At 42.6% G+C, this 72,089-nt stretch overlaps 1 protein-coding gene across 1 annotated transcript; it reads left to right on the top strand.

The window, feature by feature from the left end:
• The first annotated feature begins 15,415 nt into the window (after positions 1-15,415).
• On the top strand, positions 15,416-63,788 carry KCNJ16 (potassium inwardly rectifying channel subfamily J member 16). The gene is made up of 3 exons (XM_048818894.2): positions 15,416-15,434; positions 15,516-15,586; positions 60,857-63,788. Exon 3 carries the CDS (start codon positions 60,978-60,980, stop codon positions 62,205-62,207), a length of 1,230 nt encoding a protein of 409 aa, XP_048674851.2. The 5' UTR covers positions 15,416-15,434; positions 15,516-15,586; positions 60,857-60,977; the 3' UTR covers positions 62,208-63,788.
• The last annotated feature ends 8,301 nt before the right edge of the window (positions 63,789-72,089 follow it).

Below are 72,089 nucleotides of genomic sequence, written 5' to 3'. Positions count from 1 at the left end.
TTGTAGCTGTCTCTCCCCACAGTGTGGATGGGGATCATTAGAGACCAGCTAAACCACTAGGGCAAGGTGAACTTGTTTGAAAGAGCCTGACAATTTGCTCTCGTCCTATGTAGCACATTACACGAACTCTGTGTGGGAAAGCTTGCACCTCACTTACCTCTTTTAAGATGCTTCTTGTTTACTGACATGTGCTCTAATATGTTGTAACCAAAAGCATTCTCCTGTGACTTTTCCTGATGGAACGCGAAATGTGGCTATGGCCATGTGTATATCTGCAATATGCACACTATAATGTGTGTGCTTAGGTACAGAATGTTTGGAGAAAAAGGGTAGTTTGTATTCATTTCTGTAGCTAGGGTTAAGGCCACATCTCTTAATCTTGTCTATACATCCACAGTGGATACATACTGCAGTAGCATTCAAGAGGCTTTGGAATTTGCCTCTGTATTAGCAGGAATGGAAGTCACCTAAGACACGTTTCTGAAGCATTTTTCCTTCAACAAATATGTTCTTGTGGGGGGAAAGTCCACTAGGGACTGAGTGGCTATGTCTTGTCAGAACCAGATTTTAATGGCTGTTTGAATTTTAACTATTGGTTGCTAGCTATTCCTGTTCCAGCCGACACAGACTGTCATAAAGATCCATTAAGGAGCAAGTAACTGGCTCAACATGTAGCTTTAGGGTATAACCTTGAGTCTGATCTTAATTTATATGCTACAAGGCAGTAAAACAATGTTACCAGCAAAGGCTACTGTGTCCCTTGTAGACCTTTCAAGATGAAAGCAAATGTTGTTCACAGAAGGCTGCCTAGAACAAGGGACAATCATATAATTACACTTCAGCCCCTTTGGAAAAGACCAAGGGCAACTTGAAAGTAATTTAACGAATGGTAACCCTCTCTCTGCTTTTTTACACGTTGAACGAAGAGGCCATAAAGTATGGCCCTATCTTTCTACAGAATATTGGACACAATGTAATACAGTTGTTCAAATCAGTGGGGAAGTGTGCTGTGTAGAAGGGCACTATTTAAGAACATTGAAAATGGAAAAGAAAAGGAGGACTTGTGGCACCTTAGAGACGAACAAATTTATTTGAGCATAAGCTTTCGTGAGCTACAGCTCACTTCATCGGATGCATTCATCGGATGCATTTTTTTCCCACTGAATGCATCCAATGAAGTGAGCTGTAGCTCACAAAAGCTTATGCTCAAATAAATGTGTTCGTCTCTAAGGTGCCACAAGTACTCCTTTTCTTTTTGCGAATACAGACTAACACGGCTGCTACTCTGAAACCTGTCATTATTGAAAATGGAACACATCCTACCGAATAACAATGATGCCCTTGCCAGATGTAATGCACGAACAGGGTAGATGAGTTAGAACTGAACACTGAATTCTTGTGTCCTCTCAAGATTCCTATTATTATTCCTATTTTTATTATGATTTATAACTTGTAATTGAGATCAGGGCCCCATTTGGGTAGGCACCATATAAACGTATTGTAAACAACAATCCCTGCCTCAGTTAGTTTGCAATCTAAATAGACAAGATAGATCAATGTCAGGAGAAAGAAAATATTACCCCAATTTTACAGATGGGGAACTGAGGCAGAGAGAAATTAAATGACTTGTCCAAAGCTTCACAGGGATCAAGCTGGTAGCTGACCCCAGCTCTCATGAGTCACAGTCCAATGCTTTAACCAAAGGCCATCTTTCTGCCTTCCCCCAGGCATTCAACTGTTGTTTCCTGATCAGCATTTATCATGGCAATAGATGAGCCCATAGGCCAAACGTACATGTATAACTGTGTAATAGCTCAGTATTCAAAGACTCATGCCATAGGCTGATTAATTCAGTAATTCACAGATATCATCTGTGAGTGTCTGTGCTGGAAGGCAAGCAGTTGTGCACAAAAAGTGTGCAGTCAGGCAGTTGTATGAATACAAAGTTGTTTGCATGTAAGTAGAAGCCAGAGAGTAGTGAATTCCCTTTGAAATTCAAGCTTATGAACTCCCATATTGTTAATAGATTTTCTACAAAGGTCTGGGCTCCTACATGACCAGTTGCAGTATTTATACTTATGGAAGAGATGAGAATTATAAGAATTTGGTCATATTATTAATTGTTATTTTTGAGCACCCAAAATATGGTAGGAACTACACAGATACAAGTAGATGCATTGTCTCGAGCCCAAAGAGCTTAGAATCTAAAGTCAGATGTGCTGTTAACAGGTAAGGATAATAAATAAATGCAGGGAAGGAAAGAGTTAGGACAAAGGTTATGATAATAAAATGACTTGGTTACTCACTTACAACCTGATCTAAAGCCCGTTGAAGAAAATGAAATTCGGTGGGTTTTGGATCATGCTGTTAAGGCAGTTGCACATCTCAATGATTGTTAGATGTGCCTAGTTTAGCACACAGAGTAAAAACCTTAACTCAAATTGACCACAATAGAGAGCTCCAAAAATAATTAATTCCATACAAAGTCTTCAATACACACAAACAAACTTAAAAAAAAAAAATCTTGGCTAGAAAGATAAACTTTGCACTGTGTTCTAAATGGTAGCAAAGCCAGGAGAAGTTCCACCGCTGGGGACTGTAGGGGATCAAGGATTTTCAGGAAAATCATGCTGTATAGATGAGCAGCGTTTCCTTTTTACAGAACATAGAGAATGGAACATCTTATCCCACAAAACAGCAATTAAGCTACACCAGTTTGAACCAGCACAGGAACTAATCAATATTATTTAGCTCAATATCATATAGAAGCCAATATACAGTGGCTTTAGGTATTTTTGGAGAAAGTTATCACCAAGACCGGAAGCAAGCTTTTTTTTGCTTTTACATATATTAGTTATCCTATTCCCCAAACACCCTAATGTTACGTCATTACATACAACTAAAAACCTAACAATAACCTGGGAAAGTCTTAACAGGCTCACAAAACACTCGCTTTGTGTCTGTGATCGAGTAAAGTGAGCTAGTTCTCACTGATTACAGCAAAAGCATTGGGAGGTAGCTAATCACAGCGACACAGCAGCGGGTTTCACAGAATTATATTAAAATGCCTGAGCTACTAGACTAAATTGCTTCTAACTGTGTTTATTTTTATTCGACTCAGCACAAAAGCGTGTATGATTTCAGTGATCTTTAATGGGGATTAGTCTAAACTGAAAATATGTTTTCGATTTAAACAAGTGAGACAACAGGGACTACAGTGTGGGGGATTACTGAAAGCCTGGGGTGGTGCTCTGAGGCCACAGCCCGAGTGACTTCAGCATGCAGTGAAGTGCAGTAATCCCTGAGAAATGCAAGGCCCGGTGTGTCTTATTGCAATTATGGAATGGAAATTGTAAAGCAATTCTGACCTGTATATTATTTACTGTGTATTATTAACATGAGTATGACACGATTGGCAGGCAAACAGCTCCAGCTGAGTCTGGGATTAATTAAAAATAATCTGCACTATTATTTACTCTCGTTTTTCCTATACCCTTACGGTGGGCTGTCTCTGATTGAGCTCAATAGCAGCTTAACCAAAGGAAGGGCATGGGAAAAGCAATTGTCAAGCTTCGTTGGTGACTTTACTTATTTTTTCCCCCACCATAGGATATTTACACTGTTAATTATTATAACAAAGGGCTGCTATTTGGAGGATTAGAGAGGCTAAACTGTTAATAGTTTGTCTATTCTTTGGTAATTGTGGTGTAGGTGGGATATGCTGAATTTTGATGGACCTATTAAAGAGCTTATTAGCAAGAGAGTGTGCAGGTCTTCTTTTGTATTCTTTTCATTGGCTGCTAAAGCTAAGTATTGTTTCACTTGCTACCAAAGATTTTGTTCTTGCTGCATTGTTTGCCTTGCTTGGTGTGTCAGCAGGTAGATGGATGGACACCTAGCAAGCCAATGCTTGTCCACATGCCCATCTTGATCTGCACATCCCAACATGTCTCCTGAATGACATCAAAGCCCTGTCATCTGGTGTCTCCAGTATCATAATGGCATTTTTGGATGGACAGGTATGAATCTTTCTGAGCCACCTTTACAGCATTACCTGTGTACATTTGACACTCTTGAGACAAAGCATTTTCATGCCATTCATGAAAGGACTCATCATTCGCCCTGCCCCAACCATGCTTTACATTTTTGCATCTGTACAGCCATGGGTCCCAGGACTACCCCCTGTATCAATGATAAAATATCCATGTTCACACAGACACTTACATCATTTCAGACTCTTTTCTAGTTGTGGTGGATGTGAAGGTCAAAGTGACCTTTCAAAAACTTTATCTTCCTTATTAAACAGCTCTGGAAACAATAACAGGCTTCACCTGCAATTTTTGAAATATTTTCCACTGGTATTAATTCTTGTGTGGGCATAAGATCTCTCTCTCTCTCATTTATATACTGAATAAATATCATAGGGACACACATTTAAGTGAAATATTTTGGTACCAAATAACCTGTGTATAAAACACATACAACTAACTGTGGAACAATCAGTGCAGCATATACCTGTGATGTGTTCATCTCAAGCCAGCTGGATTACTCCGTCAGAATTAGAGAGTTCAGATTCAGACAGGTTCTTGTTGCACAGACTTTAGTTCAGCTTGTTATGGTGATGGAGACAGATGTTAAGTTCTGAACTAGGAGTTAACTGGATCCAAAAACCCCTTCAATTTTTGGAATGTTTATGACTCGCCCTTTCTGTAATCAAAATCAACATCCCTAAGTGACAGAGCCTTCAATTGTTTTACATGGCTAGGTTGTGAAATATATATTTAAGAATCCTTTTCAGTCTTTATGCCTCAACCTGTGGTTATTTCCATGCATAGTCAAACCATCCATTCCAGTTCATGCATCCACTCCCTTCCCACCCAGCATTGTTTTGCTTGCTGTCTCCGGTACTGACTCCTAGGACTTTATGTGTGTGTGTGTGTGTTTGCATATGTGAATATGACAGTCTGCAATAAAATGACTATAAAACCAATGCTGATTGTCATGCTGTGTCAACTCTGTGACACTTCTGCAGGTGGCAATCTCTGCAAGTTTGTCAGGGATCAATTTACTCATAAAACATTATGGTTACTAGAGGTTATTTTATATGTGGATGTTTTCAGACATACTGCCTGTTGTCACCATTGACAACATAAGGTTAAAGCAAAGTACAGTCTGGAAAGCAGTACAGTCTGGAAAATAGGGATTGTTCGTGTCTACATGAAATTCTTGTAAACATGCACAGTAATGTGGAGTTACATTGCCATAAAATAATGTCTCTGGTGTTCTTCAGAGCTTTACTTGAGACTTCCAGACACAGGGCATATCTTCAGTGCAAAAAAGGTGTGTTTTAACTGGAGTTAAAATAGCAGTGAAGACGTGGCAACCTGGCATTTAATTGGTTAGCAGCTTGAGTTAAACCCTATAAGGAATCTTGGGATTGAATTTGAGCTGATAACCCCAGTGAAAAGCATGTTTTATTTGTGCTGAAAGTAAAATCAATAGTCATGACAATCCATAAAAATGATACACAAATATCCACTGCTTTGAGAATATAGGAGTAACACTGGACTACAAATTAGATATGAGTTTGCAGCGCAGTATGGAGACTAAAAGACTACTGCAATTTTTAAATGCCTATGCAGGGGTATATCTTCCTGGCACATGGACTATGTCGTTTTTCTGTATGTGACACTGCTCAGACCACACCTGAAATATTGCATTTAGTTCTTTGCAATATCGTGCCAGAAAGACACTGATGAATTGGAAAGCATTCAGAGATGATCAACATAAGTGATCAGCAGCTGCAGGGACTGATTTATAAGGAAAGATTAAGAGTTTAGTTTAACTGACACTAGTTTGGCTAAGTGATGACTAAAGGGGGAATGTGATAACTGACTTCAATGATAGAAAGTGAGTATTTAGTGTGGCACATGGAGGAATAACTACAAATAATGGGACGAAATTAAGACTGTGAAAATTTAGGCTGCATAGCAGGGAAAACTTCCTGACAGTGAGATCTATTAGGCTGAAAAATAGTCTGCCAAAAGAAGTGGTGGAAGCCACATCAGTTGGAACATTTAAAACTAGCCTAAGCAAAGCACTGGCAATTGTAGTGTAAGGAACAATCCCGACTTGGCAAGGAAAATGGCGAGATGCCTAAACAGGTCTTTTCTAGTGCTTTGGAGGGGCTATTGCAGGGGCAAGGAGCTATTAGGATTTCACCACAAGCGTTCAACAAGTCTATTATTTCCCAGTTGCCCATACATAAGAGGTAAATGTTTCCTGTGGAGTAAAATCTATTCTCTAAAATGAAGAACCAACTGGAGAAAAATGCCAGTGTCACATTCCAGTGCTTCACTTTTTATTGTGCTTGGCATGTCGCTTCCTCTGTTCTACACAGTAATTGGTCCATTGTCGGAGTGAACCCAACTAGACTGCTCTGTTGAATAATGTTATTGCTTTGCTTTTCAAAGGAACAACTCCTATCCTGGCACTTTGAAATGCCAGGCACACAGGCGTGAAAATAAATACATACAATTTGTTCAGGCAATTGGAATAGCTGCTGAAGAAAACCCAATAATAAGGCAGGATTTGTCATTTCAATTTTAGCTGACTGATTCTTCATGGGAAAAAAAAAACAGACTGTTTCATTTGGATGAAACTGAAATATAAAAATAATTAACTTGTACTATCTGTTTAAAAAAACCAACCGGTTTCATTTTTTCAATGAGTTTCTCAGATTCTCTTTTTTTCCTGCCTGGTCTGCTTTGTTAAATTCCAATTAGGGGGAAGAAATGAACGGGTAAAGCTACCATGCTCTGTCGTGCTGCAAGAATACGAGGCTGATTGTTTTCATAGCTGTCAGTAACACGCGTACAGCCTTTGAACACCAGCTCTACCACTGAGTGAGCCTGGGCCATTTCCAATGGGGCTGATTCTTACTATCAGATCCTGGACTGGGGATTTCCGCTAGACTAAGCAAGAACAGAATCTGGATATGAATCTCTTTCTGTCTCTACAAACTGCAGGCAGGGGCACTGGAACAGTTTGTATAGTGGGGGTGCTGAGAGCCATTGAACCAAACTGTAAACTCTGTATATAATGGAAACCAGTTCAACCTAGGGGGTGTGGCAGCATCCCCCGCATTGCTAGTTCCAGCACCTATGACTACAGGAACTATTCATAATCTGGTTGTAATCTAAACTAAATCTAACCAGATTAAATTTTGGGCTAGGGTGACTTTAATGTTTTGGAGAAGGATGCGGAGATGACTCTATGAAGTCACCATCGCGATCCCCAAGACTGGTCTTTGTGCCTTGCAAAGCCCGTGACTTTGTGGCTGTCGTTAAATGTCAATGTTAATTGGAGTCTCTCACTCAAGTGACTGCAACCTTCAAAAATATAAACTAATCTCTAGGGCTGAAAATCTGAGACAGGGGTTTTCCCCCACACTTAAAAATCACAGGACTCCAGCACCTTTTTGAACTTTAACTCTAAGGACCCTGGATTGTGTCCAGTGATCTCCTAAGCTAGAGATACACAGCATAAAGTGAAAACATTTATTAGAATAATGAATAGGTTGTTGGCTAGGTCCTGAAGATACAGTAGTGTTTCCTGTATAGTCAATTCTCTTGTAAAACTGTGTCTATTTGGACACATTGAAACTCCAGAGTTTACCTTGAGCTACCCCTGTCCCTTTTCACTAGTACCAGGTCGGAACTCCTTTGAGGCTCCTTCTGCCAGCTTTCCTAAGAATGAGCTAACATCTATAGCCTTTCCCTTTCCTATGGAATGGCTCCCAAACAGCACACTTGCTCACAGGCCTAATCTCAAAGGGGGAACAAGACCTGCCTTTCATTTCTTGCTTCGCTCTCAGTCTAGTCACATGATCAGCCACATGATCCTTCTGGAGACAACAGCTCCCCAAACCCAAGCCTTAAAGGTCTGAGGCCTCAAAACAAGCATGCAGGGCCTGTCCTTCAAGAGCCAGCACACAGCATTGTAGGGGCATGCACGATACACAAGTTACTTAGAGTGGGGGAGCTGGTAAACTCTGTGGGTTTAGGGATGGGAGAACCAGAGAGTTCCATGACTCTCCCTGTCTCTGCTGGGGCATGCTGCGACCCGAGGATACAAGCTTCTCACACCCAGCCTCCTTACACATCCACACTAGAGTCAAGGACAATCAGACCACATTATAATAATAATTACAGACAAGGTTCAGTGCGTCTTCGGGGGTGAAGGTACACATTGCAGAAAGACTTGTGAAATCTCCTGTCGGTAGGGTACATTCTTTCTTTAAAGGGATATATCAGAAGAACAACTCAATTTTGTCCCATGGTGGACTTTAGTCTAGGCTACATCGCTTCCCCTTGTCCAACCCACCTTTACTCCCCTTCTTGAGCCTGCATTCCATCTGTAGCCTTTATTGATTGACTGACTGATTATAAATACTGATGGAAAAATGCAGCCAAAGTTGTGCACAGCTGTCTTCCTTGAGACACTTGCATTTAAGCCACCAGTTCAGATTGTCCGTCCTTTTTAAAACTGCAAGAAAATCTGAATCTGAATCAAGAGAATTGTATGAAACCAAGTCATTCCTTACAGTTCACTCTTTAGACTTCAAGTCGGTCTTTTTCCCTATGAGTGTTGCATCATAGAGGAATTGAGCAATTAAATTTGTCGGGTTTATTAGTAGTTCTTTTTATTAAGCATTACAAAAATATTGCTTGTTTCTCCCGCTCTCCTCCCCACACTCCTGCCAATGCAGAAAGCCCAGAATGCCCCTGGGACTGGAGGAAAATGTTGATGAGGTGCTTTAAAACTGGCACTTCAAAAAATAATGAAGAAACCAGCTATATTTAATTGCTTCTTTCTGCTCTGAGATAAATATGGTGCACTCTTGTTGTATTAACAAACCTCACGCTCATCTGCATTTTTTGTTCTTCTTGTCTTGCTTGCCATATTAGTAGGGCTGGATTGTCTCTCAACCTTGCATTGAAGGGGGAAGGGGCAAGGGCCAGATCCTCAAAGGTATTTAGAGATGTACATGGATGTTAGGAGCCTAACTACGTTTGAGGGATCTGAGCCAATGAGCCTTCCTTCCTTTCTTCCCCTTGCTGACCCTGTACAAGAGCCAGGGACAATCACAGTCTATGCGTTTAGGGGATCATAGAGACTGCTACCCTGTGCACCCTCTGAGTCACGCGTTGCCCCAGAGGGGATGAAGAAGAAATAGAAGAGACCATGGCTGGGTGCAGTGCCACTGTATGTCCTTAAAGGGTGGTCCATGAGCCATTGCTCCCTGAGGCACAAACCCTCTTTGAGCTCCCCCTGGCCCAGTGCTTCTCCACAGCACCTCCACTTCCTCGTGGTGACTCCTCAGCACAATCTAGCCCTATGTATTGATCGCACTCCTTCCGTTGCTCTGTGTGTCGTCTCTCGCACGCTCTCTTTCTTTAGAGGTTTTATTCTGTTAACTCTGAAAAGAATTCTGTTTAAAAGAAAATAAAAGCAAAGCCATCTTACTAGAGCCACCAGCTTCCTAACCACCTTCCAGCCCTTTGGTTCTAGGCACTTGAGTTATAAATATCTAGGAGCAAGAGCGCAGAAGAACGTTCTATAAATGTTGTAAATGGAGCTCTGAGACATGCCCTGGTTTGGGGGTCAATGAGATCAATAATGGCCTAGAACCTTTCTCTGTGTGTAGCTCGTTATGGTATGGATTCAAGTAATAATAAGAAAAATAAAAATACCCCTGAACTTTCATGTCTCTGAGCCATGAGATGGGAGAAAGTTTCTTATTGCACACCCTGCCTTCAAAGTGCTTTCTGTGATTATCTTTTGCCAGCAGGGTAGCAGCTGCTAACTGTAAAGTCTGACATGATACATTTGCCACTGAGTATAAAAGGGGAAAAGGGAAGAATCACTAAGATGTGAAAAGCCGGATTCTGATCTCACAACCATTGAATCAATCAGGAGCAGTCAACAGTCACACCCGTGTAAAACTGGTGTGAGCAGGTCAGAATCAGGACCAATGGCTACAACTTATAGTCATACGGTCATAATCATTGATTTTTAAGGCCAGATGGAACCACCAGATCATCTTGTCTGACCTCACTGGCCACCTACACCACCCAGCACCTGCACACTAAACCCAACGACAGAAATGAGACCAAAGTATTACAGCCTACAGGAGACTAGACTGTTAACATGCCATCAGCAGACAATAGAAGGGACTGAAGTGCACTGGTGACCTAGGCCCCTGTAATGGCACAGAAATGATTAAGTGAGATCTACCCAGATAAATCTGGCAAGTGACCTGCACCCACAAATAGCAGAGGAAGGCAAAAAACTGCAGAAGGTCACCACCAGTCTGACCTGGGGTAAAATTCCTTCCTGATCCCACATAGAGCGATGATAGTTCTGTAAGTGGGTAACATCTCAAATCAAAAGCTCAGGAGGAAACTCATTATTTATTAGCACTATTTATTTGCCAACCTATTGATTTAAATGGGAGTTAAGTGCCTAAATACTTTTGAACATCTGGGCATGACAGTGCCTTCTACCACGAGTAGCAGTCCTCTCAAAATCTATCAGACTGCTCATGATAGTGTGCACAGTGACCAGGATTAAGTATCTGAAGGACTGGGGCCTATATATAAATAAATGCAGCAATAAATAAATATGGAAAAGCATGGCATAGCAATGTAGTGGGCAAGGGGACTACTGAGTACATAGATGATACAAATACATAGGCTAGACCCTCAGCTGCTGTGAATAATTGGTGTACGGCCCTGGGGGTGGGAGGGTCAATGGAACGCCACTGATTTACACGAGCTGAGGATTTGGACTCATGAAATCAGCAAATGCCTTGAGAGTGGGATTTGTGTATGAGTGCATTTAAAAATCGATAGAATTAACATCACTGTTTTGTATTTTGTTTTGTTTCATTTTTAGAGCAGGGAGGGACTGATTCAGTAAAGCACTGAAGCACGTGCCTAAATTTAAGCAGGGGTCATCTCGTTGAAGTCAATAGGACTATTCATAGTCTTAAGGTTACACTTGTTAAATTGGAGCCTTAATTGGGGCAAGGGGAACAGCAGAAAGGGGATGAGTTAATAAGAGACAAATAGTGAAGGAGACTTTGTGGGATGCTCTAATAGAGTGGAAGAGTGGCCCAATGGTTAGGGGGCTAGCCTGAGGCCCAGGAGATTGGCATCAATTCCCTGCTCTGCCCCTGCCTTCCTGTGTGACCTTGGGCAACTCGCTTTGTCTCTCTTCACTTCAGTTTCCCACCTGTAAATCAGAGATAATAGCTCTGTTAACACTTACAGCAGTGTGTAGAGTACACAGAGTGCACCCCCCCAACCAGATCAGGTATAAATAGCAGTGTAGATGGCGAGGCACTGCTTAGGTGAGTAGGGTAAAACATGCCAGAACCTCAGGATATATACATGGCCTTCTGCATACCCAAGCAGTACCTCCCATGTCTCCACTGCCACACGGAGAGCCTCTGACAGTGTGGAAAGGCTCTGGTAGTGAGGAACTGCCAATGTCTTTCTCCGCTGCCTCTCCCCTGTCAGAGCCTTTCGCTGCCACTTGTAGCCACCCCTCCGCAATCTGAACATAGATTGCGTTTCACTGTGGCATGTAGCTACACATATCCTTCACTCCACTATCAATATAGACAAGGCCTCACAGCAGTGCTGTGAGGATAAATACATTAAAGTTATGGGCCTCTTATACACTATGGTAATTGGGGCCATATATGTACCTAAGGTAGATAGAATAGAAGCTAATGGAGAATGTGTACCTTTTCACAGGTTTTATGAACCATCCTTTAGCATTTAATGGAAGATTATAGCCCTGCTATAGAATTCTATGGGAGAAATTGAAAAACCCAGTAGAAAAGATCCCACTCTCTATTAAAGTGTTTGAATGTCTAGAATAATTCATACATTTCTATTTCTCTGACATTTCTATAGCACACCACTGGTTCATCCCTATTAAATTGGATAGGATTTCTCCTTAAGAACATGCTAGGCTGGAAAGAGAAGCGGGAGGGGAATGAAAGGGAGGTGATGGATGGAAAAAGAAGGGGCCGACAAGGGAGGGAAAGCTGAAAGAGGGCATAAAGGTCAAGGAGAGTAAGGCACAGGCCAGACAACAATTGGCAGTTGGAGAGGGGTGAAGGAGGCCAGACAAATGGCCAATAGCACAAGCATCCATCTTGCTTCATTTAAATGCTGCTGAAGCTCCAGTTAGTGAGATGGGGCCATTCATCTGCAGGAGAATGGAATTCTATTTTCCCTACTTCAAGATGATTTTGTTTTCCTTTTTATCTTGCATGTGTTGTCAGCCCAGGCTTTGTAGTGGTGCAAACTCATCTTTCCTACAGGCATGATGTTGCCAGTGAGAAGCACCCGGCAATACGCAGTAATTAAAGCCTTTGTAGGCCATGCATATTTTAATTATTACTTGTTTTAACGTCAAAAGCCTGCCCACATGAGACAGAGTCTTACGTTCCATGAGGGCCTGAAATAAGGGCCAACACATTCCTTTATAGCCCCAAATATTAAACAGACATTAATTTGTTTTGAGCCTAGTATTCTTTAGATGCATATAAATCAAATTGTATAATGGAAAAAAACCCTCCTCCATATGTTGGAAAGCTGAAACAAGGCACTAACGCTAAGTGATAAAAAGTGGCGGCTGCAATAAAAGTTGATTAAAGTATTAGTTTAGCATTATGCAGAATACAACTGTATTTCATCTTTGTTAAAGCAAAGCAAGGATTGGTTTCCACTGGTGAGGCCTCTGGGTTTCAGCTGTATTCCCTGTAGGACTCCTAAAGTTCTCAGGTTCCGACTTACACAATGGCAAAGTCTAAGCGTAGTCAAGTTTTTCATCAGTGAGAAGGAAGTTAAATAACACTTGACTATAGTAGACAAAACAAGACTATGCATAGACTAACTGGAAACATCTAGAGTTTAAAATGACCTGATAGAGAAGAAGAAAAAAAATCAAAGTCGTCCCAGGAATGAAATATTCCTTCCCTGTGCTTCCTGTTCTCTTTGTTATGCTAACCAAGGTAGGATTAGATTTCCACTGGCAAAAGAAATAATATTTGTAGATTTTTTTTGTGTGTGTGTATGTGGGAAGTGGAATAGAGAGACTTAGGACTTCTTTTCCAAACTTTATTCACAAGTACAATTATTATTACTGTTTTGTATTGTTGAATACCCCATAGGCCCCAGCTGAGATTGGGGTGCAGTTGTGTTAGGTGATGTACAAACACATAGTGAGAGACAGTCCTTGCTTCAGAGAGTTTATGGTCTAAATAGACAACACAGATAAAGAGTGAGAGAAGAAAGATCAGATCAGTGGTAATGTTGGGAATAGAATTCAGGTCTACTGAGTCCTAGTACAGTGCCATATCTTCTGGTGTGCAATGCTTGAGCCCAGAGTTTTTATCAGAAGGAAAAACAGTCTGCTTTTCTGTATTCTGAACATTGGTCAGGTTAACATCTGTCACTAGTTCCATGAACCCCTTTTGTTAGTATGAGGAGACACAGTCCAAGCAACCGTTTATGTACAGGAGACCTCAAACAAGTTGTATGTCTTTGGATACTCATCTGCAGTGGCTAGGAGGAAGGGGTAAGAGGGAGCTTTTCATAAATCCACCAAGCTTTTCAGAGTGCTCCAAAAACACATAGAGAATTGTCCTGGACTCTCAGCCCTGGGAGCTGCTGCTGCCCATGCTAACTCTCTAGGAAAAGTCATAAGGGACTTTCAGTGGAAAGTAGGCACTTAACCTGCCTAGGCATTTTTGAAAATCCCACTAGGTGTCTATCTTCACCTTTAGGTAACTCAATACTTCTGTAAATCTGGCCCTGAGAACTAGAGAAGAGGGAAGTAACACCTGTAACTATATTGACTCTTATTGCTTCTGGGGTGTTGCTTTTGGGCTGCCTCAAAGTTTAGTATTTTCTGCTGCTCCAGCTGCCTCTGGGGTGCTATTCATTTAGAACATGGGCTGGATCTTGTAATTAAGGGACTGAGACCACAGTTTTCAAACTCAGCTGTCTAAATCCATGTATGGTTCAAAATACGTGACCTGGTTTGCAGAGGTGTTGAAGTCAATAAGAGATGTGCGAGTTCGGCACCATCCAAAATCAGATCACTGAGTTAGGGGCCTAAATATGGATTTTGGGACATAATTTTAAATATCTAATTCTGAAATTTTGGTTTTGACTTCTAACTACCCTCCACTGTCCTCTGAGCTCACCTGCCATAGGATCACCCGCATCCCTCTGCTGTGATGAACCTTGCTAGCCCTTCCGTGTCCTTTTCCAGCTTTCTTTCATTTTCGTTTAATGTACTTATTTATTTAGCACTATTAAGTGAATCTTGCACTAGTAAGGTATAGGCTGCATGGAGGCAGCATACAGTCTAAGTCAGCACAGTGCAGAGTGATGTGTAACAAAGTGAACACAGAGTGGAATGTGGCCACTCTAGCGTGGCTGCGTCAAGGGGCTTTTGGAAGGAGGAAACAGGTCGAGTGGCGGCTTTAATTGGGAAGCTAATGTAATCAGGGAGGGTGATGTGAAAGATGCTGCGAAGTCAGGAGTAGGGGGAAAAGGGAGAGATCCAGAGTCTAGTGTGCTTGGGTTGTAGGCAGGTCAGTGTGTATTTGGAGATGAGATTGGGGATATAGGGGAAGATGGAATTTTGCAGAGCCGTGGTGGGCAGGATGAGGAGCTTGGCTGCAAAGACTGTGGAAAGTTGAAGCTAGTGAAGGAATTCAAGAATTGGGGAGACAAGGTCACAGCACCGGAACAGTAACTTTGTCAGCTGCAACTTGAATGCAGAGGTGGTGAAAGCAAAAATCCAGCAAACATTTTTAAATGTTTAGAAAAGGTCCCAAAGTGAACCAAAGTTGTTCTGTGTGTGTGTGTGGAGAGGAGGGGGTAAAGGGGCCTCTTTTTGATCTTCTCTTGACCCATTTTGCACACCTCTAACTTGTACCGATCAACATGTAACACCATGTAATATGTAACCTGCCTGTCTGAAAGAAGGTTAGTACACATTCTTGTACACAATGGAAATTCCACCTGACCTTAGGAACAAAAGACTGTAAAAAAGACAACATAGGAACTTTAAGTCCCTTAGTCCTATAGTAACATTTCAGCAGGTATTTGCCAACTGACCCTGCCTGTAAACATTTGAAATATCACTTCTATTGTGAATGGTATTTCTCAAGCAGGAAATCTAAATGTTGTGCTTCGGTGACCTTAGCATTCTGTAGCCTGTGTTTGAAGAGCAGACAGGGAAGTAGCCAGGCATGTTGCTGAGTGGCTGTCACCTGTTTCTCGAGATGCCAGCAGCTAGTTAAGTAGATCCTCAGGGTTCGAGTGTAGCAGCAAACTGGGGTAAATGTTTAACTTGAATCTTTGGAGTTTGTGGCTTTCGCCTTTCCTTATTAACCCAGCGTGGGTTTTTTTTCTTTACAGTTGCACAACTGCAAACACACAGATACCACAGGGGTACTTCATATAACTTGCTTATGGAAGAATGATCAAAGGTAAGGTGCTTTATGTTTTATATTCCTATCGTTTCTATCAATGGGAGAGATGCTTCAAGTTTCCATGTTGGCTTTTTCTAGCAGGGTAGCAGAGCATGTAGAAAATTATATCAATATTGTGTCAGGTAGAAACAGGAGAACATCCAACTAGGGTTTCAGAATGAAGGAAAATTTTATGTTGCTCTGATGATATTTTCTACCTTTTGGGCCAGTTGACCCATATACCTTTAAGTCATGCCATGACGTTGTCAGAAAGATCTCACTTGCAAAGCAAAAGTGACAGCAAGAAATGCAGCTCAGAGTTGTGAATTTTTGTCCTTGAGATTGTGTGGCTAGAGCTGGGAATTTTCTGACAATTTTTTTTTCTGAAAATGCTGATTCATTGAAACCAAAACTGATCACAAAACACTTGACTCAAACAACTGAAACTTTCTGGTTTGAAAAAGTTAAACAGGGTGTTTTGACAAAATTGAAACTTTTCAAACCAATTTTTTTTTTAGTTGAAATGACTTTTTCTTTCAGAATTTTAGTAAATTTACACTAGAAAATTTTAAAGGAAAAGGTTTGAAATGGAATGAAGCATTTAAAAATTATTGAAACAAAAGATACTGATTCTTCTGAATTGTTTCACCCCCCCCACCCCCCGCTCCACTCCTTTGGTTAATGAAAATTTTCAAGATTAAAACTTTTCATCAGAATTTGGAATGGGAACAATTTCAAAAGGTCAAATATTCTCACGGGATGGGAAAACCCCACTTCCACCCAGCCCTATTTGTGGTAGCATCACACTGGAAGTCCTTTGGCTGCTTACATGTTTTTAAAGCAGGTCACTGAATAGACCAAACTGTTTTCATACTAATTCCATTGATATCATATTAGGATTTAAAGTGAGTAGTGACAATGAACTCTTCAAAGGTCAGACTAGATCATCACAGTAGTCTCTTCTTGCCTATGATCTATGGAAAATCCTAATCTAGATTTCACACACACATATGCACAGATTTCTCCTGTCTCCATTTCCCTGTTCACCAGACTGGATACCCTGTATCTTCCTCTCTCTCTCTTTTGCACTATTGTCTTAACAGATCTCCCCGTTCAAAGAGATAGCCTTATTGTTTCTGTTGTATTAAGGGCTAAGGGTTTCATCAGCCCCTTTGAAAAGCTCAGTATAGCCTAATTATTCTACTCTCTCCAGATGATTGTGTCCTTGCATTTTATTCCCTTCTATGTCTTTGTAGATGTGGGAAGAAGGTTCTTTGTGAGGGAAGCCAGCTGTTGATTCATCTGCGCAATATACAAAGGGCTAGAATGCCATTCTAACCCAATGCAGCTATGAGCTTGATTTTTGGCGCAGTACAGGCATTCGCTTTGTATTGTCAGTGTGTATGGTATAGAGCAGCTCAGAGTGAGTGCCTGGCTAAGAGGGCTCACATGCTGAGCTCTGCCTTTATGTTCGTTGACGGGGTTTAAAGTGGGGAAGGATTCAGAGGGATCTTTGCCAAAATTAAGTGCACAAAGAAAATTCAGGTAATAACTAAAGGGCTGGAGTTTTGTTTTGTTAAGTTTTAATTGAAGGCAATTTTAAAAGAAATTAAAGGTATAATGGAGGCATTGTCTATTCAATTGTCTCTAGAATCTATTGTAAATATTAGATAAGATCTGGTGCATTATTTATAATAATGATATTACCATAAAGTTGTTTGAAAACAACTAATTAATATTAATTGAGGAAGAACCAGATTCTTCCACTCTGACTCACATTGCATAGCAATTTACTCCATGAGTAGTACTATTGGTTGAATGGGGTAAGTAATGGATTTTATGGATGGGGAAACTGAGGCACAGGGGCAGCATCAAATGACTGGGACAAATTCACACAGCCAGTCAGGGGCAAGTTAAGAACAGAACTCAGCCTCTAATTCTTACCATTAGACAGTCTCTCATTCCTGATTTACACAGCCTTCAAATAGGGGTGAGGAAGAAATCTCCCCTCTCCCCACCCACAAGTCTAACATTGTACACTCAGGAATGTGCTGGATTATGGAGTTACCTTTTTCTTAAACTATTGGGCTCTGCTGGTGGGAAGATTATTATTATGATTTATTGATATCACAGCGGCACCCGCACCTTGCTAAGCCCTATCCACACACAGAAGAGATAGATTATTGGTCTGACCTTATCTCATCAGGACAGGGACTAAGTTCCTACATTCCTAGGAATCAAAACCAGAGGGCAGAGACAGTCCTTTTGTTCTGTTTGTACAGTATCTGGCACAATGGAGTCCTAGGCCATGATTGTGACTCCGAAGTGCTACAGTAATGTAAATATATAAATAACGACTAGTAATTTTTAGTTGCTTTGAGAATATGGTAAGCAAAGGTTCACAAGCGCATTATATAATATAAGAGTGACACATTGCAATAAGCACCCAGAGCCATGAAGTTTCACCATTTTCACATGCCTTGGAGGCAAATTATAAATTACAGTTTAGGAGCTATTTATGCATATCTCGCTCCTGTAAACATAAAAAATGTTACCATTGGTGGGGGCGGGGAGAGAAAAATCACTCTGGTCTCATTCACCCTCAGCCATCCTAGGTGCACTGACCTGTTTTTCTGTGCTTGCAAGACGGAAAGTACCACTGTGACAAAGTCCAGGATCTAGTTTGGGCTGGACAGAAAATTGCCCTGATCAATGCAAAGGAATGCAGCCTACGCAGTGAGGAATGGGATTTCATGCCGGTCCCTGCTCTGATTGGTGCTTGTAGTTTAGTTAGCAGGAAGAATTGTCATGATCCTGGGGAGAGGGTAATGTGCAGTTGCTATGGTGAATAACAGCTGTTGGCAGGATTCTGAGACTCCTACACTGAATAGCATTGAAATGAATGGGAGTACTTCGGGGTAGGAAGCATGATCTGATAGGAGAGAGAATCTGGCCCAAGTGAAGGAAGAAGTCTGAATCTGGCCCATAAGAAGGAGAAAAGTAAATGTGGAATGACATTAATTTTCAAGTTTCAGAGTAACAGCCGTGTTAGTCTGTATTCGCAAAAAGAAAAGGAGTACTTGTGGCACCTTGAGACTAACCAATTTATTTGAGCATAAGCTTTCGTGAGCTACAGCTCACTTCATCTCAGATAAATTGGTTAGTCTCTAAGGTGCCACAAGTACTCCTTTTCTTTTTATTAATTTTCAAGAAGCTCATGGATTTAGCTTGTTCCTAGTCTGTTCACGAAATAAGTATAAAGACAATTGCAGAGTTGCGACCAACAAAATGGCACCTGTTGTAAAGTAGCTGAACTCAGATGTTGCAATCCGCCGAGAGGTTACAAAATCAGAACAGGTTCTCTGGAAGAGTGTGAGACTTGGCAAAAGGATAAGGAACTTTCCATCTATTCAAACATACCCTAGGGCTGTACAGGCTAAAGTGCCTTATTATTTGTCAGGTGCTTGATATTTGAGACGAGTCAGTCTATTTCCTGGTGTTTTTGTGCAATCTGGCAGTTCAACAAAGCACGTGAGCATGTGCTGAACGTTAAGCAGGGAGGCCTAGCTACTAAAATACACACAGACAATGGGACGTCACACCTGTTCCACATGATTTGCTGGACGGTCGGCGCAGCAGAACGCCAAAGAACGGAGGGGTTATTCAGAACTTGAATTTCCATCCTGACCCTTAAGCGTGTCATTCCTCCGGGTCAGTGGAGAGACAACAGAAGGGCATTGTGGGGAATTTTGCACTGCTGCTGCCTGGACTGTACTAGGTTTGTGAGGAACAATTAACGCTTTGTGCTCGTAGGCCCTGTGTACATTAGGGAATTTTAGAAAAGCATTCCCACTGGTGCAAGCCCCAGCTCAGTGTTACCAGTGCGTGCCATAGTATGGACAATAAGAATGGCCCGACGGGGTCAGACCAAAGGTCCATCCAGCCCAGTGTCCCGTCTTCCGACAGTGCCCAGGGCCAGGTGCCCCAGAGGGAATGAACAGAACAGGGAATCGTTGAGTGATCCAGCCCCTGTTGCACATTCCCAGCTTCTGGCAAACAGAGGCTGGGGACACCATCCCTGCCCATCCTGGCTAATAGCTCCCTTAATGCGTGGCCTTTTATATTGCTGCTGAAGAAGTGGAATTCACACAGCGTTAAAACCACAAGCATGGAGGGTGACATTCTCCAGCACCATTAATTCATCGTGGCTCATTGGCATTCATTTGACTAATAGGAGGAGAAAATTAAACAACTCCTTCTTTACATGTGTCAAGTGTCTCACATCTCACATGCTCTGCAGCCCATAATTCCATTGGATAATAGCATTTTGCAGTGGTGAAATATTAAAATAAAATAATACCACTCCAAAATGTCAGGGTTTCTTTTACAGGAAATCTATTGATGTTAAAATAAATAGAATTATATTCATTTTCATTTTTTTTAAATGAAAAGAGGATTTATCCAGTTTCTACAATATGCTTAAGGATTTATAGCACATGATCACATGCAGATATATTAGGGGCATAAGGAGTTGGCATACGGCATCCTCTGGATAAAGCTGCTCAGTGCTGCTTTGTCTGGTCAATGAGGATTTTTCATCTTAATCATTATTCCTGGGACCATATGTGGCCCTGCATTTTACAGAGCTGTTTTAGTTTTATTACATAAAAGGGGTGGGTGAGCACTTCTTGCTGGTACATTTTGCTAGAGACAGCGGGAAGAATGATCTTGCAGTGAAGTCATTGGGCTGTGACTCTGTACAGCTGGGTTCAAAAACTATTGCACTAACAATTTTGCAAAATGTTTTCATTGTTCATCACAATGTTCCAGCTGAAAGCACTCTCATTCTTAAGGTGAAAGCATTACAGAGAAAACAAGGAGCAAAAGAACCTACACACATGCTAAAAAGCTTACCAGGGGTCACTCAGCTCCAACCTTGGGGCCCAGTAGCTATCAATCATTCATAACCCACAACTGGGTTCTCCCTGTGGTTACCAGTTCATAACTGTGTCAAATTCAGAATCAGAACAACCATGTATAGTTCAGTCTTTCTTCTATGCAGCTTGGGCCTTTGATCTTGGCCTCACATAACAAGTGATCAGCAGACAATGGCTCTCTCCTCTGTGTGTAGTTTCAAAAGGCTGGGTTTTTGTATAACTGGAGGTGGGGAATTTGCATTTACCTCCCCATAGATCTTCCCCAAGAAAACCACTTAACACTTTTTGTTCCCAAAGTCCATTCTTGTCTGGCACATTGTTCAATACTGTCCTTTGACCCCTCAGGTCTCACATCTGTCTCATCTCCCCCCTTGAAAGGTTACATAAAATTCAGGACAACAATAATACATAAACCATTCATTTAATGTAACAGATCCCCAAAACACTTAATTCATGAGGGTCTCCCAAGAATATGGCAGTAAATTGCCATATCTTTCCCACCTCCCTCCAAAAGAAGTGGGTGTAACTAGAGTGATTGACTGGCATCATAATGGAGCCCATTGACTTATTTCATGGAAAGGATCATAGAATCATAGAATATCAGGGTTGGAAGGGACCTTAGGAGGTCATCTAGTCCAACCCCCTGCTCAAAGCAGAACCAATCCCCAACTAAATCATCCCAGCCAGGGCTTTGTCAATCCTGACCTTAAAAACCTCTAAGGAAGGAGATTCCACCACCTCCCTAGATAACGCATTCCAGTGTTTCACCACCCTCCTAGTGAAAAAGTTTTTCCTAATAGCCAACCTAAACCTCCCCCACTGCAACTTGAGACCATTTCTCCTCGTTCTGTCATCTGCTACTACTGAGAACAGTCTAGATCCATCCTCTTTGGAATCCCCTTTCAGGTAGTTGAAAGCAGCTATCAAATCCCCCCTCATTCTTCTCTTCCACAGACTAAACAATCCCAGTTCCCTCAGCCTCTCCTCATAAATCATGTGTTCCAGTCCCTTAATCATTTTTGTTGCCCTCCTCTGGACGTTCTCCAATTTTTCCACATCCTTCTTGTAGTGTGGGGCCCAAAACGGGACACTGTACTCCAGATGAGGCCTCACCAATGTCGAACAGAGGGGAATGATCACATCCCTCGATCTGCTGGCAATGACCCTACTTATACATCCCAAAATGCCACTGGCCTTCTTGGCAACAAGGGCACACTGTTGATTCATATCCAAGTTTCTCATCCACTGTAACCCCTAGGTCCTTTTCTGCAGAACTGCTGCCTAGCCATTCGGTCCCTAGTCTGTAGCGGTGCATGGGATTCTTCTGTCCTAAGTACAGGACTCTGCACTTGTCCTTGTTGAACCTCATCAGATTTCTTTTGGCCCAATCCTCTAATTTGTCTAGGTCCCTCTGTATCCTATCCCTACCCTCCAGCGTATCTACCTCTCCTCCCAGTTTAGTGTCATCTGCAAACTTGCTGAGGGTGTAATCCACACCATCCTCCAGATCATTAATGAAGATATTGAACAAAACCAGCCCCAGGACTGACCCTTGAGGCACTCCACTTGATACCGGCTGCCAGCTAGACATGGAGCCATTGATCACTACCCACTGAGCCTGACAATCTAGCCAGCTTTCTATCCACCTTATAGTCCATTCATCCATAACTTGCTGGCAAGAATACTGTGGGAGACCATGTCAAAAGCTTTGCTAAAGTCAAGAAACAACACGTCCACTGCTTTCACCTCATCCACAGAGCCAGTTATCTTGTCATAGAAGGCAATTAGATTAGTCAGGCATGACTTGCCCTTGGTGAATCCATGCTGACTGTTCCTGATCACTTTCCTCTCCTCTAAGTGCTTCAGAATTGATTCCTTGAGGACCTGCTCCATGATTTTTCCAGGGACTGAGGTGAGGCTGACTGGCCTGTAGTTCCCCAGATCCTCCTTCTTCCCTTTTTTAAAGATGGGCACTACATTAGCCTTTTTCCAGTCGTCTGGGACCTCCCCCGATCGCCATGAGTTTTCAAAGATAATGGCCAATAGCTCTGCAATCACATCCGCCAAATCCTTTAGCTCTCTCGGATGCAGCGCATCCAGTCCCATGGACTTGTGCTCGTCCAGCTTTTCTAAATAGTCCCGAACCACTTCTTTCTCCACAGAGGGCTGGTCACTTCCTCCCCATGCTGTGCTGCCCATTGCAGTAGTCTGGGAGCTGACCTTGTTCATGAAGACAGAGGCAAAAAAAACACTGAGTACATTAGCTTTTTCCACATCCTCAGATACTAGGTTGCCTCCCTCATTCAGTAAGGGGCCCACACTTTCCTTGACTTTCTTCTTGTTGCTAACATACCTGAAGAAACCCTTCTTGTTACTCTTAACATTTCTTGCTAGCTGCAACTCCAGGTGTGATTTGGCCTTCCTGATTTCACTCCTGCATGCCCAAGCAATATTTTTGTACTCTTCCCTGGTCATTTGTCCAATCTTCCACTTCTTGTAAGCTTCTTTTTTGTGTTTAAGATCAGCAAGGATTTCACTGTTAAGCCAAGCTGGTCGCCTGCCATATTTACTATTCTTTCTACACATCGGGATGGTTTGTCCCTGTAACCTCAATAAGGATTCTTTAAAATACAGCCAGCTGTCCTGGACTCCTTTCCCCCTCATGTTATTCTCCCAGGGGATCCTGTCCATCAGTTCCCTGAGGGAGTCAAAGTCTGCTTTTCTGAAGTCCAGGGTCCGTATTCTGCTGCTCTCCTTTCTTCCTTGTGTCAGGATCCTGAACTCGACCATCTCATGGTCACTGCCTCCCAGGTTCCCATCCACTTTTGCTTCCCCTACTAATTCTTCCCGGTTTGTGAGCAGCAGGTCAAGAAGAGCTTTGCCGCTAGCTGGTTCCTCCAGCACTTGCACCAGGAAATTGTCCCCTACACTTTCCAAAAACTTCCTGGATTGTCTGTGCACCGCTGTATTGCTCTCCCACAGATATCAGGGTGATTGAAGTCTCCCATGAGAACCAGGGCCTGTGATCTAGTAACTTCCGTTAGTTGCCGGAAGAAAGCCTTGTCCACCTCATCCCCCTGGTCCGGTGGTCTATAGCAGACTCCCACCATGACATCACCCTTTTTGCTCACGCTTCTAAACTTAATCCAGAGACTCTCAGGTTTTTCTGCAGTTTCATAGAGGAGCTCTGAGCAGTCATACTGTTCCCTTACATACAATGCAACTCCCCCACCTTTTCTGCCCTGCCTGTCCTTCCTGAACAGTTTATATCCATCCATGACAGTACTCCAGTCATGTGAGTTATCCCACCAAGTCTCTGTTATTCCAATCACATCATAATTCGTTGACTGTGCCAGGACTTCCAGTTCTCCCTGCTTGTTTCCCAGGCTTCTTGCATTTGTGTATAGGCACTTGAGATAACTTGCTGTTTGTCCTGCTTTTTTAGTATGAGGCAGGAGCCCTCCCCTCTCACACTCTCCTGCTCATGCTTCCTCCTGGTATCCCACGTCCCCACTTACCTCAGGGCTTTGGTCTCCTTCCCCCGGTGAACCTAGTTTAAAGCCCTCCACACTAGGTTAGCCCCTGGATGGCGAAGGTTTATTCCCTGGATGCCAATTCTGCCATGATCTTTCATAATTTCGCATTTCAACTGTTCAGATAATAAGCATTCTGGTAGCAAGCCAGCATATAGCCTTCAGAAGTCCATACTGAGTGGTTTGACATCTGTCTGTGGAACCTATGGGATAGAGCTCTGACATGCCCTTTCTTATGCCTGGTACCCCAAAACCTTTGGCTGAGAACTTGAGACCTGGTCCTCCCACTCCCATCTGGTTTCTAGGGACTGTGTGTGGTGTCCCTGCATCCTTCAAGGGGTTGGCTGCATCAGTGATGGGTTGAGGTTCTCCATCACAAGCAGCATTTTTTGGACCAAAAGGAGAAATAAGGTAAAGCTGGCTCCCCGTGAAGCAGCTTTCAACCAGGCACTACTTTTAACAGCAGAGGGTTTGGGCAAGAGAGATTATTTAAACCTCCCTGTAGCGGGGCAGTCACCCTACTCTGGCTCAACAAGGATTAAAAGCCAGCCCGTGGAGAGGGCTGGGGCTGAGAGCCAATCAGAAAAGGCCAGGAGGCAGCCAATCAGGGCCAGACTGGGCCCTATAAAAGAGCTGCTGAGCCAGAAGGCAGGGAGTCTCTCTCTAGCTGTGGAGAGAGAAGGACCTGGCATAATACATAAGCCATTCACTTAAGTTTACATATCTTTGTTGTCCATTTCTCCCAAGGATGACAGGAGAGGGAACAAAGGGCACTCATTGGAGTCAATGAAAAGATGGGCTTCAATGAGCCCTGGGTTAAATCCCATTGACCTTGCAAATTCTCCCCTCTGTTGGCAATTGATTCAACTCTCATTGTGCCACAGGAGTTGGATCAGCTTTTGGTTTTCTTGAGAGGAATTGGTCTCTTGAGATGTCAGATAGTGAAGTTTATCAAACCATTTCATACCAGTCAGAGCTTGGCAAGTCTACGAAAGCTCTGGAGCAATGGAAAATAGGAAAATCAAACACAGATTAGAGCGGGCCAACTCAACTGTATTCTGCAATCTAGTCTTGTGAATTGTATATATTTACCTTTTAATAATGATCCCTGCCAAGCACACAGGCCTGGCTTGATAACACCTGTTCAAGGAGATAGTATTTATATTTTGAACATGAGTAGCAGGCACTTATTAGGAGGCACCATACATTTTTATGAGACTTCATTTGATAACCCAAATCAATTTCCATCACTAAGCAAACAAAGCCTTATATTATTCTTATATTCTGAAACATAAAGTAAATAACACACAAAGCAGCAAACTGCAGATAAGATTAAATCACAAGCTTTTTGAAAGTCATTCTAATCTACAGCGTACAAAACTCTGGCACAGGGATGAATGATAATGGCTTTCCAGAATCACATGATCTTGATCTCCAAAATTATGCTCCGTTATCCTTAGGGGGCTCAGGCTCTTTTCCACGACTAGTTTTTATCTATCATGTTTAACCTGTAGAGGGGTGTGTGTGAGTATGACTGGAAAACTTTTGTCCCCTTTGACATGCTCAGAGAACCACGTTTTTAAAGTAGAGATTATATATATTAAAAAAAAATCTTACTCTGCTCTGCATAATACTGCATTTTGTCAAACACAAAGACACAGAAGTTGCCAAATTAAAATAAGGAACTCTATTGGAGACCTGGAGAAATCCAGTCCTTTAAATAAACTTCTCCATTAGAATTTAGGATTCTTTTTTAAAATAAGACACTGTATTCCTTTTCATGCCTTTTAGACAGGGTTTTCCTTCTGGCCACATGTGAATATATTCTAAATAAAAATAAATTCAGAGAAAATGAGAATTATATCTAGGTCTTAATTTTCAACTGGGCCTTAGCTGGCTTCCATTTTTGCAGGATAAATTTTGCTCCTGGAAATAATCATACTCATATTTGTTGTGGGCACAGACAGACAGCTGAATATGCAACTTCTAATATTTCTTACTGTGATGAACTGTGGGCATGAAAAAGCAGGATCAACTAATTATTCGCTGTCACAAAAAATTACACCTATAGAAATGGCGGCTGACTTGATACTCAACAGGAAAATCTGAAGCTCCTTTGAATGTTAGAAGTCCATTTTCCAGCTATCTACATATTAAGAAGAAATTAAGGTGCCAATCCTGATGTACTTCAACGGGAGTTTTGCCCCAAATGCAGGACTGGGTCCCCAAACTACACAGTTTGTTCAACTTAGTCACTGTCTGCAGTGAATCCCATTAGATAAAGGGGAGAAAACATAATCAACATTTTTATAACAAAGACATTTCTTAACTAATATTAACAGGATGAAGAAAAAGAAAAAGATTTTATTTTATTTTACATAGGATCTTTCACAAGTGACAAAAGAAGTGGCTAGTATGGCCATGTCACTATAAAAAAATATAATTTGGGACATTTTCCCCATTTTATTTCTGCAGCAAGCTGCATTTGCTGCTAGGATTAAAGATGTTTAATTGAAGATCAAAAGACCCCCTAGCATATTTGTTTTCAGGTACAAAACCATACGAAACTTATATCTGGAAAAAGTTTTTTCTTCTTCTCAGATTTAGAAGAATAAGATACTCCTGATTACGATGAAGGAACAACACAAAGCAATAAACAGCCTAACAAAATGGACTTTGCTTGTGTGTTTAAGATTAAGGCTAAAGCAGGTGTGTTTTAAAACTAACAATAAGTGACATTAACTAGGATGAGATGCTTGCAGAATTTTCTTATTATCAGCTTGTTGTTTCATCTTCAAGGTCACACTGCTCCAGGCTGAAAAGAGACCTACATTTTCTGAACAATCCTGTGTTTTATTTGTCTTTGCTCATACAGGGCTTTTGTGGTGCTGAATGGATAGCGCCCACTCAAACACAACACTTAGGTCCCTCTCTTTATCTTAATGAGGCCCAGTATAAGAGTAAATGAACTTTGTGCTTGTTAAACAATAATGACTATTCAGCCTATTAAACGGCGCCAGAGGGATGAAAACAGAATACATCTCTATTCGTACCGATCCTGACATTCAGCTCTGTCTTTCAGATGACATGCAAAACTGATATCCTGAGTACATGTGGCCAATAAAGCTTCCAGGCAATTTTCTGAAAGAAAAGTTGTTAAAACAGTCCCCCCAGTCCAAAGTCCATCTTGGGTAACTGCATTCTGCTGACCTCGGTTCCTGTCACTCAGTTTAATTTATTATCATATTAATTATTATTGATTATGTATATTATAGTAGTGCTTAAGGGCACCAATCCTGGATTGGGTCCCATTGCACAACTGTACAAACATGTAGCAATGACATGGTCCCCAGCGCAGATTGCTTACAATCTAATTAGCAGCCTAACTTTCTATCCTAAACTGCTGAATGGTGATATCGGATACAGTTAAACAACTGCCGCATTCCACCAAAGAGGCAGCAGATAAAGTGAACTCCATTTGTGGTTTATATTTTAGATTGTAAAGTTTGTGACTAAGCTTTGGAATGAAAGGTGCTGAAGAATGCTGTTATTATGAATGTTCAGCCATGCAAAATAATAACCTCAGTGTAAAGAGCTAAATTGTGGCTAACCCTGGTGTGGGAGTATGGGAAGGGAAGCATAGGTCCTCCTGAGTTTAAGGGCTCCTGCTGACTAGCACCCCCAACAGTACGGATCACTCAAAAGGTGTGCGTGGGGGCAGGGAGAGAGCATGTCTCTGCCCAAGTACTCTCTGGTTAGTGGAGTTGGCTGGATGCAGAAGGAGCATACACTGAAGTCCTTGAAGAAGTGTAGAAGCTGCAGTCCCCTCTGTGCACTGGTGAGCTCTGGAAGACACTGGGGGAGATGTCAGAGCACAGCTCCCATGGAAAGTCAACATGACTTGTGCTCCTTAGCTCCCTTGGGCACATTGAAGAAAATCTCCCCCATGTCTCCCTGAGAACTGATGCCTGTTGGGACCCCAGGAGTTGGCTATGGGGTTTGTCAGGGTTGGCTTCTGTCTGTTTATCAGATATCACATTTGAATTCTCTTCCCAACAATTAAATGTTTCTAATGTACTGTTCCTGAGCAGGTGCTAAACCCAGACTGACCTGTGTCAGCTGATAGAGCGATACAGGATATAAAATACAGAACTACAGGAAGTGGGGAGGAGGGTTCCAGTGTCAATCTACTAGAATAAACCCAAATCCTCAATAGTGGCTGAATTTATTCAAACAATTCCATTGTCTTTCCAAGGCTAATGCAAATGAATACTGAGTTAGCAAAGTGAATTAAGAGGGATTCCATGTCAATGAACATATATAATGTCCCAGCCCAGGAGAGTAACATTTAATTGACGAGTGGCTTTATGTCTACAGAGTATTTATAACAAAGAGTCAAGGTCAGCTTTACATGGTTGTACTATCTAGCTGCTTGGTTGTTTGAGAAAGCTGTTGCTTTGCAGGCAAGAAAGAATAAGAGTAAATTCATTACGCTGTGACACATTTCTTTATCCCCTGAATAAAGCCAACTTGATAGCCACAAAGTTGTCATCTGTATTTAGATACATACATTAATTTACTCAAGTATAACATAGATGCTGGGTTTTTTTAAAGCAGATATTTTAAAGCAGTTATTGTTCAACTTCTTAGCCATCTGATGTTAAGAGAGATTAACTATTAATACTGTTTGGTAAGCTCTGTAAAATGAATAAGGGGTCAACCTATATCTCATATAAATCATTAGGTGTCTTTCTACTGATTTCAATCAGACCTGGATTTAAGTATCCCCATTACGGTAATACAGGGATCGGCAACCTTTGGCATGCGGCCTGTCAGGGAAATCTGCTGGCGGGCCGGGCCAGTTTGTTTACCTGCAGCATTGGCAGGTTCGGCTGATCGCAGCTCCCACTGGCTGAAGTTCACCGCTCCAGGCCAATGGGGGCTGTGGGAAGCGGTGAGGACTGAGGGATGTGCTGGCCGCCGCTTCCCGCAGCCCCCATTGGCCTGGAACGGCGAACCCTGGCCAATGGGAGTTGCAATCGGCTAAACCTGCGGACGCTGCAGGTAAACAAACTGTCCTGGCAGGCCAGCGGCTTTCCCTGATGGGTTGTGTGCCAAAGGTTGCTGACCCCTGCGGTAATATAGGAGCACCTCAGAAATATTAATTAATTGTATCCTCACAAAACACCTTGGAGATAGAGTTATGCTATTATTCCTATTTTACAGCAGGGGAATAGAGAATGGGAGCTTGCTCAATGTCCTACTGTGGTTCAGCCAATGTTTGAACCCAGCTCACACCAGTCCCAGTCCAGTCCCTTAACCAATTCCAGTCTTATTTCCATAGAAAGGTTCATTAAGGCAGTGGAAATAGCATGCGGCAGGTCAAGTGCAAGACCCTGCAGGAGAAGGGCCTGGGACTACAAGGGTGGTAGGCGTCTACATCACCACCAGAAGCTCAGGCAAGGGTCCTCCTGTGGGTCCCTGTGAAGCTAGGCACTGCAGGAAGTATCATCCAGCAGGGCCTGAGTGGCGGTCTGTTGCAGCCCACTGATTGGGCTGTGCTGGTATATAACCCAGGAAGCTTTCACAAGGAGAAGTCTGAGCAATGATGCAGACCACCTGCTTGCTTGCACTCCAGATCTTGTCTTGCTGCACACCCTAGACCCCAGCTCCTGATCCCAATTCATCCCTGACTCCACTACTCAGCTCCTGACTGCAACTTGGTAACTGACCCATGTCCGCTGCCCACGGCCCAGCACTGAGCAGTAACGTGGGGTGCTCTTGGAGAACAAGCTGGTGGTGGAAGTCTGATGTACAAGATACATTAAAAAGAACAAAAGAATTATTCAAAGAGGTTGAGGAAGCAGATCATGATAACGAGATACTCAAAAGTGCATACAGAGGGACAAGGTGGGTGAGGTGAAATCTTTTATTGGGCCAACCTCTGTTGGTAGAAGAGACAAGCTTTTGAGCTACAGAGAGTTCTTCTTCATGTCTGTGGAAGGTATTTAAAGTGTCACAGCTAAATACAAAGTGGACCAGATTGCTTAGCATAAGTAGTTAATGCATATTCTAAGAGATTGAAGTGCCATGAGAGAAGTTAAATCCGAAGAAAGAATTTGTGCACTGGGGAAGTACACTTAGTGCCCTCTGAGAGAGAGCTGGAGAACTGAAAAGAAGAACTGAATATGCAGGGGTGGCAGTGAAATGGCAGCAGGAGTATTGTGGGACTAATAATTAAGTAACAAACTGAAAGGAGAAGTGTGCTTGCATATGTGTTTGTCCTGCCCTGCTCTATGCTTTGGAAAGAGTGGGTCTTAGGGAGATGGAAGAAAGGAAGATACAGGTAGTAGAAAACAATGCAATGAGAGAATGGCAGCCAAGCAGATGGTAGACAGAATGCACATGGAAGAAATGAGGTGTAAGAAGAAGTTTGGACTTTCAGTGATAGGTAGGCTGAAGAGTGCAGGTTTGAGGTGAGCTGGGCATGTGATAAGAATGGGAGAAGAATGACCAGCAAAGGAAGCATGGGAGGAAGAAGACAGCAAGAAAGAACATGAAAGACTGAGGATATGACGGAAAGACTCTATCAAGAGAAGTTGGATGAGAAAAGGACTGGAACTCCAAGACCTACAAACTGATGTCATTGACAAGAAGGAATGGGGAAGGACTGTGAGCACCTCAGACACCATGGAAACAGGAAAAGGAGTCGAGAAGTGAAGTGTTCCATAGAAACCACACCCACAGCTGGCACTATTCATAGAGAGTGTATCTGAAAATGGAATTACTTTCATATTTATATTTAGGCTCATAGCTATTAAGACTACAGGAGAGAGGGAGCTGGATTACAACTGCTTTGTTTGCAAAACTTACTTCCACTGTCTTTAAACTTTTTTTAAGGAATCAAATGTGCCCATTTTTAATGTACTCTTTCTTTGTAAATATGAACTAAGAACATTAGGCTAGTCTGACCCTGGGTCTCCTTGGAAGAACAGTAGATGGGAATGCAAAAAACCCAATACTCTTACATGTCAAATCTAAGTCCAGGTGCTGCACAAGCCCATTTCCTCCCTTCAGTGTTTTATTTTTTCCCAGGCCTATAATTCCCCCATGGGAAACTAGGAGAAATGTTAATTTTTTTTTCTTTTATTAAAGTAACAGCTCTGGTGATTTAAACAATCAAGCACATGTTCTTACGCTGTCTGCACCTTCTGCTCTCCATAAATGGTGATGTGGGCAAGAAAGTAAGGAAATGACATTAACCTTTTCCATCTGATAAATAAGGGCTCTATTCAGCTGCAATAATCCACATCCTTCCCCAGAGATCCAGTTAATTTTAAATGAACTGCGCCCTTAGGTATTAAATTATTTCCACACTGGCTGGCAGATTTCTTGGTGAATTATTCAAGTCCAGGACTGCAGTAGTCTCCCTATGCAACAGTGGATGAGGAAACTGGCCTTCTAGATTTCCTAGTAACCTGATTGTCCTGCTGGTAGGGCTAAGGGATTCATCAGGCCCCCACAGGATTTATGACCAGCAGCTGTGCCCATTGAAGACAACAGGAGCAGGACTGGCTCAATGATCCATTTGATAGCACGCCTTGCTGTCCTGGTCTACAGCGAATTCTTCCCCCTTGGCAACCATGATACACCCTCAGTTTATGGAAAGTAAGGGGAAAAGGAAGCCTGGAATGGGTGGGAAGTGAAAGTGTTTGTGGGTGTGGCCTGTTTACAAGCCATCCATAAATGCAGATTTAGGTGTACAGATGTCCTTGTGTTAAGGAAACAGTTATTTTCAAGACAAGTGGCAGCGAGAGGATGGATGTGGGGCAATGACTCATCACTGCTACACTCTCCCTGCAACATGCTCGTTAAGGCTAAAATGTACCAGAAAAGATGGGATCCAACTTTTTTTTTTTCTTGCAACATATAGATTGCTCTGGTCAGGCTGGTGCCTGCTCAGACATACAAACGATGAACAGCAAAAGAAAGAGAAAGGGCTATATGCATTTGTATATATATATATATGTAGGCTGGGATTTTCAAAGGCGCTTAAGGGTGTTAGGCATGATAGATTTCCAATTCCCATTTATTTTCAACTGGATTTTCAAACACTACTGGGTTCCTTTGAAAAATCACAGCCTTAATGCAATTCTTGTACATGTAGCTAGGGCCTGATCCAAAGCCCATTGAAATGAAAAGGACTCTTACCCTTCACTTTAAAGGACTGTGGATTAGGCCCCTAGATCACTGGACATGGGCATTAAAAACAAATACATAAAACAAACTAATTATGTGGTCTAAACCAAGGTTTCAAGCACTCTGCAGCCTTTCCACTGCTAGAATGATCTATACCCTGTGGGTGAATTATTAGATTGCATTGAATTTACTAGAAAACAGGAGAAACATTTAGGTATAAATAAGAATTCATACCTCAGTGTGTCATTTACGTTATTTACAGATTGATTTTAAAATCTCACAGCAACTTTGTTTTCAAAGAATGCTGAGCCAGATTCTCAGCTGGTATAATTGGCAAGGAGCAGTCAATGGAGCCGTGTAAGGATCTGGCCCTCTATGTAAATCCTATAGTGTCAGGGTTGACTGAGCATCCAGACCTGTAATTAACGAAGCATATTGTCTCCTTTCATATCTATATTCGAAATCATGGCAGAACAGGAGACTGCAAACATCCTACCAACTTTGGAACACTTTCTCATGTCAGTGTCTTGCTAAGCATTGGTGCATTAAACTGTGATTCATTATCACTTAACCTTGGAGCTGGTCGCAACCAGTTCTGTCTGAATTCAGTTATCTTGTTCTCCACCAGAAAGATTTCCAAGCATTTGTGTTATCTCCCTTAGCATCTAAAGCAGGGACACTGACCACAATTCAGAACAGTTTCCGATGGCAAAAAATACAGGGAAAAATGCATATGATGACAGGAATGGAAATAAAACCTTGAAGAAGCAGAAAAAGGAGGATGTATATTAAAGTTACTTATCTGGTGAAAAATGGAGCTGAATTGCCTGTCAGATATAGTGCTGTATTGATTTTATGCATGACACAGTAAGTTCATATAGACTCTAGTTCCTAATGATGACATTAAATAGAATAGTCTTTTTTCTCCGAAGTATCTAATCATTTGTGGCTTTATTGATCTGCTGCTTACCCATAACACACACTGTATACTGTAATGTAAATCGTAGGGCCAGAGCCTCACCTGATGTAAATTGAAGTCAATTAAGCTACACTAATTTAAAAGAGCTAAGGCGCTGACCCTTAAAAAAGAATATATGCACAGCATCTATTGTTCAAAAGTTCATGATCAGAGTTTATGCAGAGATATGTAAAGTCTTACTCTGCAATGTTTTTACAGCGAGGCGGAGGGAAAGGAAAAAAGAGACAGAGAATAAAGTTTGTGGCCAGGTCATGGAAACTGTAAAGTTTCATGCCACATAATGTCGTCTTAAAAAAGCACACAAATATCACAGTTTGAAAGATACCTGCTGTTCTTTTGATGACTCACGCTTGAGAACAGTTGCACTTAGGCTTAGGAACTTAGGGTTTCCTTGTTAAAAACTATTAGTTGGGTTTTAGAACAGATGTTATTATTACCAGTGACAGTCCAAGGAATTAAAACTCCACCGGCATGCAGAGAAGCATAGCACACACGGCAGTAGTGTCCAGTGGTGCAAGCAGCGGAAGCCAATGCATCTGAGCCCTGACCTGGATGGACTTTGCTGGGTAGAGAGGTTAATTTGGTTTCCACGCCCATTAGGGCTATGTAGTGACTGCTTAGAGACATAGCCCATGATGGGTTGAGTGACGATGTTCTCCACAGCCGTGGCAGTCCCCAGACGCATATACTGGTTGAATTAGCCACGATGCCTCTAGAGATGCTGTGGAGAAATAAGCCAGAGTGGGAAAGCAGTGCTTTGTACCACATAGGATTCCTTTTGCACTGACTCAGCTTTTCTGGCTGGCATGATAGGATGATGATAGCATGGTCTCAACTCCCTTTGGAAAGTGTAGAGCTAGCAGGAATGCTTTGGTTCAGAATTCAGGTGCCCTGGCTTTATATGCAGAAAACCAGTTGTTAGGGGCACTGGTGAGCTGTGGAGTTTTTATAGCATGTTGCAGGGGCCTCAGAAAGGAAAAGGTTGAGAACCCCCGCTCTGAAGCATCTGGTGTCAGCCATGTCAGAAGCAAGCCATTGGGCTAGCTGGAACTTGAGTCTGATCTAGGCTGGAAAATCCTATGTTCTTATGTTACTGTCTGTCCATTTGAGGAGGTTTATCCAGCTTGTCCTTCCCAAACAAGGAACAAAGCTAAGGTGAAGCATAATTGATAACGTGATTCCTTAAGTTAGGAGGGCAGATTGATAAAGATGTTTTTAGCTCACACCAGAGGAAACTGAAGGTTACAAATGGTGAGCAAAGTGGGCTGAAATGACCAGGAGGCTGAAGAATCAGTCTGTCCCAAAGTTTGGCTTATGTCTGGTTCTAGACAACCAATGTATTGGTTCTCTCAGGTGAGTAGAAAGGAGACTGGCAGTGGAGTTCCCATATACTGATTCATTTCTGCTGGAAGAGGTGTGTGTGTGGGGAAAGGCCGGGGGGGGGGGGAGTTGTTGTTGTTGACTCCCCTGTGCATCACAAGGCTCTGCTCTTTAGAGGTCCCCAAGAGCCCAGAAGACAAGGTGAACTGAGAAAGGAGCAAATATGCAGATCCACCAAGCAGCCTCCCCCCTTCTCAGTGTGTCCCCACATACTGAAGGTACAGCTACAGCCCTGATGCTGCAGCACCAGCTGTCAAACGGCTACCTTGCTGCTCTGAAGCCTGTTTGAGTGGGAGGGTCAGGGTATATCCCCTCTCAGGCCATTCCCTCACCTTCTCTGGGGCACCCTGTGTGCATTCAGCCTGGCTGGATGGGGTCGGAATGGGAGTCGGAAGAGTATTTCCCACAAAGACAATAGAGCTCTTTGTTTATCACACACTCAGAAGGGCTGGAAGGTAACATACAATGTCTTTCCTGACGGATGTGCTCTCTAAGAAGCATGGGATTTCCTTTCCTCCCCCTTTGTTTACTGTTTGCGCTTCGGCTACCAAGTTCTCCCTCTTGAAAACAACCTGTCTCTTGCATCGGCCACATCACAAAGTCTGGGGGTGGGGAGAAAGAGCAACAGCACAGCTCTCTAAGAAGGCAGAAGGAGTCAAATCCTGGAGCAGGGGTTCCCAAACTCTGGTCTGCGGAGCACTTGCTGACAATCTGTGTGGAGCAGCCTGATCACATGGGGCTGGCTCCTCCTCCTTGTGCCCAGCGACTAAACTGCATTAAAAGGCACTAAAAATACATGACACACTTTCCTCAGGGAACTCTTCCTTGTAGCACTGTAGTGGCTGCTGGGACAGTATGAGATTGTGAAGCACTGGAGAGGTGAGCGGTGTGAACACAAGTCAAAGGGAACGTGTCCCAAAGATCAGGGGTTCTCAAACTTTTTCTTTCTGAGGCTTCCCCCTGCACATATGCAAAAACCCCTCCATAGCCCAGCTGTGCCGCAACACCTGTTTTTATGCATATAAAAGCCAGGGGTAGCAAGCAGGGCAATTTCCCAGAGCCCCACACCACAGGGGGTAGTGCAAAGTTCAGGCTTCGGCTTCAGCCCTGGGCTGCAATCCCTTGCTGCAGGGCTTTGAGTTTCTGCACTGGGCCCTAGAGAGTCTAATGTCGGCCAAGCTTGGCTGCACCCCTGAAACTTGCTCGCGCCCCCCTAGCGGGCCCCGGATCCCTGGTTGAGAACCACTGCCAAAGATAATCCCTCCACTAAAATGCGTCCCACGCGGTGACACGATAGCACAAGAGAGTTCTCCCATTTCCTCTTCATGGCAATCTTGTCTTCTGGATACTTCCAGCTGCTGTCACCACCCAGTGAGGCATCCACCAGTGGGAGTGGTGACCCAGTGACAGGCCAAGAGCATTTATTTCATAGATGGTGCTTTTCAGAGAGTTATTAGAAGCTTTCCTATCTGAGGCAGAGCAGAGAGGCGGGCACTTTTACAGGGAGAGAGAGCAGAAGAAGAGAAAGCTACAGTTTACCCATCAGAAAGACGTTTCTGCTGGTTAATTGCAATAAGAGAAGACCTCCCTCCCACCCCTCTTTTTCTCTGGCTTCTTTTATTCAGATGTCTCTTTTATGCTAGTTAGATATGGGCTCTGAGTTCCACTGGTTAAATCAAGTGTGACTTTGCTGGAGCCAATGGAATTATACTGATCTAAAAACAGTGTGAATGCAATATTACAGCTGGTAGCACGTGGGTAAATTGATACACTAATATGGAGCCTCATTGAAGTCAATGGGTTTCACTGTAGGTAGAGCAACATCTGTGTGCTGTCAGCTGCAGGGCTACGTACCATGGTGGTAGGTGCCTGAGGGCTTGTCTACATTACCCACTGGATCACCGGGCAGCGATTGATCTAGCGGGGGTCAATTTATCGTGTCTAGTCTAGACACGATAAATTGACCGCCGAGCGCTCTCCCATCGACTCCGGTACTCTACCAAGGCGAGAGGCACAGGAGAAAGCCTCAGTTGTCAACTTATCGCAGTGAAGACACCGTGGTAAGTAGATCTAAGTACGTCGACTTCAGCTACGTTATTCAGGTAGCTGAAGTTGCATAACTTAGATCGATCCTGCCCCAGTGTAGACCAGGCCTGAGAAATGCCTTAGATCACTGATACTCTGACAGGTTCACCAGCCGCAAGAGACTCTTTAATGTGTCTCCTGCGACTCTTTGCCGTGCATGATATTAAAAAACTCTACGATTTAATTAGTAACCCATCTAACTTATTAACCAGTCAGGATGCGTTGACTATATTATTAACCAATTAAGTTATCACCTTGCACTAAGTTATTAACTTATTTTCTGCGAGAATAATAATAATAAATATTTCCCCTGTCCTACTGTTTAAATATGAATAGTACTATAGTAAACGAAACAATGAATTCACATGACTGTGGCTCTTTTGGGTAACGTTGATGGCTAATTTGGCTCCTGAACCACTGAGATCTGAGTATCACTGCCTTAGATGGTGTAGCGGGGTGGCTACCCTGCTCCTAAAATAGAAGGGGTTAAAAGCAGCCCTGGAGAGGGCTGTGGCTGGGGATGGCTGATTGGGGAAGCAGCCGCAGCTGGGCCATGCCCCAATCAGGCCCCAGCTGGCCTGTATAAAAAGGCAGTGAGCCAGAGGCCCAAGGAGTCTCTCTCCAGGCTGGGAGAGAGCAGGGCCTGGCTGCCTGCCCGACAGGGTACTGGGAGTGAAGTAGGGCTGGGGAGGGCCAGAGGAGCAGGGGAGCTCCAGGCTGACAACTCCCCAGGCTGCAGGGCCTGGTCCAAGGCCCATAGAGGTACTGGGAGGCAGAGGAAGGCAGCAGGTCCGAACCCCCTTGCCTATGATGAGTGGCTTTTACACTGCAGTCTGCCCTAGGGAGCGGGGACTTGGTGATGACTGGCAGTACCCCAGACAGAGGCAAGGTGGGGATAGTGGGTTGGGGATTCCCCAGGAAGGGGAGACCCAGAGGCAGAGAGTGGGAGTACTGCCAGGGGGCAGAACCCCAGAGAAAGGGGCACCCGGGTCTGTGAGGGACAAGGGGGCCAGAGCTGTGCTCCATGCTGGAAAAGAGCTAATTCCCAACAACCAGCAGGAGGCACCACAGGGGTGAGTCGCCGCTCCTTTACAGATGGATAGGCCAAGTCCTTCACTTCTTTGCCTAGACTTCCGCATCTGTGAGATAGCCATAATAAAATAATAATAATAATAATAAAAATAACAACAACAACAATAAGAACTCCTTATTTCACATGGGGGCTGGGAAAATTCATTCACTAATGTTTGAAAAGATGTTTTGAGATTCTTCAGGGGAAGGGCAAATAAATTATCATCATCAGCACTATCATCGTCACCCTGCAATAGCAAGCCAGTACGTGCAGTCTACAGCTCATAAGAAATCCTACCATGAGAGACCTGAGTACTTAAGCATGAGCTTAACTTTAACTTCATTGTCTTCAATGGGCCTTAAGCTTAGGCTTTAGGTTAACCATGTGCTGAAGGGCTTTGATGATTCAGGGTCTAAGGAAACATTTTTGGTAATGGAACATATACATCTTCATTCAAGTTTCCAGTGGCTTATTCTGCAATAATAGCAATGGGTAAATACAGAAAAAAGAAATATTTTCCCTGGCTGTAACCATCAGCAAATGTTGTATATACCTAAGACTAGGCATGATTCACTACTGATACCGAGAGAAGTGTGCCATTTCTGAAGTACTAATCTCAAGTCATGTAGCATGGCTTGTTCTGTAAAGTTTCCATCCAGGTAAGAGACCAGACTTGACCCTACTTTACTCATGTGATCTAATGAAACATGGCCCAAGTGAAGATAAACATGGTAAAAGAACAAATCTCATAAAACCATAGTGCTGTTTCAACCTACATCAAAAACAGTGATGGGAGAACTCAGGAAGTTCAGATGTTCAGTTCAGAGCCTCAACCAGCAGTCTGGATATTAACCCAAATTTTTTTGGGGGGGTTGCACAACTGGATGGAACTTTTGCCAGGAAAAGTCTCTGGTGAGATTTCCAGTGCTTTCTGTTCTTGATTAGGTTGGGAGTATCACAAGAACAGCTTTTCTGGTGGTATTTTGTCACCTCCACTTTCTATTCTAAATATGGTGGTTCACTCAAAAATGGACTCTCTCTCTCACACACACACACAAACACACACAGAGCTGCAAACAATTTCAGAGTGAACTTTAATTTATCAGACTGCAGAAAGGTGTGGTTCAGATTTTGTTTGATGGCGGATAAATGTTTAGGTTGTGCAAATCGACTTAAAAAGACAAAATGTTGGTGTGAGAAGGCTTGGGGTTGAGAATCAGATGTCACAATCAAGAGTGGAATCAAAATCCTTTGAACAGCCAGTGGAATGTGGCCCTACCTGTATAATAGGTCAAAGTGAAAAAAACAAACCAAAACAGTGCAATCGCAATTATCTGTGATTTACGGCTGCTATGTCTTTAAATCAACACTGTTCCTGCAGATTTGGCCCTTTGTGACAATCATTAAAATGAAAGTTACATGAAATGTGTATAGCGAAAATATTGTAAAACATTGTTGTTCATTCTGTTTTTCAAATTGAGCTGAGATACAGTATAGCTTGCCATGTTGTTAACAAGATCCTCCCAGTGGGTAAAATTCAACCTCTCTGCACAAAACCCAAACTCATTCACTTTGTGCTAAGAACAAGGCATGGTGCTGGGAACCAAGGCCCAGATTTTTAAAGGCATTTAAGCCTTGCTGCGCACAGTGTTCCAACACCTAATTGGTTTAGGGGCTTACATTTCATATTCAAAAGGGATTTAGGAGCCAAAATTAGGCTAATTTAGGAGCCAAAATGAGATTTTAGGCTCCTACATCGGCAAGGCACTGTAATGCTGAACACTGCAATGCCTAAATTCCTTTAAAAATCTGTGTCTAAGGGCTTAATTCTGCAAGGAGCTCAGCACTCTGGCCACAGTGCAGCAAAAACTTAAGTACATGCTTAACTTTAACATTTGAGTAGCTCCCACTGATTTCCAGGGGACTGTTTTCATCTGCTAGGTTAATCATACATGTAAGGACTTTGCTGGATCAGGGGCAGAGTGTTCAGAACCATTGCAGGATTGAACCCTAAACTGATGATGGGGAGAGAAAAGAATCTAACTTCTAACCCATGGGCAGGGAATAAGATGGTTTTTCATCCCCTGCAGTCATTGTTCCAGTTCCCTAAGCAGGGTCTGGAGAATGTGTGATTGTGGAAGTATTTGCAATGTCCTCTCCTTTTTATGCTGGCCAGAAGTATAACTGGATTAAAAAAAGAACAGGTTAAGTTCATGGAGGATACATCCATCAATGGCTATTAGCCAAGAAGGTCAGTGGTACAACTCCATGCTTGCGGCAACCTGAAATCTCTACCAGAAGCTGGGAGTGGAAGACAGGGTTGGATCACTTCATAATTGCCCTGTTCTGTATGCTCCCCCTGAAGCTTTGGTATGGGCTACTGTCGGAGACACCATATTGGACAAGATGGACCATGATCTCACCTAATGTGGCAGCTCTTATGTTCTTATGAGGTATGGCAATGGTACAGAGCCCTACTCCATTGTATGCAAGGACTGTAGGGCTCTATCTACCTCATGATACCCTATTCTATCTACCAAAGAGGTTTACAGAAAATCCATCAACACAGAATTAAATTCTGGCACCACCAAAGTCAATGGGAGTTGTGCCATTGACTTAAATAAAGCCAAGATTTCACCCATAGCATCTAAGTGTACAGCACATCTGCCTTCTCCCTATGCCTCATTTCCACTGTGTTGGGATGTTTCGACAGTCCCTTCACCCTTGACATATACACCAGACATTTATACAATATTGGGGATGGGCTCATTCCAGAGCACTGAGATTCAAACCATCCCAATTCTGGAGGCAGTATATATCCAGAACAGCTTCCAGAGCTGCATATCGTGGCTTGACCCAACTGTAAATATCAATTCTTTATTATTGTTATTATTCTTCTTCTTATGGTAGTTTAATCTTTTTTATCCCGCAAGATCCCCAGATGCTTCACAAACTAAATAAATGCAGCTACTTCTCGGGTGCAGTGCACGATACACAAGAATGGGGGAAGGAAATGCTTTTGCCTAAGAACAGCAGGGAAAATTCTATGCTCTTTTAAAAACCCTCTTAAAGTACCAATACAAACCAGGCAGCAGGGGCTTTGAGGTCCTTGTGGAGAAATTAGGTTTTCAGTTGTATCTACACCTGAAGCACAAAAGGCTGAGCTTGCCTCTTCTGGGATTTGAATCTGTGCAGCTAGGGAATTAGGGATTCCCAACATTGGCATCTGGATAGAGTAAGGAGTAGCATGAGTGGGCCCTTTTAGATCACTTATTGTCCAATACACCCTGGAATCTTCTAGCAGAAACTTTTCTTTTAGGCAGATGGAGCTGTCTTCCTTTTTCATTTTGGCTTAATCTAAAAAGCAGAACCTCCTTTAATCATGGGTCCCTGGCATGTATTTCCCTTTCATTGTTGACATGAGGCTACAATAAAGCTTCAAGCTAGTAAGAACAGACGGTGTTCCTCTCCTTGGGATCAATATGCTGTTAAGAAGAACAACTGAGACAGTCCAATAACCCAACCTGTTTCTGTCTTCCTCTGTGGGAAATGGGTTTTGAGTTTTGCAAGGGTGTTCATAAACAGCCATGGGCGTCTGAGGAGGAGAATGACCTCAGAGATGAGCTTTACACTGAAGAACAAAGAGATCTGAACTCCTGATTTGAAAAACACCCAAGGACCAAATTAATGCCATAAAGTCATAAGTGTCAACATGCGTCACAATGTTGTTTGATTCCACTTGTTATCACTTCTGCTCTGACACACCAAATTCCTCTGCTAATTGCTACACAGCTGTCAAACTTTTTAAAGCATGTTTGTGTCAACAATTAGTTCCAAGATAACTTCATCCCTCTAGTATTCATGTGGGCTGAAGATCCATCCTTTCTTCTTTCCTCAGGATACCTTCTGACATCATCATTCCCTGATTGTTTTTCCATTGTTACAGTGTTTCTGGCTCCGTTCCAAACTACTTTCTAGTGTTCCATTATCTGTGTTTCCTGCACTGAACTCTAACTACAATCAAATGACAGTTGCCCCTAGACTGAGGAATTTCAAGCTCAGCAAACCCTTTGCTTTCTCAGCTTGCTTCTTCACATCCTTGGCAGGTTCCATTCCTTAGGAACTTAAAACTCTTTTCACTGTGGAATGAATACAAACTGGAGCTGCACAAAACGTTCTTAATAAACCCTGCTACCACTCAGAACTGGAGTCTGAGCTTTGCTAAGCCTTGAAACTGGTCTCAGGGTTTAAGCCTTGAAACTGGTCTCAGAGTTAATGAAAGGTTCACTAAATGCTTCATTAATATTTTGAGTGACCGTGGGCTGATTTAAGGCTTTATGTCAAAACCACGTGAAACTCAGGAGTTTCTCTTTGGCTTTTGGGATTTGTTCAAATACAAAAGTCTAAGGAAACCTCTAGGTGCATGTAGTTTGAAACCAAATAAAATACAGATGGGGAGATAAATGATAAAACTTCCTACTATCACTGTTTGACCGCAACTCGCATTGATTTCCATTGATGTTGAAATTTTTGTCCACTATTCATTCAGCTCTGGCCTAACCTTAAATGGAGCTTAGCTATATTCAAAATACATTAAAAGTAAGACTATTAGAAATTGAAATGATGTAGACGCCAGAACAATAATGCAATGGCATGCTATAGCCACTTGATGATACACTGAAAAATTAATCTGTACTAGGCTAAACAGTGATAGATTAACTTTTATAGGTCAGTTGTACCTATAAGGAAACCAAGAGGAGCTGTTTCCCAAAACATTCCCGAGGAGTTGCTCTGGCAATAAAAAACAACCTTTACTGCAGTTTCTACCAATTTTCTCGCAAGTGTTGACATTTCTAATGTAACAGATTTTTATTTGATGTATTTCAGTTAAGATCTTGATAAGATCTGTTCATTTTGGTTGCTATGTTTGCCTTTCAAGAATGAAATGAGAAAAGCATGGCTGTTTGAACAGATTAATGACTAACATCTCAAAATTAGCAGAGCCTCCCTTCTGTAACTCACTGACAAAACTGCTACGTGAAACTCCTCCAAGCAAAGATTAACCCTGGGGTCATACAGCTTGGGCACAAAAAGAGGCATATCCAGCATCTATTTAATAACCAGCCCCGCAGGCACATGCATAAGCTCTGACTTTTATTTTAAAGGCAGATTTGTTAGTCTCTAAGGTGCCACAAGTACTCCTGTTCTTTGGAAACAGGCATGGTCACTTTTGGAAACAGCTCGTTATTTTGGACAGAAAGTAACATCTTAATTTTCATAGACACAGCTGCTCGATACACTGCTTCACTGGCCTCACTATGATAGGGCTGGGAGACAGGACAGCTGAATGATTCACCGCAAGACCTTTAGCAAGTATTTAACCTCTTTGGCCCCAGTTCGGGAAAGCATTTAAGTATGTGCATCCATCCATCGTTATGATGTGCTGAAAGATAAGCATATGCGTAGGTGTTTTTCTTGAATTAGAGCCCAGTGTCTTAGTTCACTCATCTTCCTCACCCCACTGTATTATTTGTGTGCTCTAATGGGGCTACACCCCTTCAAACCATTGAGAGAAAAAGGCAGGTGCAGAATGCCTGCTTACTGCAATAGGAGCCCATGATATCAGTGCTCCGGCATGTGCGCTGGATGCCCATTGGGCTCACAGTTTAAGGTGTGGTTATGACCTATAAAGCTGTAAAAGGCCTGGGACTCAAGGATCCCCTCTCTCTCTGTGTCATACTGCCACAGCTGTGGTCACAAGAGCTACCTGAGTTGGAGCCTTCTTCTTACAAAAGAGAGGGGGCATCTGGCCCCATGTTCTCTGTGAGGGTTCCAGCACTCTGGAACTTGCTCCCCCTCCATGGGCTGAAATAGCCTGAATTGGGTCAGCTTTTGAGGCATGCTGCAGAAGACATCTTTTTACAGGGCCTTTGGAGAAGGCTGAAGGTGATGACAGTGGGTAGGTGACTGGCCGGCTGAATTCCTGCGGAACTGACGATGTTAATGCTCTAGAGATTTAATTGAATGGTATTAATTGTGTCATTAATGATATCAGGACACCAAGAGCCTTAGATAGGCATCTATATAAATAAATAAAGATTCTGTGACTGGATATTATCCTTGGTTTTGCAACATAGCTGTTGCCAAAGCATGTAATTTTTTTCTTGTCTGGGTGGACAGTGCTTTCAATCCCTCCCACCCTAACCATGTTTAGAGAACTGTATTTAAACCCTGGCAGATAATTAAAATGTTAGGTTTCTAAGGTTATGTCTATACAGGGATAAAACACCCAGCTAACTTGGGCTCTCAGGGATCAGGCTCTGGGGATGAAAAATCACTGTGTAGACTGCACACAGTGATTTTTAGCCTCGTAGCCTGAGCCCCGTGAGCCTGAGTCAGGCCAGCTGCTGCCATGCTGCAGGTCTTTTATCTCTGGGTAGATGGAACCTGACACAGTTATCATATGTCTGTTTTCTTTGGCTTTTTAAATTCACAGGGGCAATAAAACAGCTCATGTTATTACAGCATTTGTCCACAGCCCTCTTTAAACCTAGTTATTTTTATAGTGTGTGCAAGGCCTGCAGTTAAGTATTCAAGGAAATATTACTGCTGGTGTGAAGCAGGCTTGCCAGTTACACCGTCGGAAGAAAATGTAACAAGCTATGCACTGGAGGAACAATAGTAGTGTTCACTGTGTGTAAAGCATACAAGAAGTGTTATCATCTTAACACCAACATATCACCTGTTGCTCAGCCTGTATTATAGATAGACACAACACTATCAACATCAGTCCTGGTGGAAAATACTATGGCTGCATAAGATGGGAAACAAAGAGAACAGAAATCTAGATTTAAACATGGAGTTGTGACAGTGTTTGTCCGGGATATTTATACAGTGTATGATTTGGAGCAAACCTGCCCACTGAAAAATTCCCACATCTCAGTTGCTATGTATTAGATAAACGGTGCTTTGTGTCAGCTTGTAATGAGGATTGATAGGGTCTGGCAGGGGGATGGACCACTGATTGGGCAACCATTTGTAAGTCTTTTACTCATATGATTGCATTTGTTAGCAAATTTGTGGGCTAGATTCTGGACACCCTGTTTATGGCATTGGCCACAGTAACTATTTGTACAGGTAGGACACCTCCATGCTACAAGGTAGAAGGTCCCTTTCAGAGCGGAGTTCTGTCTTGATGGTTGTTTTCTCCAATTTTCCTGTTGGATCTGGAACATAAGAATGGCCATACTGGCTCAGACTAGTGGTGCATCTAGCCCAATATCCTGTCTTCTGACAGCGGCCAATGCCAGGTAGTTCAGAGGGAATAAACAGAACAGGGCAATTTTTCAGCAATCCATCCCCCATTATCCAGTCCCAACTTCTAACAGTTAGAGGTTTAGGGAGACCCAGCGCATGGGGTTGCATCCCTCACCATTTTGCCTAATAGCCATTGATGGACCTATCCTCCATGAATTTATCTAATTCTTTATTGAACCCAGTTATACTTTTGGCCTTCACAACATCCCCTGGCAATGAGTTCCACAAGTTGAATACATGTTGTGTGAAGAAGTACTTCCTTTTGTTTGTTTTAAACTTGCTGTCTATTAAACTTGCTGTCATTGAGTCATCCCTGGTTCTTTTGTTGTGTGAAGGGGTAAATAACACTTCCGCACTCACTTTCTCCATGCCATGCATGACTTTATAGACCTCGATCTTATCCCCTCTTAGTCATCCCTTTTCCAAACTGAACAGTTCCAGTCTTTTTAATCCCTCCTCATACAGGAGCTGTTCCAGACCCTAATCATTTTTGTTGCCCTTCTCTGTACTTTTTCCAGTTCAAATATATATTTTATGAGATGGGGCGATCAGAACTGCATGAAGTATTCAAGGTGGATTTATATAGTGGCAGAATGATATTTCTTGTCTTATTATCTACTCCTTTCCTAATGGTTCCTAACACCCTGACTCCAAAATCTCTTTCTTGAGTGGTAACAGCTAATTTACACACTGCTTGGATGACATAATTAAGAGGTCTCCAATCAGCTCTTTGCTCATCCTCCAAGGCATTTTTATCCATTTCATAGATGCAGTGTCTCTTATTAAAAAAGCCGGATAGAATTTCATGGAGAATGGTATTTTTTCTGTTCAATGTTTAAACCATCCTACAGGAATCTGTAGCCAAGATATAATTTTCTAGTTGGTGTACATTCTATAGAAGGGATTTCATTTTCTATAAATTTTGTGAGCCACATTCTCAATTGGTGTAAATGGGCATAGGTCCATTGAGGTCTATATGATTTTAATGTGTAGAACCCAATTAAGATTCTGTAGAACCTTCTTAGTTCAATGTATTTAATTCTATTGGACTTTTCCATAAGAAGTGAAGTAAGAGAAACTGTTGTAGCAAATCTTTTTTTTAAAGTAAGAAATAGCTAGGAGAAGTTGGCATGAAATATTCTATGAAATGCACAGAAAGCAATACACCGAGTGAGATGAGGATAATTGATGTTAAATCAGAACACATTGTTAAGTTTTTTCTATTGTGAAAGTCTCTCTTTAAAATGCATGAGAGGAACTTTTGTTCCTAATTGGAAAGACCAAGTTCAGTGTCTCAAAGGAATGTGTGATAGGGTGATGAAAGCCGCAACAGAGAGAGAGAGAGAGTTCACTATCTCCATTGTGTCAGCCTCCAGAGATGATGCTGACATGAAGATATCCCAAAAGAGATGGTCCAAAAGACAAGCTGAGATGCAGGACTAGGAGGAAGGAGACATTATGAGTGGAGAGGTAGATCTATGAGCCACTGGTGCAGAGATGGAAGTTAAAGCCAAAGGGTTTGAACATTCATATGGATAACAAAAGCCAGCATTATAGTTAATGCTGACACAAATGTTGGAAGAGATTTAAATCTCGTGCTTCAGGGACTGAACCAATTTATGACTCAAGGGATCAGCAGGAGACCTAATGGGGAGGGGCAGATTACCCCACATCTGCGCAATGCAGAGTTTCTTGCACCTTCCTCTGAAGCATCTGGTTCTGGCCACTGTCAGAGACAGGCTACCGGACTAGATGGATCTCACATCTGATCTGGTTTGGTAATTCCTATCTTCTGATGGGTGGATGAAATTGCCCAGTGGGAGGGTGTAAAGGAAGAAGAGTAGGGAGCCAAGGGGAATCTCTTCATCCTTCTCAACCATATTTATACTCACATTGATATCTGAGATTCAAGGGCCTAAATTGGGTGCTGAAATACCATACTGATGGGGATGGCATATGAACTTCAATATAGAATAGAACTCATAAAACCCACACACTAAGATGAAACTAAGGATCTGTAAGTGTACAGTCCAAACACACACACACACGACTTTTCCCTTACAGGTTATTTTAATTATCTGCCTCTCAAAACACCAGCATACTGTAAATTAAAGTATTATTGGACTCAGGAGGAAAATGGCAATTGAAAACAACAGCTGTGGCCAACAACATGCTGAGCAGGAGATTTGGCAAAAGCAGCTGCCTAGACTCAGAGTAACCTACCTTTCCAGGTCACTTGTGGCCTTTCTGGGAAGCTGACCCTCATATGGAAGTACACACGAGTGGGTCAACTCCCAGAGATGCTGGGAGTCTCTTGAGAAGTACAGATTGCACTCCTTTGCTACCCGTGCCCTAAATTCCCATTGACGCTATTGGGATCTGAGCACCCTGTATGGGAATCCCAGTGCTCCATGGGATGAAGCCTGAAGACAGATAAACTTGCAGATCTGTTTCTGTGGGAAGGGAGGAGGGGGAAGTAATCAAACTTAAAAGAAAACTTTTGTGCCACGAAAGCAATTGCTGTAATTTTAGCAAGCCAGCCAGTCCTAAAAATCAAACTGGGATACTGTCTGCTTGAGAAATCCAGTGATAGGGCCCTAATCCAAAACCAATTGCAGTCAGTGAGAGTCTTTGCATTGGGCTTTGGATGAGGCCCTGCATACCCTGCTTACTATATTTCAAAAGCTGATAAAAAGATGTGATAAATGAACCCCCAAAAGATTTGGAGGCTCCTTTCGTTTTGGATAAAGCATCTAAAACTTGGGATGAGCCATAGGACTATTGGAGTTGCCTGACCAGATCAGACCACAGGCCCACAGACTCCATTATGCCATCTAAGATGCTCCTGTCCTGATATCTCAGGGAAAGCTGTCAGCCTTATCTCAATTAATGCACAAAGGGGGAAATTCAGCTCTGTGCTAAGCACCAATACACCTCTTTCTTCTCACTGAAGCCCTTAAAATAGGTCTGAATTGAGACCTCTTGGGTTTTTTCACCTTCCTCTGCAGCATGGAACATGGAACACCTGCTTGGATCATGTGGGCCCATCTCACTTCATCGAATCTCAGAGACTTCAGGCCTTGGTGACACCTCAGTCTCTCCAGTTCTCTGCGTCTGGCACACAACAATTTAGCTTCTTGAGGACTGAAATGCTTTAGTCTAACTTAAGTTTTTGGTCTTAATAATGTGGTTTTGGGGTGTAATTTAATGGCCTATGTTATACAGGAGATCTGACTTGATGATCTAATGGTCCCTTCTGGCTTTAAACTATGAAACAGAGACCTCTGCACAAGTGTGAATACCCAAAGCCAATAGTGCCAAGATGTACATGGGAGGAAAAATATCTTCCTGGCCTATGTAGCCATTGACAAGTTGACATCCAGGAACATAAAATTTGATCACCCTCATTTTAGCTTGCATAACTACATGTGTTAATATCGGTCAGAAAATCATCCAACCCTTTTCCTAAAAAAACAGATACATTGTTTGACTCAATACTGAGCCAGCACTTATCTCAACCTCTTTGATTGGGAAATTAGGCTGGAAAGCACAGGTTTTCTGGTGAGATTTCCTAAACAATTAGATCAGCCTGGATGGGATTAGTTTTATTTACCTGTTTTATTTTTAGTTTTTTCTCTCTCCCTCTTTCTTCACCCTTCCATTTGCTCCCTGAAGTGAAGAAATATGATATTTTTTACAACTCCACCCTATTTTAGTTTTGAAAATATAAAGGCCATACTAATTCCATCAGCATCTTATTTTATTAGGTGGGACAGGACAGCTTCTGGGAATTGTAATGAGATTCACATCAAGGTCATTGATTTGTGAAACTGAGATCAGTAGTAACCAAACATTGTTGCCATCTGCAGCTGTTTTGTGATCCACAGAAATTAGTCCTTGGTCTCGGTCCATCTTTCAGTGACCTTTACACACAAGAAAACAACATTGGCAAGATTTTCAAAAATGGCTAGTGATGTTTGATTACCCTGCCTGAGACAACATAAAGTGACCTGGCTTTCAGAGAGCACTTTCTGAAAACCTGGCCCCTTTAAGGTCTCTCAAGTTGGGCAACCAAAAATAGAGACACCCAGTTATCAGGCATCTTTTGAATATCTTGGCCACTATTGAAAAACAGAGTGTGTTTTGGCAGAAAGAAGCTGGATTTTATGACCTGGAGAATGGACCCTAAGAGAGTCCGCTTCAGAAAAGGTTAAGCCTAGAACTCTGTGAAATGTTTACAGTGAAGCATGAAATCACAGGACACTTGCTTCATTTTAAGTTTCGTTGCAAACTCAGTCCAGGGTTATGAACTATTGGTTCAAAACCTTGGCCCAGTTTTGAGCCAGCCTAGTTTGATTTATTGCTTTGTAAACTGTATGTCTCAGAGAGATGCAAAACTATATGAAATTCAGCAGATCTGACTAAGTTTGAGAGTTTTGTGGGGAGACAGAAAGATCAAATTCAGACCTGGTGTTGTGAACATGTACAAATACACTTACATCAAGGGAATGCACTTGTTTGCCCCAGGTCTGAACCTTACCTAGTGGGTGTAAACTCACAGCCTACTTGCTTGAAATCCTGTGACCCAAACTCATTGAACTTTGCACAGTAAGGGGCACTGTTGGAGCAGGGCCTGGGGGAAGCTTGCTTTGATGCTGGCCATGTATGACCTGTTCTACAGTAATTGGAGGAATTCAATCAGTACTAATATGTGATATTGGCCATGAGAGCCCTAAAATCACTTATTTCATTAAAAAAACCCTAATATATATATATATATATATATATATATATATATATATATATATATATATATGCTGTAAGAAATCATGTTGCCTAATTTTTCCTCATGGAGGCTCCTGATGATTCTAGATGGCTGCAGTGTTGCACCAGCATGATCCCCATCAGCATTAATGCTCTGATTTTGATTTATGTCAACCACTACCACAGTACCAGTATGCTCACCCCATATCTCACCCCTCATCCTCCATAGCAGCAAAATGACCAACCATTGCTACAGAATGGCCCTGCCTCTGCTGCTTGGAAAACCTGCACTCCTTTGGAGATGGTAGCTAGCTTTGTCCCATATAGTCCATAAGCATATGGGCCATATTCTCAATTTGTGTAAGTCACTGAACTTAACCATTGGCTTCAATGGAGCTAGGCCAATTTACAACTGAGGGTCATCCCCATAGAACCTGGGGTATTCAGAGTGTAGATCACATTCTTGTCAGAGATTTTTAATTCTATTTTGCTTTCCAGGCTCGGGATACCTCTCATTTAAATTTAATTTTGTACATGAGACCCATGTTCTACATGGGAACACAGTGACGTTTGGATATGGTTGAAAAAATGGAGATTCCCACGAGGAGAGAACTCTGCCCACCCTGCATTATCCTTTGGCAAGGGAAGAGCACATAGTCTACCAAGGAGGCAGAAGTTCCCTGAGAATGGGAGGGCAGAGAGATAGGAGGGGAAGAGAGAGAAGGTACTAAGACTTACCAGGGGGAAGAGGGTGGATAGAGGGGGCAGCTGGCTCCAGGCTGGGAAGGATGTCCTGCAGGTTCCTACTTACTTCTGAGCCCATCTTTGGGTCCTGCCCTTGCCTCCAAGTTTACATGTAGGGGCACAGCCCACACAATATTTCCACTATAGGAGTGTCAGCCCCACCCCCATTTCCCATGTTCCATGGCCCCTGTGGTCTACAGCTGGAATTAATATGGATCCTATTTTCTTGATATTACTAAATTGCATTAAATTCCCATAAGATCCTGGGAGTTGTTCACTCCAGAGCTCATACCACATACTCTTTTAGCTGTCATCCCTGTTCCTTTAAGAATGTGGCACCCTTCTGGAGGTTGTGTGCATAAATGGGCCATCCATGCTGAAGTTGCAGAGTAAAGAGGTTGGGATGGACCATAGAAGCATCATTTGTCTTGCAGAAAAAGGATTAGATAATGTGATAGAGATTAGATCATATTAACATGGTAATATCATTTTTCTTCTGTGTGTCAGCTGATAAGCACACTAGGTAGGCATTTTTCTAACATATATAACATTGCACAGTTGGCTAGTTGAAATAGAAGAGTATTAACGTTCCTCTACAAGATGAAGGATTCCAGACTAGATAAAGCATGGGTCTGGTCCGACATTGGGGGGCCCTGCATTTTCTGTATTACGCACTTTTAAAAACCAGATCCTCAGCTGGTGTAAATTGACATGATGTCATTGAAATCAAAGGAGCCAAGGCAATTTATACCAGCTGGGGATGTGGCCCATGATGTTCAGGCAAAATATCCCTACTCACCTGCTTTTTGTTTTTAATCACAGTGTATTTCTATTGTGTTTATAATGTTTTTATGATGAATCACTGTGCTGTACTTGTAAACAGCTTTGTGAGGGGAAGGCGGGATGTTTTATCAGGCCTGTCCCAAGCGAACTCAGTGGCAGCAGGCCCATAATAATGATTAAATAATTCTTTATGAAGAACAATATTAATACCAATAGTGCCCTGTTAAAACCTACTGGATGTGAATGGTTTTAGGTTTCATGTCACATATTTGAAAGAAACAATCCACACCTGCATGTCCTGTAACATACAAATAGGTCACCATATTCACCAGTGGATCGGCCGTGTAAAACATCTAATTTCTGAGAGGATTATTGTTCTCCTGTAAGTCCAAAGCAGGGGGGAAAAATGACCCATCAACGCAAAAGATGAAGGGAGCAATTTCTCGGTTGCTGAATAACTGAACAAATGCCATTCTGAAGAAACCCCTACTATCCTCTGAAGTGCCAGAGTGCCAGTATTTTCATAGCTCGAATTCTTGAGTCAGTAGAAACTGTTAGAGCTGCAATCTGACATGATAATGACATTTTTTTTCCAGCAACCTCAGACAATACCCTTTGCATTGCCTTCCCGTCTTTAATTTGGTAGTTCTCTTTCTAGGGTTGTATTCCAAGCAACTGTCATTTCATCCATGTGGACCATGTAGGATGAGACAAAAGAATACATCAAGCAAGTATTATGTGATATGATCCCTCAGGAACTCTGCAGCATGACTGCTGAGGAAGATGGGCGATCACAAATTTGTGCCAGATTTTTCCCTCTGAATTGGATTTCTTAATCAAAGTATTTAATGCCAAATGATCCAAGAGGACTATCCGAAGGGAGACACTTCACACAAGCTTTATTGTGAGCCATGCGTCCATAATCACTCTAGGTCTGTGCTACAAGCTCTCAGTGTTAGTTCATGATCCTTCCATGCTTGCCTTCCTCCAATACATCATTTAGTCTGTACCTATTATTGGTACCACCTGTCTCCTCCTCCAGTCGGGCAATCCCATCTTCTCTTATGCTCTTGATCCTCTATAGTGAGGCAGTCTCCTCACCTCTTACTCCTCTCTTGAACTGATCTTACCCAACCTATTAACTGCATCCACTACCATGATACCTGAGCACCTAGTGTCGGACCCAAAACCTGTTTGAAACAATCAGTCTTTCCATTGACTTCAGTGGATTTTGCATCAGACCTCTAGTGAACTTGGATTACCAAAGGCACTGGTTAGTCAGCTGGCAGGATTCATATAGCCACAAGAGATCCCATTCAATCACAACTAGCCAACACTTCCTCCTCTCCAGCTTTTTATATATATTGCGTGTGTGTGTGTGTGTGTGCGCAATAGAGCATGTAGCAATCAAACTCCCCACACCATGCTGCAGTCACTAACCTATCATCATGAAGACTACTCTGAAATATTTCTCCACCTTTCGTACTCTACAGACGAGCTTAAATAAAGGGCAGAATTGGAAAGACAGGGCAGCATGGGGCATGGTCACTTGCTAGGATTATCTGACTACCTCTGACTAAATCAATTCCCTACCACTGGAGGATCTCAGGCACTGGTGCACCCTCAGTCCCTCCTGTCCTCTGCCTGTGGATCGTACTAGTTTAGTCTCCTGAGGGCTGCGATACTTTGGTCTAATTCTGATTGTTGGATTTGACGTGTAGCTGGTGGGTGGTGTTTGACCTCCTGTAAGTCACAGGCCACCAGGCGCAATGATTTGGTGGTTTCTTCTGGTCTTAAACTCAATGACTTTGCAAAACTGGCTCTGAACACTTGCATCGCAGCCTTGTCATTATTATTTATTATTTGAATATTTGGTGGATGCTAGCACTGTGCTTGGTACAGTCTGATGTGTAAAGGGATGTACGTTTTCTGCCTCAGGGAGCTGTAAATATACTGTAACAAATCAATGTAATGGGAAATGTAATACCTTGATACTAGAGGTCTGGCTTTAGACTATACAATCACATTACAAAACCAGCCCTTCCGAGCCCCCAAATCTACATACTATTAAAAAATAGTCAGTTTTTGAGAGCAGAGATGGCAGCAGTGAAACACTGCAAATAAAGGGATTGAGGGTGTAGGCTCTGTTAACTGAAAGTGGCCAGCATTATCTAATCTGATTCTATCATTGTTCCTGACCTTCCATTTACCTTGTTGAGTATATTATTATATTACATCATGTCCTATTTAGAGCTGCAACAAACTGTTCTACTGTCCTTTGCCAGCAAGAGCTGATGGAAAAGTTCTCAAAGTTTGGGGAGGATTGTTCTATGCCTCCTTAGGCTGACCCCTACATGTAACCCCTGAGACTCCTTGTGTGGAGAAATCTGGAGAAACAACCAAACCTAAGCTTATCAACCATCAGAGCTGCTGAAATTAACCTTCACTGTGCTCATAATGGAGATCAGCATGTCAGAGAGAAGGAGGAAGAACATGAGAGAGGAGGAAATTAGGCTCAGCATTCATGCTTATATTTAACTGCTTCTCACCTAAAATGCATTAAGAGCCTGGGCCTGCTTCCACTGAAGTCAGTGAGAGGTTTGCACTGACCTCCACACGAATGAGATCAGACAAGCATCTCTTCTGTTGCGTGTGCTCATGCTTATTGTGTTCAGCAAACCTCTAGGGATACACCATGTGCCAAGCACACCATCTTTAAAGTGCTGGTGCTCTAGTGGTCTGGCAGGACCCAGGGACCCTTCCGGTGATTTAAAGGGCATTCTGATACTTGCGTCCCAACACCAGAACTTTGAATGCTATCTCTGGCTGCCACTGCACAGAAGCTGGTGAGATCAAGCCCTAACTGTCTGGGTTCTTATATGCCCCCTTTAAAGGCACTTAAAAACAGAAAGTGGGAATCCCTGAAATAACAACATTTTAGGTTCTCTGCCTCCCCAAATTTGCCAAGAGACTGAGATTAGTAGGGAGCCCCAAAATCATCAGTTTCAAGTTGCATGTGCTTTCCATTTCTCACGGTATTTCAATATTTCCACAGCTTGATCCTGGCTAAAGCCAGCCAGTGCATAGGGCTAAAATAACATTAAAATATTTCTTTTACCCCAGATCTGGGAGTTGGTCTTAGTTTTGGACAAAGCTCTGGATCATTTCTTTAACTCTGAACCTGGTCACCTATCTTAGTAAGTTACCAAGTGAAATCAACTTCCAAGCCTCTTTTGTCAACCCTCAATGGCCAAATGCCTTCTCTCTCTCTCTCCCTCTCTCTCTCTCTCTCTCTTTTAAACAAGATCTGTTTTACTTAGATGAATTAAATGTCAATGTATTTGTTGCTGTGAGTTGTTCCAGTGCCGATTACAGTACCATTGCATGACTTTAAAGTCTGTGCAACTGTCTGGTGCTACATGCTATTTATGTCTGCCTTTTAAAATGTTTAATAAACACTTTTATATTGATATTTTAAGTCTTCTGTCTCTTACTGAGGTTTGGAATGGGTAGTCCAAGAAGGATATTTTTTTTTCTTCTGCCCATCTCAGATCTCAGCCCATACAGAGCTTCTTTTTATTTCTTTGTTTGGATTTTTTTTTAAAAGAACAGTCTTTAAATATGTAAAATGATGTAGGGAAAAGGCAACGCTTATGGGATGCTACTACTAGAACTGAAACAAATATCTGAAGAAACATCTGTTCAGTACAATACTGTTGCCAGTTGGTATATTGCAGCCTTAGCACCCTGGATTGACTGTGATTCAAACATACAAACTGAAGAGAACAAAACGAGGACACAGAATTCATATGAAAGAGAAACGAGAGTAATTTGATTTGAAAAACTTCACTCCGTTGACTTCAGAGGAATTACTCTGCATTTAAACCTCTGACTATGTCTCATTGCGATGGTCCAGATCCTGCTCTTCCTGATATCAGTATTAAAACACACATTGACTTAATCGATGGGCGGAGGGACAGATCAGTGGTTTGAGCATCGGCCTGCTAAACCCAGGATTGTGAGTTCAATCCTTCAGGAGGGTCATTTAGGGATCTGAGGCAAACATTGGGGACTGGTCCTGCTTTGAGCAGGGGGTTGGACTAGATGACCCCCTGAGGTCCCTTCCAACTCTGATGTTCTATGTTGCAGGACCAGCTGTTTAGGCCCTGATCCAGCAAAGAACCTAATCTCATGAGTAGTTTCACTGAAATCAGTGCAAGTACTCACATGCTTAAAGTTAATCACATGCTTAACTGGATAGGTGCCTTAATGCAGATCACTGATTTGAGGATTCCATCACTGGCTGGGACTTGAGCCATGGTGAGGAACTTTGGCTACAAAAGGAATCGTGCTAGAGAAGAAGGTATAATGAGACTTGAGTCAGGAGTGGGTAAGACATTATTTGAAACTGGGACTAGTGAAGACTCTTTCTGTCTGTAGAGGAGGAGAGGGACAAGTTGGGTAAGAACAGGTATCCTAGGGCCAAAAAAGGACTGCTTTGGCAGTCATAGAAAAATAGGGTGAGGGATTAGTGAGATAGTAGCCTACTAGAGCATGTGGATGGATGAAAACTTTCAGACAACCAAGAGATAATCTCAGTACCTTCCTGTGCTGGGAGAAGTAAATGTTCCCTTTGCAGAAGAATAATCAAGGAAAAGGCCTCATTTGAGATTCTTCAACCTATAATAGATTTTGTTTTGTTTTGTTTTTTAAAAAGAGGAACTAGAGTATGAATCAGTTCCAAACCAGTTCTAAATATTTCAGCTCTTCACATTTCTTGTCTCTGAACTGAAAGTCATCCAGGGTTACACAACAATGTACAAAACTGGAAAACTTTCAGCCCCCCCTCCAACATGTGGTGGGAAAGTGTGACGCGATTGCTAAGCCAACGCTAAAGTGAGATTCACTGAATGCATCAGGGGTTAGAGGGAGAGTACACAATTTCATTTGCAGGTTTCAGATTGTTTTCCTTTTGATTTAATCTGATTCTCAGAATAGCATTATTTTGGAACAAAGATTTTCACACTGTTTTGCTTAATATTTTACAACCAGACTGTTGACTGACGTATCATTGAACAAAAATTCACCTCTATTAGTTTACATAATGATGGGGAAACTAGCTTCATCATGGGTGTAACAGCAACTAATAGGGTATTAGGTGAAGGTGCTACAGTACGCTTGATTTAAAGTGACACTGTCACACTCAATAAGCTCAAAATTACGTGATTTAGTTGGAACGCATGTTTACTGTGAGTGTCCAAAGACTTCAGCTGGATGCTCAATGCTCCAAAGCTATTGCTTCTCTGACCAAGTTGACAAAATTCAAATCAGAGTTCAGGTCTTGGGAGATGGCCAAAGAGCATTCAGACACGATGAGAACCCCTCAATACCTTCATCCAACATTGAACCAAATTGGAGCTATTTTGAGATTTGAAAAAAATGTATACATTTTTTCCCTTTGTCTGCTTTTTTTATACGGCTCTTCAGACTTGGGTTCCACTCACGAGAAGAGGTGAAAATAATGATATATACAAGTTTGCATGACTCACATCCTTGTCTGAGAGTCAGAAGACCCGAGTCTATGCTTGACTCTGCCACTGACCTCTTTGTGACCTTGGAGAAGTTATTTCACCTCTATGCATTACTCCCCCTTCTGCCTTTTGTCTGTCTGGTTAATTTCGGGGGTAGATTTTCAAATGCACCAGTGTGAGGTAGGTGCTCAGCTCCAATCATTATAGCTCTTTTGGACAGGGACTGTCTCTCAAAGTTGGATCCTGATCTTGGTTCAAATAATTAAGAAGAGAGTTCTGATCTCTGGCCTGATTTCTAGACCTCTGGGGTTCATATAGAAGCTTTGGATCAACCTCTGAAGCTAGGGATGTTTACCCTCACGGAATCTCTATCCCTTCTGAAATTTGTCCATTGCTATGCACCTTCCTACCCAGCTCAGCCTTACTGCTCCATTTCTAGCAGCAACCAGTTTTCTTTCTTTCTTTCTTTCTTTCTTTCTTTCTTTCTTTCTTTCTTTCTTTCTTTCTTTCTTTCTTTCAGATACAATAACAAGAAGTAAATCTACTCAGCAAGAGTCTTGTAAATTTCGACACACTTCCTGCGCTGATGAAGAGAGCAAAATGGTTGGAGAGGAGAGAGGAGGAGGGGAAAGAAAAAAGAGGATTATGATGTTCATGCTCATGGCCAGGAACAAAAAAAGAGTTAGTGTGTTAGCACAAAAATGTTCCTTGGCAATATCTGAGATTCATTTGCAGCAACTGATCCATGAGCTTTAGTGAGAGGAGCATGTCTCAGAATCAATTCTTTTTCTGTTAATCTTTACTAGATGGCAAAACCTTTAGTCCAGTTCATAGAATTTCATGTGTCTTTTCAGACAAGGTTTCATCCATTCCTTTTAGGAGGACAATTTTACGGGATCATAGAAATGTAGGTCTGAAAGGGAGCTCAGTAGGTCATCTCGTCCATCCCTTCATGCTGAGGCAAAGAGCAAAATAGACTCACTTAAAAGATTTTGGAGCAGAAGTCCCATTGTAGGTAAATGGGATGTATGCGCCTAAGTCCCTTAGCTTCTTTTGAAAAATCTCTCCATTAAAAGGCAAATAATAATAGTCCTCACATTATTCTACAAAAGGAATAATGACACAATGGATTTAGACCAGAACTTGGAGCCAATAATATCTGAGTTCAGAGTCTAGCTCGATCTTTGATTTGTTATTGGAAAGTCATGTGACTTCTCTGTATCTCAATTTCCCCATTGATAAAAGGGGATTAAAATACTGACCCATCTATTTTAGGGTATTGGAAGATGGGCTTTAATACTTTGAAGATACATTCAATATCATCGGTCAATATAAAATATTTACTACATGAAATTTACTCATAGGTCAACCTTAACATGTTCAGATTTTTTTCATATTATTGGCTTGGTTTTTCTTTAATCACAAATCTAAGATACAGGGCAAGATATTTTAAAATACCTAAATGACTTAGGAGCCTAAATTGCAGACTTTCAATGGAATTTGGGCTGCTAAATCACATAGCTGCTTTTGAAAATTGTTACCTACAGTTTTGTTGCATGTCTTCACGATAATGCCAAAAATACTTACATACTAATATTCATGAATGTATAGATAATACTATTTGTAACACAGTAGTATGTAGAGGCCTGAACTGAAATCAAAGTCCCATTGTGTTAAGCATTGTACAAGCATATGTTCAAATACTGTTCCTGGCATCTCACACGTTACTGTAAAATCAAAGCTCTCCAGGGCTTTATGTGCAGTAGAATGTGCTTGAGAAGAAACCGGTTGCCAGCACCATTAGAATTTAAGATGGTTCCAATGGAATGCCATTTTTCAAACATGATGATTTTCTGTTGGAAGCAGTAGAGAGCAGAGTCAACTCAGTAGCCCTTGATTTATGAACTGTTTTCTTGCTCTCAGAATCCCATGATGTTTGTGGTTTCTTAAGGAACTATTGTTTGAACCAGTCAACAAGAACAACAATTATAACCCTAAGCATGTTTTTTCATTTGAAATCATATTGGTCTTTGATCAGATTTTGCCTCATTTTCACACCTCACATCATGGAGTATTTTCAAATAATAAAACTGTTCCCAACTTTTGTTCGTTGTTCAACGGCAACTTATTAAATGGTAGGTCAAGAGTCTGCAATGGACGACACTACAGTGCATATTTAAAGCCACAAGTAAAAGCAAATCATACAAATGTTTCCAAAGACTGTGTTCCAAGGAGTATTTTTGGAAACATTCATGTTGTATTTTTTAATGAAGGCCACATTCTGAGGCTACGACACCATATGTCACATTCATTTTTGTACCAAAAGGGAAAAAAGAAAAAAGAAAAAGAAAGAAAAGGAAAGTATGTTTGGCTTTTAAGTGTTTTTGGAATAGTGTCTAAGCATGCCTATCATTCTCTTCAGATGTAAGAAGAATTTTTGGCCTGTTAATTTAGCTCATCCAATATTCCTCTCTATGGGACAGCTTCTCCAGTATCTTGAATCTTGCGTGGTCATTTACGCCCATGCAAAATGACTACAGAGTTGGTGGAAAATACCCAGGCTGGTTGACCAATGTTTTATTTCCTTCCATGGGAAAGTTTCACTTTTCATTGGAAAACCTAAAGCTAAAAATGTTCAGCTAAAAACTTAAAAAAACAGAGGGTGGGGGAGAAGGAACACTGGTTTTTGGTTGAAAAATCTGATTTTTTTGAGGAGAGCAAGCACTTTCAACAAAGAATGTTGTTCAGTTGAAAACTCAGTTTTCTGTCAAAAAAGTTATGCTTGAAAATTTTCAGCCAGCCCTACAATCAACTCTGATTTGTTGGTGTTTCAAACCCACTAGGCATGGGTATACATAACCATGAAATGTGCCAGGCATTGGTTAGTCAGTACCTCAGTCTCTCTTTTATTACATGTTGCAATGTGACATGATTATAGGCCCCTATTCACCTCTGACTCAAACCAGTTTTATACCAGTCAAACCCCACTAATGTCAATGGAGTTACCCCTGATTTACAGCAATGTGAGAGGAGAATCTGGTCCACTGATGTCATGTATATGATGTCATCTGCTTAGCCCTAGGTAGAAAAGAGGTTTAGCCCCTTCTAGCAATATAACTAGCAGAACTTTGCAAAACTGTGGAAGAAAAACTTCAGCAAGCTAGCATAGTCCTTCTGGAGCTTGGTGGGCCATCAAGAGCTTAGAAGACTGTGCATGTGTGAAATACTCTCCCATGTTGGTATGATACTGGGAATGATGATTCAGGTCTACGTTCTTTTTTCAGTTATACAGTTATACATCCCAAGTATGTCTATTGACTTCAGCTGAGTTTCTCGGAATTTGCAGCCATGTCACTGAGAGCAGAAGTTGGCCCTCGGAACCAAATTTTGAAATGTAGGTGCTTACGTTCATTTTCAATGGACTGTTTCAGTTGACACTTAACACTTCAGTAAGGTATCAGTGTGCCTGTGAGCTCCCCTGAGTGCCTCAGTCTGTAATTGGGCAACCAGATTTAGGTTTCTAAGCTTGGCAACTGGGTGCATCATTTCAAGAATCTCTCTATTCTAGCTCATTCATTCCAGCTCTTTCTTCAAAAGGTCCATCTGCAGGTGCTTGTCATTCCTATTAAGGCTTCATGGTAATCCAGCCTGACCAAATGCTACTTGTGAGAAACATTAGAAATATAATATATAAAATAGAAAAAAGAAATCTTCTTTGTTGTCCATTTTGATGGGATAAAAAATCTTTAAAAAGTTCAGGAAATTGCCAGAAAGTTTTATTTTCCAAGTACAGTCCCAAATTAATGATGTTTTCTGAGGTGAGAGGCATAATCAATACTTAATATTTGTACAACTTAATAGGAGTTACTGAAACCATAGAGGTAATGTGCATAGTTTAGGTGTCACAGAAAGTCCAGCATAGGAAATCAAAAGTAAACTTTCTTCTCTTCTTTTTCTTTTGTAGATTTCAAATGAGGAGAGAGAATAATTAGCCACTGGAACCACGGATGTGTCCAGCGACCTGGGGCCACTGAGCCGACACAAGACAGATGACTGAGCACTGTGATCACTAGAGGCTTGTAAACATGCAAGGAAATAAGCTCAGCTACCAAAACTCTGCCCAAGAATGCACCACAATGGGGGCAAAAAAAATGCGGAAGAGATTTCTCCACAAGGATGGCAGCTGCAATGTGTATTTCAAACACATCTTTGGAGAATGGGAGAGCTACGTGGCTGATATATTCACCACACTAGTGGACATCAAATGGCGCCATATGTTTGTGATATTCTCTTTATCTTACATTCTTTCTTGGCTGTTCTTCGGCTTGGTCTTTTGGCTTATAGCAATCCAACATGGAGATTTAGTACATGATGAAGAAATGACCCCTTGTGTTGATAAGGTGCATAGCTTCACAGGAGCATTCTTATTCTCACTTGAAACCCAGACAACCATAGGCTATGGCTTTCGTTGCGTCACTGAAGAGTGCTCTGTAGCGATCCTCATGGTGGTCCTACAGTCAGTATTAAGCTGTATTATTGACACATTCATTATTGGAGCTGCCTTGGCTAAAATGGCCACAGCTCGAAAGAGAGCTCAGACCATCCGCTTCAGCTACTATGCCACTGTAGGCCTAAGAGATGATAAACTCTGCCTCATGTGGCGCATTGGTGATTTCCGGCCAAACCACATGGTTGAAGGCACAGTAAGAGCTCAGCTTCTGCGCTACATGGAAGATAAGGAAGGGAGAATGACAATGGAATACAAGGACTTGAAGTTACTAAATTACCAGGTCATACTTGTTACACCAGTGACCATCGTTCATGAAATTGACCATGACAGCCCTTTATACGGTCTAGATCGGAAAGCTTTGGCCAAAGACAGTTTTGAAATCTTGGTTACATTTGTCTACACTGGGGATTCAACTGGAACTTCACACCAGTCTAGAAGTTCATACGTCCCCCGAGAAATCCTTTGGGGACACAGGTTCAACAATGTCTTGCAGGTGAGGAAAAAATACTACAACGTGGATTGCCTACAGTTTGAGGAAACCACGGAAATTTATGCTCCCTATTGCAGTGCAAAGATTCTGGATAGGAAGGAACATGAATGGAACAGAACTAAGAAAACATTGGACAGAGGAACAAGTACATCAACACTGGAGGTCAGAGATACATCATTTAAGGCAGTTGCCCTCATCAGCAGTTCTGAAGATCCAGAAGATCTAATGAAAGCTGTCAAACAAGATTCTAGAGAACTTCCTCATCAGAAAGATCCATTGACCTTAAATAAAATCTTAGCAAAGTCCAAGATCTAGCTATTCATTGCCATTAAAATTACTGCCCCAACTGTTCCCTAAGCAGCCTGTAAAATATAACCACTGTTGAACTCCATACACAAAAGTATTTACATAATAAATCTAATTCTAAGTGTATTAGAGAATGAAAACAATATAATGTACCCTGTAGGTAGATTTTTCAAAGCTACTTAATTTATTTGGATGGCCAATTCCCAAATTAATGGGATCTGGGTATCCATCATCTCACTGTGGCTTTGAAAATCCCAAACAATTTCTCCATTCAAAACCTGAACATATATTGTATTTTGAATCTCAAAATTGTAGATGATATTTTTTTGCAAAGATTCTTTTTGAAAATGTTTGGGAAATTTGGTTGTTTTGAAATCAGCATATACAGTGGTAGAATCTTTTGAAAAATCATGTTTTTGAAGACAAAATCCATAATATGGTAATGAGAACAGATCTATAATATGGTCACAGTGATGAACTCTGACAAGATTCTTTGCAACGCTCAGGAAGTGAAACCCAGGAGCTGTAACATAAAACAATATTGTTGCCTTGCTTTTGTTATTTGTTCTCCCTTTATCTGATCACTTTGGTATTCTGGATTCTATTCTGAACCCTTAATACAGATTCCCTTGTTAATCCGGTTTTCACAGCAGTCCACCTGTAATCTCCTCTGCATTATCTACAGTGTACGTCTGTTACAATTAATACAGTTCCTTGCATGGAACACTTTTCCAACAAGAAAAGGTGTCTCTGGAAACAGAACTATTGAACTGATGATGATGGGCGATTACTTGTTACCGGGTATGATCATCTTCCATGGGAGTTATGGGTCCTCAGGTGGCTAATAAGGCCAATCCTTGAACCACAAGTTCTATTACGATGAGGGCAGATGTTTTCAGGCTCAGCAGGAGGCTGTGGATCATGACCAACTGGCTGTTGACTGGAAGCCAGTCTCTCCTTCCTCCTGCACCTCTTATCCTCTTCAGCTTGTTGGCGAGGAAGTTCAAAATGCAGGGGAACATCACGTAGGACTTCACTACATTTTAAGCGATCCTGGACAAGTGTCTCCCAAGTGTCAATGTCGATATTACACTTTTTTAGGTTGTCCTTCAGCAAGTCCTTATAACGCTTCAGTTGTCCACCCACATTACGCTGCCCCTCTTTTAGCTGAGGGAACAGGACCTGTTTTGGGAGGCGATGGTCTGGCATATGGACAACATGACCAGTCCAGCGAAATTGCTGATGGATGATCATTGCCTCGATACTGGAGGTCTTTGCCTCTTCCAGAACACTAATATTGGTGTGCCTGTCTTCCCATTTGATCTTCAGAATCTTACAAAGAGAGTGTTGATGGTGCCTCTCAAGGACTTGCAAGTGGTGTCTATAGGTTGTCCAAGTTTCGACCCCATACAACAGTGTTGGGAGAATAACGGCTTGATAAACAAGAAGCTTGGTGAACTATTGAACTATGCACTTTGCAAATGCATTAAACCCATTTGGGGATTTTTCATTCTCTATCACCAATTGCTGGTCTGGCAAACACCTAAATGAGTAGATTTACTCATGTAATAAAGCAACATGTGTGAGTAAGTGTTTGTGGAAGAGGGTTTTATACTTAGGGTTTCATTATATACAAGTTCACAATAAGCAGGTTGCCCTTTTCTGTAAATGTCTACTGCTAATCAAATCCAGAGTACAGTCATATGCTTCCTGCTGTAGATACAGATATAGATGTGTGTGTGTGTACAAGAATGTATGTTCTGAGGCATAAGCCAACTGATGTGGGTTAGGAAGAAACTTCTTCTGTGGGCAGGTTAATTCCTAACAGTCCGCTACAGCAATTCTTACAGATTTATCTGAAGCATCTGAGGCTAGCCATTGTTGGATACAGCCTGGGAATGCATGCGTTGGCTTTTCATTAATGAAGACACAGGAATAAAGAAATGCATTAAGGGAGAGTGTATGCTTCTGCCACATACAACCCATGATGGCATATCCTCTCTGGATCAGAGCGTTTGCAGCTTCCATGTCTTGTGCACTGAAGATGTCATGGAAAGATTGTCAGGGCGCAAGGGGGTACAGCTGTAGGATGAGAATTTAAAAACAAAAGTGAAGTCCTCAACATTATAAATACATTCCAGGGACGCCTCTTATCAAGAAGGCACAGAACAACCCATCTACAACCCTGTGCTATAGGTGACTTCCACTAGGTATCCCCCTCATCTAAAGTGACCATCCAAGGTTAACATCTGACCTTTATTTGATCCTGGGCTGTTAGCCAAAGAAGCATATCGAGCCCCACTTTCCTTGGTGTTGAGGGCCCTTTTATAGTGGAACTTGGGTGGTTCCACTGTGTAAGCTAGGGGACTAGCTAAAGGTGTGAATGGGGCACAGAACCACGGTCTAGCATGGAGTCCCATTTCACACAAACTTCCCCTATGATGTCATGCAGTGGGCAGGGCATGGCTGGCTCCTGGTTGAATCTTCCATCCTCCCTCCCATAACGGGACTTTGCAAACTCCTGCAGTGGCTGCTTCTGTCCAAATGGCACCACAGCCTGGTGGTGGGTGAGAAAGACGGCTTTTCGCTTCCCACTGGCTCTGGGTATCATCCCCGTGCCACACTGGGAACTAGATGGAGAATTTGCCCCTGAAAAGCACGCAGCTTTTTCTCACTCACATCATCAGCGGAAAAATGGGCATAGGGTCTGCACCAAAACCCATTGAAGTTAATGGGAATCTTTTCACCCACTGATCACGGGCCCACAAAGAGCGAGGTGGTGCCTTTCAGCTATGGCCCGGCGATGGGGGCAGGTGGAATTATTTGCTCAGCGGGAACTCCCCAAGGCAATACGCCCTGACTTTTGCAGAGTTCTGGAGAAAGGATTGGGGTGGTGGGGAATGTAGCTGCTATGCAGCCGTTTACAAGGTTGCAGCACATGCTCCTTGTACAGAGGCAGATCTGAAGATTAGGGCAAAAGGGCAAAGGCCTGTATGTAGCTCATCCCTTTGCCGCCCACCGTGGAGAGACTAGGAGAGACTGGCTGCACCAGCAGACTGGGCTCTGAACTGAACAGCCAGTTTGTCTCTTCCCTTTATCCAGGTAATTTTATTTATTTTATTGCAGCAGAACATGTGTGATACTGTGAATTGTTGACTAGAAAGTAAAAATCTCTTTGCAGTGATCTCATTAGCACAGGCTGCATCTCAGTTATTTTCTCCGCAAGCTCAGAACTATTGTTCTGAAGTCAAGGTTAGTTTATGATACAGGGAATATAATAAGAGCTTATTATTAAAAAAAAACAAAAACATTTTTCCAGATCCGCCCACCACCATTCATTCAGCCAGTTGCCATTTCCTTCCCCATTATCATATATCATTTAGCGCATGTGAAGTCAGTTTTCAGATGGGGAACATAATGTATAATCCCGTTGTTTACTTCTCATTTCTAAACACTGCGCAGGAGGTCTGACTTTGGCTCTCTTTCGAACATGAAGCATTAAGCTGTACAGTCATTTCAGCAAATCGCAGGTGCAATACTGCGCACTGAAGGTGTATTTGTAGGAACAAAGCTGGGTTGTGAACACTTGATAGACATTTTTTAAAAGTTTCTGCTGTTTTTAATCTGGGAGAATGCACACAGAAGGGGGTTGGGAGCAGGGTGACAATTTTAGGCAGCCCATTTAGGCTACATTTTAACAGCTCACTCTCGTTTTCAAACCATCAAGAAAGCAAGTGAAATAACATGTAGGATAAGAACAAGTCCAGAGACTAAAGGAGTGAAGCAATCCTTGTATCGACATTAGGGCCAAGACAGAAAATTTGGATCTGGATTTTGTTCAACTCCGCTCCTTCTCCCCCTCTCCCCCCAAACATTGATCCAGATTCTGGTTCCAGCAAGTTGGAGCCTGCTTATAAGGTCAAATCCTAGTTCTATTGGAGTTGAATGGAAATGAATCAAAGAAGCAGCATGTAGAGTTGGTACTAAACTGGAAAATTCACATCTGGATTTTGATCACTGCCAAATTCAGAACGGATTTCTGATTCTTGCATATCTCTAGGAGTGTTCATCTTTTTCTGCAAATGTGGTATTTATGTTGTTACCCATACTCACTTCACACACATTCGCAATGAAACCCCAAAGTACCTCAAAACTCATTCAGGTTCCATTTCAAACCCAAATCAAAAGATTCCCAAGCCATCAGGCCGCACGTGGGTCCAGAATGGAATCAAACTGGGACAGCCAAGGTTCTGACGTAAATGGCAGTTCGGCGTTATGGTTTTCAGGTGAAAATCAGTCCCATCACTTTCCTTCGCAAAGGAAACCCCCATGTAGACTGGACCAGAACCAAAGTTTTGCACCAACCTATATGAAGCAATACAACTGAATTTCATAGAGCTCTAGCTGGACTTCATACAACTAGTGGAAATTCGGTAGGTTGCCAGTGGATGGCAGACATGCAGGGCTGGTAGACCTCGGTTTCCATTTACAGACAAGGGAGGTAAGAAATCAAATCCCCTGGGTTTGCTCTTTGGCATTGACACACTGTAAAGATGAAGCGTCTGACACACACAAAAATAATCATCTGACGTTAGCTCACTCATAGCCAGTGAGACATATTTTTGGTCATCTGTGCGCCACCTTGTGGCCATAACAGGATACAGGCCTGAGCAGTCATTAAGCATGCTGGCCCCACTTTGCTTCATGACTGATGCCGAGGTATATAATTAAACATTTCTGGAAACCACCTACTAGCAGAAAAGGGCTATAGACTAAAAATAATTCCTAAAGCTCAGCCCAGAGAATCCATCCCTTCTCTTTCCATTCATCTTAGCTATTTCCCATGTGCCCATCTCTACAAAATCTGACCACCACTGTAGCCAATAACAACATTTAGGATACATAGAATGCTCCAAATATTCAAAGCACTGTACATGCATCAACCAATTTGTTGTCCTGATATGCCTATGCACTACATTAAAAAGTGTTTTTATAACACATCACAAATGGGAAAGCTACGACAGCAATTATATGGCATTGCCCAAATACAGGATTAGAACTCAGAGCTTCCTAAACCTGACCCTTATCCTCAATCCATTAGACACCACCACCTCATTGCAATAAATCAAAGCTCAGTGAATAAATAATGTTGCTATAAATACTGATTCCACACATGTTCAGTCCCTCTGATTTATACTGTATCATTCCTTTTATATATAGAAGCAGAACTGGAGGGTTGCTTGATTTGCCACCATAGGTTTATATAACCAGCCAAAACTGGCTACACTCCACCAGGGACCTTTCCAATAGAACAACAATCTATTTACAGTCAAAGATACTTACTTCAATGTGTATCAGTGACAAGAAGTTACATGTTGCCAGTCTGTTTGGCTCTGCATGTGTGAGCCCAAGGGCTATCAAGATACTTCATCAAATACAACTACAAAGTATCACTATATGCCTATAACGGTAAATAATACAGAAGAATAGGCAGACTCTAAAATGGAAATACCATAATGATCACTTCACACTCAATGCTCCCTTCACTGTGCATAGCTGAACACAAATATTCAAACAAGTGCCTTTGTGCTTTCTTCCATGCTGCATGGGAGGAGCTCCCTGTAAACATCTGCAGTGCAACCCCCTTGTCTTCCTTCAGATCCCTACTTAAAACTCTCCTGTACCATGGTGCCCACAGAAAACTTGACAATGGTCAGGCAGCTGGAGTCACTGTTTTGCATGCTGAGCTGTATTGTCTCACTGTTTCCTTGTGTACTCTCTGTCTGTTGTCTCTCATCTCATATTTTGATTGTAAGCTTCTCGGGGCAGGGGCCATCTTTTTGTTATGCATTTGTACAGCACCTAACACAATGGGGCGCCTTGGGTCTATGACTGGTGTCTCCAGGTGCTACTACAATACAAAAATGAACAGCACAAAGACAGGCAGGCCAAAGTCCCAGTAAGGTCACCGACCTACACTGATCATGTCAGATATGACCAGCGCTCATTCCCATCATTGTCATGTATATAGGCAGCCTGTTTGGGGTGTGCCATAGCAGTGATTCTCAACCTTTCCAGACTACTGCAACCCTTTCAGGAGTCCGAACCCCGATCCCCGCTGCCCAGGGCTTAAGCATATAACTTAGCTTTTGGGGCCCCAGGGAATTTCCCTGCTTGTCACCCTCTAATGTCCGTCTGGCACTTACAACCCCTCTAAACCTCTCCTGAGACCTCCCTCGGGGTCACAACACCCAAGTTGAGATAAATTGATCTAGATGAGTTGATGTACCCCTGGGAAGACCTCTGGGTACTTTGTACCTCCCTGATGGAGAACCACTGTGCTATAGGATTTTAAGTTTTGTATGAAATATGGTTAGTTTTAATGCGTGTAAAAGCTCTCACAGCTTAGGATGGGCACCAACACCAGAAAATGCAAATAGATGGATAAGTCCTTCCTCAAGGTAGAAAGCTGGAAAAGACTCTTATCAATATACCCTAGGGGAAAACTTCCCTCTCAGCCCAAATTTAGAGCTAGATTCTGCTATCCTTATTCATGCTGAGTAAAATCAGCCCCACTGATTTCAGTGGGACTGCTCCCAGAGTAAAGCACAGCACAGTAGTATGTGACTAGGGAGGCAGATTCTGGTAAACACCTCACCAGTTAATCACCACGGCTATAGGTTAAAATCCCCTCTCTCTGTTTGGCTAGTCACCAGCCTGTTCACAAAGACATGAATCCCCTCCCCACTGGGTTTTGTTTTATATGTTTGTGGGTGTCACAGTGTGTTGAGCGCCCCACTAACACTCAGGACAGCAGCATCTACTCTCGAAGGGCCCAGCAGCTCTTTCTCCGCCCTCTCTCTTCTTCTTCTTCTGGGGGAAGTCATAAGACACACACTGGCACTGAAGGGGACAGTCTTCCATTAGGAAGGCCAATGCAAGAGATGCACCAGGATCACTTTTAAAACTGCATCATATCTGCTATTTCAGGATGCAGGTACAATGCTGCAGGAGATGCAATCATCGCAGAGTGGAAGGTGTGTGTGTGTGTGTGAGAGAGAGAGAGAGAGAGATAAATAGCTCCTCTGCCCTAGTTAAGTTGGCTTTATTAAAATGGAACAGAGAGGGCTAAATTAACCTCAAGTTTCACCCCCATGAAAGATGTGCTATTTCACCAGCAGTGAATTTGGTCCAGTGTAATTACCATACTGCTAATTTCACCAGAGCTGATAAGAGCACGGGAACAGCAGGACCATATAAAGGGAAGACTCACACACAGCTGATCTATATGTAAGGGGACTCTTTCCCCCTTACTAACATTCAGTGCGGGTGTTTTAGTTGCTAGCTCCCAGTACTAAAAAGGGGGAACGGTTGATGGGGAATCAGGAACCTGAGACTGACAGCCCCCAGGAACAATGGGGAGAGGCCAATGCTCCAGGTCAGCCTGAATGACAGGGCGAGCCAGGCTAATCAGGGAGTCAGGAGGCCAGGGAGGTCCCATCCTCCGTGTGAGCTGGATTTGCCTGGGTCAGACAGAGTGGGGCCGAGCTAAGGAGAAAGCAGGGGCCCGAGCTGAGCTGGGGAGCAGAGCTGGGCCAGATCCAGAGAGAGCAGCCCCTGTCCTGGGAGCAGAGCTGTAGCCCCAGAGCCAGAGGCACAGCCCCGAGAGAGCAGACTTGCCCTGGAGCAGAGCTGCAGCAACCAGAGCCAGAGGGGCCAGAGAAGCAGCCCAGGGAGCTGGAGGCAGAGCAGCAGCAGTGTTGAGACCAAGTGGTGGAGCTGGGGCTGGAGCAGTCCGGAACTGGGGAGAGCGAGGGGGACCCTGGGCAGCGGGCCCAGCACAGGGAGACGCCTCAGCCAAGGGGCTCTGCAGGCCAGGCTTGGATCGTAACCCCGACAGGGCGCGGGCGGCACTGGGAAGAAGGGTCCTAACACTGAGAGCGTGTGGCCACCCCCAGAGCGAGTGTCCAACCCACAGCATCCCTACAGCACAGCCAGGGCCTGCGAAGGGGCCTGGGACCTACAAGGAACAGACTGTGAACCGCCCGGACGTACCAGAGACACTGTTTGTGATGTTCCCTGCCACAGAGCGGGCTGATGTGTTTCCTTTAACCTTTCCCATTTTTCCTTAATTTTTAAAATTAATTGTTGATTAAATAAACTTGCATTTGCTTTAACTTGTATGTAATGGTCAGTGGGTCAGAGAAGTGCCCAGTGCAGAGAGAGTACCCCGGAGTGCGGACACCCGAGCCCCTGTCCTAGGTGACCACACAGGGTTGGGGGTCAAGCCCCCCCCCCCCCCCGGAATCCTGGGCCCAGGCTTGTTGGGGTTACGAGGACTCTGCCAGACAGGAGAGTGGAAGGGGAGTCCTCAAGGGCAGGGAGACCAATGGGTAAAGGAAGTGGGAGCGAGGACTCAAATCCTTTTGCTAGCCCAGTTCACCGGGCTAGTGCAGAAGCCAGGAAAGTTCCCCACAATAGCGGGACTATTCCCTCGCTTACATATAATTATGGATCCCTTTTATGAGCACAGGAAGAACAGAAAAACTGCTCTGTTGAACTGGCTGCATCTATTATGTGGTTACCTCGGTTTAACTATGACACTCAGGTGTGAGAGTATTTCACATCCCTGAGTGATGTAGAAGGGTCGATCTAATTTTTAAGTGTAGACCAGGCCCGAGTCCCTCTTTGTGCTGTGTTTCCTGCTTCTCTTTCAAACACCCTCACCCTCGGTGAACCAATACCCAGCAAAGTCCTCTACTCACATACTTCTAATTTCTGGCTGGGCTCATGTACCCCTTTGTCCTAGGTGAGAGCTGCTATAAAGAAGCCTGGTTCCCACAGCCATCCTAAATGAAGGGCGGTGGCCACACCCACCAGCCTAATCATGCTTCGCTCAGCCCACAACATGGATTTGACTAATGTGTCAGGTTCGATTCGTTCTCTGTCTCTCATCCTTTCTCCTTTGTCTATGATTGGGGCCATTATCAGGTGTTCTACCCCAATGGCTCTCAACCCTTTTGGACGACTGTCCCCCTTTCAGAAGTCTGATTTGTCTCGCATACCCCCAAGTTTCACCTCACTTAAAAACCACTTGCTTATAAAATCAGACACAAAAATACAGAAGTGTCACAGCACACTGTTACTGACAAATCGCTTACTTTCTCCTTTGTACCATATAATTATAAAATAAATCCTTTGGAATATAACTATTGTACTTACATTTCAGTGTATAGTATATAGAGCAGTATAAACCAGTCATTATCTGCATGAAATTTTCATTTGTAATGACTTCACTCGTGCTTTTTTATATAGCCTGTTGTAAAACTGGGCAAATATCTAGATGAGTTGATGCACCCCCTGGAAGACCTCTGCAAACCCCCAAGGGGTCTGTGTACCCCTGGTTGAGAACCCCTATCCTACAATATTTGTTAAATCAGAATAGCATGCGTTTCAGATGTGGAGTTCTGCAAATTCACTCTTCCAGGCCCCAATACAGGAAAACCGTTAAGCATGTGCGTAAATCCATCCCAATTCAGGAGAGTGCTTAACCCCGGTGCTTAAGCACTGTGCTGAAAAAAGATGGTTTCCCGTAACAAGGCCCCAGTAAAAGAACAGAAAGTTGGAATATGACCTATTTTTTCAAATTAACACAGCTGTTGAATACTTGCAAAGATCTTCACTCATGAATGAATTACAGACTGAGAATTATTTGCAGAAGTTTTTCACGGGATTATTACGGATGAGCAAGTAACTGGGGAAAATCATGACCTGTTCGCATCCACTCCGCAAACAGCAAAAGAGAGGACATTTGCCCACGAAGATTCTTCTCTCTGAAGCACTCGCTCACAGCTGGAAAGCACAAACACCAGCTCTCTGCAAATGAGACAC

This window comes from Caretta caretta, chromosome 14, assembly GCF_965140235.1.
Source record: "Caretta caretta isolate rCarCar2 chromosome 14, rCarCar1.hap1, whole genome shotgun sequence".
Taxonomy (NCBI): Eukaryota; Metazoa; Chordata; order Testudines; family Cheloniidae; genus Caretta; species Caretta caretta.
The sequence above is the reverse complement of the archived record's forward strand: the minus strand, read 5'-3'. Positions and strand labels throughout refer to the sequence as shown.

Excerpts from the sequence above, each read along its gene's own strand:
- KCNJ16 (XM_048818894.2), top strand. The coding sequence starts at position 60,978 with ATGCAAGGAAATAAGCTCAGCTACCAAAACTCTGCCCAAGAATGCACC.